This window comes from Patagioenas fasciata, chromosome 1, assembly GCF_037038585.1.
Source record: "Patagioenas fasciata isolate bPatFas1 chromosome 1, bPatFas1.hap1, whole genome shotgun sequence".
Taxonomy (NCBI): Eukaryota; Metazoa; Chordata; class Aves; order Columbiformes; family Columbidae; genus Patagioenas; species Patagioenas fasciata.
In genome coordinates this window covers 45,812,977-45,877,830 of record NC_092520.1, presented here as the reverse complement: position 1 = coordinate 45,877,830, position 64,854 = coordinate 45,812,977, and the positions used below count along the sequence as shown (strand labels likewise).

The window sequence follows — 64,854 nt, the reverse complement described above, 5'->3', positions numbered from 1 at the left end:
CCCATAAAAGTAAAAAAGCTCAGTGTTTTTTATATTCTGACTCTTGGAATTGCCTGCATGGTAAAAGTGGAGTAACACTACTAATCTGATGAAGAGGACATGTTTTCACTAAACTAACATGCATAGTAATATCATTAGTAATGCAGCTAAAACCTCTTTGGACCCTGACTGCTGGTGTCCTGATGTTAGCAAGGTAAGTTGGTCTGTTGCTCGTTGCTCTGGTGGTGGCAATAACTAAAAAGCAAGACGCAACCGAAGTACCCGAGTTCCCTCAATGTTGGAGTTAAGGCTTTGAGGCTCAGTGTTCTGCTGCTCAGAGAGGCCTCCATCAGGTGCCAAGGTGGGGAACACGTTAGTAGTTGAAAGCTTTATGTGTAGTTTTAGTGGAACTGCTCTGTCATCTTGCATAGAGTTCAAGAAGTCTTTCATAGATGCAACACAGTATTTTAACAATTATCAGAATGTTCTAAGGATAAGAAAACCACTTGGAAGCAGTTGTCTCTCTCTTCCACTGGAGGTCTGTAGTTTTTTACACCGATTACAGCATCCTTAGCTCAAATAATTTGGCTATAAAACAAACTTCCCAGGCAAGCCTATATTCTACCTATCTTCAGGAAAAGTTACAATGCACCTTTTTAGTAAATCTCGTACAAGTCTTATTTTGCCTTCTACATGTTGGAAAAAATGAATCCATGATATGAGTAGTAATGAATACCACAGACTATCATTAAGTTTACTAGAAATGTAAACACAGGTGTCTTATAGCTGTAGAAAATAATGTTCACTGGGTTCACCTTTATTTCTTCTTGTTTTCAGAAGAAGATAACACAGTTTTGTGTAGGAGTTGTTGATGTGTGCAGTGGTAAATCTTATCTCTGAACACAAGTGGTACCTCACTTCTGTATTTGGATATAAAATTACCCCTGAAAGCTGTTGATGCTGAACAGCTGGGGTAATCCTGGCCAGCTGTGCAAGTTTACAATAAGAGATTGTATCAAAAGTGGAAAGTTGAGTAATTTAAGAGCAGCTGTTTATAGTTTCCTGCGATTTACCTAAAGCTACAAACTTGTTTAAGTGGTTTGTTGTTTTATTTTTTTTGAGGGATTTTTAGGTGGAAACTTTCACTAATAATGTACAAACTGATCTAACTACATAGGTATAAATTAGCTATATCTTTTCAATTGTGGTTTGATGTGCACCAAGTTAATTTCCTGTGAATGTAAAGCTGGGTTCATCTGGGCCTCTATATTTGGAGTAGGCCCAACTACAACCTAAACTTTGTTATGTTACTTCAGAGAGATCTGTCTTGATCTTTCGCTGCTCTAGTTGGCTGCACACAGAATGATAAGAGTTAAGTGGTGCTGCTGCTGTACCTAAAACTGGAGCGTTGATTTAATGAGGAAATCTGTGAAATCTTAAAGGGACTCAGAACTTCAAACTGTAAATTAATTTTTCTAAAATACAGGTACTGGAGAAACTAGTTCCTTGGAGATATGATTGAACTTTAATAGTATCAAAACTAGGACAGTGAAACCACAGTTAGCCTCAGATTAACCTTCATGTGTTCATCCTTTCAGCTGAGTTTTTCTTCGTTACTGGTGGTTGTAGTTCATGTGCTTTGAAATGGAGACTGTGGTGTGCCTTCTGCTCTGTCCTCCACCTCAGCTTTTGTAAGATGGCATTTCTTTGCAAGATGCTGAGAAACTGTGACAGTTTTAGACCTTTCAGAGGAAAACACCTGTTTCTTCCAGCCCTGCAGCATGACAGAAAACTCATAGTTTCCCATTTTAGCACAGTCCTGCACGAAGATCAGCTGTCATTGTTTGTTAATGTGAGGAAAGAGAAATATTCTTGTGATTCCTTTTATTGTACTTTATATGTTGTATCATCTTGGTATGGATAGAACATAAAGAACTGTAATGTGGACTTCAGTCAGCAAGCTGGCAAGAGAGCAGCCTGGATGTCAAAACCTGATTTAAACATTAGTAAGGCAAGAACTTTGGTGGAGGTAGCATACCAGGTTTGCTGCTTTATCTCCAAGGAGCAAGATTTAAGAGAGAAAGTGCTGTCCCTGAAACCCTCCCCCAAAGGTTGGAAGGGAGAAAGGAGGAAAAGGGTTGATTTCCTAATTCTGTAGCTGAAATCTCACATTAACAGAGCATCTGGGTTGGAAGTCCTGTTAGACCTACCTGCTGGCTGGCTCCTTTCTTCCCCTGGAGGCTGGGGCACCCAAAAGCTTTTCTCTGCACTCTGGAACAGCCTGGATGCAGCAGGAAGGAGGAAGGCTTTACAACAGTCCCTTCTCCCATGGCCTGCAGCATCGAGTCCTTCACGGGCTCTTGAATCTTAATGGTGACATGAGCCCTCCAAGTTAGATTGTTCCAGATGATGCTGTTTAATAGCCTTTTTTTAATATATAATATTACTGTAGATGGCATGGTATCAATTGGAAAATTCCTTACAGGAGTCTCAGTCATAATAGCTTTTAATCACAGAACCCCAATGACTGAGTCTACCGTTAATACTAAATTTGAACTGTGACATCAGAGAGAATGATTCTTTTGCCAGTGCACTGTGTGCAGTTCTGGGCGCCACAGTATAAAAAAAAAATATATATATAAAGCTACTGGAGAGTGTCCAGAAGAGGGCCAGGACATTGGTGAAGGGTTTGGAGGGGAAGCCGTATGAGGAGCGGCTAAAGTCACTTAGTCTGTTCAGCTTGGAGGAAATTGAGGGGAGACCTCATGGCAGCTACAGCTTCCTCACAAGGGGAGGAGGAGGGGCAAGCGCTGATCTCTTCTCTCTGGTGACCAACAATAGAACCCAAGGGAATGTCAGGAAGATGTGCCAGGGGAGGTTCAGGTTGGACATGAGGAAAAGGTTCTTCACCCAGAGGGTGGTGGAGCACTGGAACAGGCTCCCCAGGGAGGTGTCACAGCCCCAAGCCTGACAGTGTTCAAAAGCAATTGGACAAAGCCCTCAGACACATGGTGTGAACTGTGGGGTTGTCACATGCAGGGACAGGAGTTGGACTTGATGATCCTTGTGGGTCCCTTCCAACTGAGGACATTCTATGAGTCAATGACTTCAGTTCTATTGGTTCTCCCTAGGCTGAAAACGTGATGGCTGGTAAAGTCTATTTTCATTATATAATTTTGCTAATTTGCAATCAGCAGCTGATGGTAAGGGGGTTTCTATGCTTTAGATTTACAATTTAGACTCCATTTTACGTGGAAGAGCAGAAGCCTTCTCCAGTTAGATGTTGCTAACACTCGCTTTTTAAGTGACTAAAGTGTAATCTTTATGGATCTATTCTGGGCTTGTCTAAACTTCCCAGAAGTAGCCTACGCATCACCTCAGTGTTACTTTGGATCTGTCTCTATAGGCCTAATTCAACGATTCTGGATTCTGCCTACAAGAGAGCACTGCACTCGCTAACTGCTATCTAAATGTTAGGGAAACTATTAATATTTTCAGTGTGATAATCAGTCAACTTCAACAACTGCACCTCTTACAGAAATGCAGTGGTGCCAGTGGAGTTTATTTCCTTCTGGAGTTTATTTCCTTCTCCTTGTTCAGAACCTTAGAACATGCAACTTGAGAAAATCAAGGAAAGTGAAGATTCCTCTCTTCAAATGTTGTGCCTATGGAAGGAATAAACACTGGCCTCAAAAGGAACTGTTAAGTTAAAAAATTACAACTACCACATTGATAATCTGTAACTTAATACTGAGGTTAGACTTCCTTTTCTTTTCAGAGCAAGATGCAGGTTTGCATACACACAAGGCTGCATAAAGGAATCAAATGATCATCAGTATGAATGGATATACTGCTGGATATACTCACGGTTTTTGTCTTAAATACTTGCACTTTTTTCTGCTTCTGACTGGAAGGGATGCAGTGTCCTTGACAAATAACTGTTGTCTTCATCTTTTTCTTTTTGTTGCCTGAAATTTACCTCTTCTAATTTGCAACTAATACATGCCAGGATGTAACTTGTTGTCCTTGAAGTGGCTCCCTATGCCATCCTGAGTATTAAACATGCTAAATTAAGTAGATTGTACAGATTAAATTGGGAAAAAGTGAGAGGGGCTGTTACCTAGTTACAAAAAGCCAGGGATATAAACTTGTACTGACAGAACCATGACATTACCTTTGATCACAGCCATGAAAAGCTATTACTTCTTTCATACAGACATCAATTGGTTTTGATCAAGTTTTTTAATATGGTTTTTACTTCTGTAACGAGTCAGCTATATCAAGTTGTCATTGTATAATTTCTCTAGATATTACCAGTCCACAAACACCCATTTCTTCATTAGGAGCTGCATGAGGCAGCTTTGATGTGCAGGACTCAGCTACTGCTACCTGTGTATTTTCAAGATTTGATATTTTCAGCTCTTCAGGGCTTTCACATACCCCAACTATTTGGGGAAAAGAATGACTTTGGTGTCTCAGCTCCCTAGGTCCTGTATGAAGACCAAGTAGTGCAGTACAGCGAAGGAACAGCACTGTGAGGCTGAGCGGAGACTTACTGACTAGGAGAGCACAACCCTCCCCAATGCGGCATCTGCTTCAGGCTCCAAAAGGTCTCCTTAGTTGCATCAATGTTACAATGCTTTTTAGCAAATGCTAGAGAAGAAGCTTTTGGAGCTTCTGCTGGCTTGGTTGCATGATCCTGTTTCCCCTTCAGAGCTTGGGACACTGGTTTTGAGGTTGAGGCTTTTTCCTGAAAGGATAAATGTGGGCTCAACAATGCCAAGGGGTTCAAAGTCATAAAAACACGCATCAACAAGAATGCACCTTCTGTAGACAGGCTTGTGGCCTCCCTTTATCTTCCCTAGTGCCTCCTGGATAACCTTCTTAGTGGGTCATCTGAAGGTCTGCTGGTTAAAGTGCAGGCTTGTGAATTTGGCTGCAAAGAATCTTTCAAGCTGAGGTAGAAGATGAAGTTTCACATAACAGTGGAACTAATTAGCAGCTCTCCCCTGCAGAACACAGATGTGCTCACCACCTCATTCCTCTCGCGTGAGCTCTCATGTTTATACGACAATACAATTCAACTAATTAATTTTAGTGGCTTTTTTAATACAAGGTCAATTTTCTGCCATTCTTATGATTTTAATCAAATCACTATGTACTCTCGTCTTCAGCTGGAGCAGACTATTAATTCAGCTCAAGTCAAATCAAACTGCAGCGCTGGGTTCCTGTGTTATTAACTACCTGGCCACGATGCAGTAATAACCTCTGCAGGAATGCTACTCATTCTGCAACTGATTAAGAAAAACACAGTTAGCAGTGTACACTCAGGGATGATTATGCTGTTGCAGGTGTATTTTTCTGTGTGTACAGGCTCCTCGCTGCTCTCCAGAAATCCAGCGTTGCCCTTGGCTTTGGTCAGCTGGGTTTAGAGGACACTAACTGCAAAGCTGTTCTAGGCACAGTGAGGAACAGGACCCAAATACACCAGAGCATCACTGCCAGTAAGAGGCTGCACATACTTTTTATAGGCAAATCTATGACATGTGCTTATTTTTAACTGGCTTTGACACACCACAAACGTCATTACTGCTTTCATTTTAAGGATTCCATACCTTTTAAAGAAGTGTAAAAGGAATATAAACATTAATTTTATGCAACTGACCTAAATGAAGCCTCAAGTAGACTTTAAGACAGGAGGCTGCTAGAACACTTCAGTTATGCATCAACATTGACATCAAAACAGGCTGTCTGCCTTCTCTCTGTGCTAGAAAACTCCAACACAAATCCCAGGAAGAGCCATCTGTACTGCGTTTATAGTGCAGGTGAAGGAAGCAAAGTGGTGACAAGATATTCCTCCTGCCATCTTCTATTAGATTCACTGTCCCTTCCCACCCTGCTGCACACCTGCTTTGTGAATCAGAGAGCAGCTCGTAGGCTTCAGGTGAACGACTGAAAGAAGTACAGAAACACCAAACTAAGGCACACGTTACAGGAAATTACATATCTAGGCACTCAGGTTTCTTAGCTCCAACACATGGATTAGCTGAGTCAGTCAGACCAGAAGGTCTTTGTAAGACTTGTGTCCCATCTCTGTTGGTGGCCAGGTGCTATCTGTAGAGTTGAGCCAAAAGGAGCCACATTAGCCAAGCAGCAGGTGACCATGGTTACACAGAAGCTGGCCAAGGCAGAGATGCTTCAGTGTTCATGAACATATCACACAAGTACTAAGAAAAAAGGCATTGTCTTTCATGTGGTCTAGCAAAGGCTTCCCAAGGCCACTTTGACAGTCAGCAGTGAAACATACAACACTTAAATACCTCCATGGTTGTGCTCCAAAATCCTTTAGGATAACCTGGTATAAGGGCAAGTTTGGTTCTTTAGTAAGTAATTACACATCAAAGGATGTTTTGCTTCCAACAGGTAAAGGGACTTCTTCATAAATTATTTTGAGATAAGGGTACTTCATAGGTAAAAACCAGTATTCCAAGTTGTAGAAGAGGTAAAACTGGCCATTCAAGATGACACGATCAATTATTTTTAAAAGATCCACAAAAAACTCTCCAACTGTCCGGTGAGGTTTGAATGGATAGTAAAAGTCTCTTATAGCTCCTGCCACTGTCTTGTTTCCTAGAGATCCAAAAATAGATGTTTCATTTCCCAAATAAACAGGTTCCCCACTGAATAAAATTATGCTGGTATAGTTTGTTTGTATCTTCCTAAATACAGCTCCTAAGTCAGCCAGCTTCTGGTATGTTCTCTGTATAAATTTAGAGCATTCATAAGAGTCAAACCATATTGTTGACTGGTTGTCAGGACTTGCTTGAACTTTCCAGGTCTCATAGTAAATCCCAGTCTCATTGTCATATTTCACCCATTTTGCCATTTCATTAAACATGGTTCCTGTAAGAGATAAAAATATGTATTACAGAGACAAGGTAATAAACATGACTCAAAATATTTTCCATCTATTTCAAGGTTCGCCTCCCTCCCCTGCAAAAGTTTACCTATAACGTATCTAGCCATACAAAGACACAAGGCTCACATTGGAGGGAGAAGTGATACCCCACTAAATAAACTATGTTTACATCTAAGTTATTTAAATTCTATTTCCCTTTTCTGCCCTATTTCCTGCTACTGTGCCAGAACATCCAAACATCAGAGTACCATGACACTTCTCATTTTGTTTTATTCACGTAGACAAACAGGGCAGGTAGTACAGTCTACAAGAGATGCTGATAATGTGCTCACCAGTGCAAAAGGTGTTTCTGCAATTCCTTCAGTTTTAACAAAATTCAGCAATTCAGGGCAGAAGTTTTCATATCTTTCCACAACAGAAGACCGTGTAACCTTAGACTGAGACACCTTAGTAGCTCCTCAGCCAGCAAAGCTGAACTAAGCCAAATGACATGAGTTGGATGTGAAAACCAGTAAACTTAAAACACCTTGTGGAATATTTTTTTTGTTAGAATACGTTTGGAGTGGTTTGGTGATTTCGCAACTGGAATGAGGAAGACATCTCTAACTCAGCTCATCCCTCCAGTAGCTCCTTATATGTGACCCATCTGCCTCTCCAAAACTGAGCTGAAGCACAGGGTTAATTTTCCTTTTGTTTTTCCCATAGTCACAGCACTTCCTCCCCTCTCAGGGCACAGAGTACAACCATCTATGACTCAGATCCCTCTAGCACCTCACATTCACAGCATGGCCAAATTTTGCAGATTCTTTTTGCGCGATAAATCAGACGATGCAGTCAGATGACAGCTTGCAGTCGTGACTGTTCCAAGCCACGACCTCTCTTCAGCTGCAAGTGTCACTGCTGGGGGTACAGTAACTGTGCTTGGTAGCTGCTGAAAGACAGGCAGGACTGTTACAAAGTTGAGAAACTGAGGTGACAGCCATCCCACAGAACTTGTGCCACCAACACCACCCTACACACAACAACCAGCCTCTCACATAACATCTGAATTCACTGCAACGTTGTGTTCCTGCAGGCCAATGCAGAGCACTGCGTGCCACACACATCTCCCTCCAAAATAAGATGCAAAGGTTGGATTGCTGGGTCCACTCTTCATCAGAGAGTAAATACATCTCATGCTTACCCTAAGGTACAACATTGCATGCAAAGCTTCTACTTTGGAGTAACTAGAGCTCTGCACTTTCACCTTCTAGGCTACCCCGTTGTAATTGCTCTTCACTCCACACTTCAGAGCTTTTGGGCTTCACAGTACACACGAAAATAATTCTGTTTGGTGAAAATGTTGGATACTTTCTTTTTTAATTGCCCATTACTTTAATCGAACAGCAAGTCATTTAATCTGTATCAATAACTATTTACTATACACTGTAGATGGGCTTGAAGTTCCCTTCTATCATCTCTAATTCCTACCAGATTAGCTTTCTAGTGTGTATTCTGCAAGGCATGTTATTGAAAAGGATTCACCTCTCCTAACAAGACCAAGATGGACTGAGTATGAAGTTCTGGCCTTAACCTCATAAATTAAACAAAGATATAACACGTTAATGCATGGCTCTATTATAATCTGTTGGAAGATGCCTAAACAGTGAAAAATCAGATTTGGCTATTCCTGCCCTATTTCCACAAAATAAACATACCCCTAAGTAACATTAACCTGGCTGATGTGCTTTAAAAGAAAATTAGAATGCTTCAGTGTGGTCTCTGACAGCTCCACAGGATCTCACAAAAAGGGTCCAGCTGTTGAAGCCCTCTCCCAAGAGATGGGATGCTTTTGCCTGCTCTCTGAAGGAAGCAAGTTTGGCTCGTGATGCTGCTGTCTATCTGTGCTTGCATCCACTCACCCCCTTCCACAGTAGCTCTCAGATTCCTAGTCAAATTCAGACAATTCAAAACTCTCAGAGATGCTACCTTCCTAGAAGTTTCATGGAAACACGAAGCGAGAGAGACAAGGAGGACCATAACATCACCTCCACAAGACACCAGCATAGCCGTACCCTTCTGAGGCATCACATAACCCATGCGGGCAAGAAGCATCACAAGTTTCACAACTGTATGAAAATATTTAACTTGGCATTCATACAAAAGAATCCAACTATACTGGGCATCAAGGACTTTGGTTATGAGCTACAAACTCACAGGAAAGCAGCTTCGTTTATTTCACCACTTAAAGAACAGCCTAGCACTGCTGGATCTAGAGTCCAGCAAAGCTGCTAAAGGTAGAAGTGGGCAAACATAAAGCACCACACCGGGTGTAATCTGACTCTTCACTGAGCCCTGTACACTGTTGATAATTTAGGAAAATAAGTGGTTTTGTTAATGAAAAATGCAACTCTCCAGGTCCTCAGGGGACTTTGCTTGTAAGTCATTCACTGTATGACTACAGTAACCACCCAGATTTATTTAAATGACCTTTTTATTCTAGAATTTGGGGGTTCATTATAAATCAGAAAGCTATTTTGGTCACCATTGACATATTCAGAGGTGTAAATTCTGGTTTTGTTCTACAACATATGACAGGGGCCCATTACTGGGGACATTTGCACAGTTTTTATGACCCATAATGGGACAGATGGGAACTGAGGGGTTTTTTTTGTTTGTTTGAGACTATTTCTAAATATCCCCTATTTGTTTGCTCAGTAAGGTACACATTTTCACCAGTTTTTTAATCTCAGCAGTCAGTCATCTGCTACTTCACAATAGATGGCTTTGTTTTGGTAAAGCTATGTGAAAAGAGTCCATAATGGTTCTATATCAGCTGTTTTGCTATTTTTACACTCAAGAGACTCAAGTGTTTTTGTACAGCAAAACCAAATGATTCTCATAGAACAACTCTTCAGTGTGAATTGTTCAAAAGGCAGCAAACTCATACCACTTTCTGTATTAAAGTGCAGAGACAGTATTTCAGTTTGAAATTGGCATCAGTGACTAATATTGCAGATAACCTACAAAACATAAATTAAAATATGCTGCTTTACACGAAGACAAGGCTGACTCAATATTTTACTATATTAGCACCATCCAAAGCATCTGAAATCTACCTGATATTGTGGTCACAAGAACTAAAGTTCCATTTTCCTTCCAGTGCGCATCATCTATTCCTTCATAAAAGCAGGCAGCTCCCTGGTTACACCAGAATGGTGCATCCATGCCAGGCCGGAGATGTGGAAATGTGCAGTTCCCAAGCTGGAAGAGCTCATACCACTCCATCGTGTAGTTTTTGCCTGTTAGAGAGCTCTTGAAACCCACAGCATCGTGCATAATTTTCTGGAAAAGCAAACAAAAAAAAGCCCCAAAAGCCAAAATTTTAACATAAAATTGACTCCAGCTTGACCTGTACAGAAGCTAAGATGCTTTGGAGCTGTAGTGTAACAGGTGAGAAGTGGGGAAAGGGTTCCTATAACATCTTGGATTCAGTAGCATCGATGCACAACATACTAGGTTGTATCACGCATACACTTTTACCACAGAGACACGCTCTCTCAGTGCTTGTCTATTCATCCATTGTAAATTTGTTATTTGGAGGCAGATGCTCAGTGGGACCTCATCATCAAAACTCAAGCTTACTTTTGAATCCTTAACCTCACAGGGGTACAAAAGAAATAAACAACAGAACAGAGCTACCAAAACCAGGTGTTACAAATGAAAGTCACAAAAGGAATGAGATTAACATTTATTTTAAAAGTTGTAAATACATAAATTCAAGTTTAGTTTAACAGCTAATATAATGATATTTGAAGCTATTTCCATTTATGACTCTGTGTGCTTGGTTTTGATGTTGCTATTTCATGTTCACTAGCATTTCTTTCTTTGTTACGGATCATGCTTCGAAGCTGAATTATGGTACTGCTAAAGCTAAAAATGTCATCAAAGCTGTGATTTTTTTCATATTTGCATGACTCCATGAATTCAGACTTTAATTAAATACTGATCACAACACCTAAGACAGAACCATAAAAGCAACCAGCCATTCTGACAAGCTATTAATATTATAGCTGTCCACCAAGCATTTCATCTGACATAAGGGGACAGATGATAAATGTATTCTCCTGATCCAGTGTTAGCGCACGAAAAAAGACACCTAAAATGTAATAGTGCATATGTATACAAAACATTCTCAATATGCAGCTCTGTGGGGGAACACATTCAAACCCAGTGACAGCGTCAGTCACGCTCTTTTCTTTAGCTGAGCTGAACTCTGTTAGAAACTCACTGCTCTTTGGGTATCTTTCCTATAGATAGCCTAGTCTGTGTGCTCCAATACTCTTCCACACACGCGTATCCCAACCTTACAGCTCCCGCTATTGACACATGCAATTGAATTCAGCTGGATTTGCCACTGTAACTTTGTTAAATAAAACCACCACCTTACCAAATGTCCTAGTAGGTCCCCATATTTGAACTCCCATACTGGAGTCTGTAATCGATACACTTCAATGACATCCTCCTCTTTCATAACTGGAATGGCAGAGCCAGTGGGACAGAAGGTGTAACGAGCTTGGCAATACGGATCAGGTTTTGGACGGTAATCAAAGCGCCTGTGTTGAGAAAGAAAAGCACACAAAATGGTAAGCACAGTGTCATGGCTGAAGCAACTGCATCATGGCTTCCCAAGGGCCTGACTGGGGAAGGTCAAGCATGCAGCTACCCCCAAAGACAGATTCTGCAATCCAGATGCTGCAACGCTTGCAGCACACAAGTTCATAAGGCTGCTGAGGTGCATGTCTGCAGAAACAGGACTTAAGACCTTCGAATGCAAATCATGTTGTACATAGTGATGGCAGCTAAGGAGTGGACATGATACAGATTACAAAGGGTGACTTATACTCAAAAAGTCAGAGACACGTAGAGGATGGTTTGAGATCTGCCTCAAAAACATTCTCCTAACAGTTTGTCTACCCAGGGACTGACCCGTTTGCTCTGGGAAACTACCCTATAGTAAGAGGTCCCCAGATGGAGCTATTTTTACTGTTTTTTTACTGTTTTACTATTTTTTGGCAATATCAGAAAGACATACTCTGTTCCTCTATGCTAATTTAGATTAAGAGGCCTAAGAACCTACCATCACTGTTTCATCATTCCTATTAAACCTCAAGAATTAAAGACCAAATCTGGTTACATATCACACTATATACAAACAGCAAAAAGAAAAACCTTTCTGATAAGTCTTCCTTTCCCAATTGCCTTCAAATTCACTTGCCATATTTCACTTAAAACAAGGTTCCTATATTCCTATTACCAAGACAGATCAGAGCACGGAGCTTGCCCAGACCACAGCCTGAGAGTCTAACACACTCAGTTGCCCAGGGCCACTGAACGGCACAAACACCCCAGCCATGAGATGACTTAAGGACATGAGACCTTTTGAGCCATAGCAAGGCCATTAGCCCTGCTGAGACATGACTGATTTTCCCCTGTGGACTTCCCCCCCAAGCTTGATGGGTAATTCAGCATGTCTGCCTTCATTTTATCCAGGAAAAAGAAAAATGGCTGGAAAAAGAACACACAGCTAAAAAACAAAGACTTGTGCCAGCCACACATTTAAGTCCTGGTTTTAGATTGCACACCTCAAATTTTCAATTTCCTCTCCCACTGTACTTTGCATCTGACAAGAAGGTAACAAGCAAGCATGTTAAAAAAACATTAAAATACCACAGTTCTGAGTGTCTCACACTGACAGGCTACTTTGACCATCTTGAGACCCAGCCTTTCAACTCCTGAACTTGCTGGAGAACCCAAGTGCCTTGTGACTCCAAGATCAGCTCCTTCAAGCATCACCTGATACAAACTGAACTGCTAGAAATTACACAACAGGCTTGCAAAACTTCAGGCGTGCATTAGAGAGCAGTTCAAACTACAATGCCTCACTTTACAAACAGCAAGGCCACACAAAATACACACAGAAGTGTAACACTTCTCCTGAAGAGCCTTATTTCTTCAGCATAGCCAAAGCCGGAGCCACTTGCTTCAATAAAATGAAATAACATGCATTGTTCTGCTTTCCCCAGCAGCACCCCAGGCCTCCTCCTGGAGCCACGACAACTCCGCAGCAGCCAACTGGATTTTATATAACGTTGTTTACCGTGAACATGAAGTAAAGTCAAATTTAAAAAATAAAATAAATGGCAGCTTGACTTCCTCATGGCAACTTGTGGCTAAAACAGGAATTACAGGTGCATTTTTAAAGCAGGGGTAGACAGCCCGGGGGCGGCGGTCTCGCTGCTGACAGACCGAGCGCAGCTCCGAGCCAGGGACGGGACACCCGTTCCCTTACACCTGTGAGCTAAACAGACGAAAAATACCCCCGTGACTGAAAACGGGAAAATATTCACGACCTTTGTAGCCAAAAAATTACATAAACAAAGCAAACGGAAAGCTGACGGGCCGAGGAGGCGGGCGGTCGGGCGCAGGCAGCGGCGGGGCCGTGCTTGTTCCCCCACCCCGGCCGCCGGGCCCCGTCCCCCCCTCACTCACCTGTAGGGCACCGGCCACCGCCGGGAGCGGAGCCTCTCCGAGAAACACGGCGCCCAAGCCGCCGCCAGCACCAGCAGCAGAAGGCGGCAGCGGCGGGCGGCACCCATGGCGGCGCGGCCTGCAGAGCTGCGGGCCAGGCCCCGATGGTGCCGGCAGGAGGGAGAGCTGCAGGACGGAGGGAGGTTGGGCGGGAAGGAGCCGCCCCCGTGCCCGCCCACCCGGCCCGGGGCGGCTGGTGGTGCCCACGGAGGGCCCGGACTGCAGGGCGTGGGACAGGAGGGGGTACCGCGCTACGGGATCCAGCGCAGGTTCTTTTCTTTCGCTGGAGGAAAACCAACCGTGTGTTGAACTACCCCTTAAAAACGTCTCTTAGAATCATAGAACAGTTTGGGTTGGAAGGGACCTTCAAAGCTCATCTAGTCCAACCCCCTGCCATGATCAGGGACATCTTCAACTAGATCAGGTTGCTCAGAGCCCCATCCAGCCTGGCCTGGAATGTCTCCAGGGATGGGGCATCTACCACCTCTCTGGGCAACCTGGGACAGTGTTTCACCACCCTCAGTGTAAAAAATTTCTTCCTCATGTCTAGCCTGAATCTCCCCTCTCTGAGTTTAAAAATTACCTTGTCCTGTTGCAACAGGCCCTGTTAAAAGTCTCTCCCCATCTTTCTTACAGGCCCTTTTAGGTACTGAAAGGCCACAATAATGACTCCTCAGAGCCTTCTCTTCTCCAGGCTGAGCAACCCCAGGTTTCTCAGCCTGTCTTCACAGCAGAGCTGTTCCAGCCCTCTGATCATCTTGGTGGCCTCCTCTGGCCCCTCTCCAACAGATCCATGTCTTTCCTATACTGAGGGCTCCAGAGCTGGATGCAGGACTCCAGGTGGGGTCTCACCAGAGCAGAGGGGCAGAAACACCTCCCTTGATCTGCTGGTCACACTCCTTTTGATGCAGCCCAGGATACAATTGGCCTTCTGGGCTGAACTTGATTGAACTACAATTTCAGTTTTCTGGAGATCCAGACAACTATGCATTCTTGTCATTTAGCTAATGTACTTTTTAACAGCCTAGTATGTTGTTTCAAGCATTGCTTTGAAGCTGATTTAAAACACACATCAAATGCCCATCCTTATAAGCAGAATCCACCGAGAGGGATGACCTCTGGGCCTGTACCCAGCACGATGGGATGAGGCCTCACCAAACTGCTGCGATAAACCACACAGACCTGACCCTCTTCTGGCTGCCCAAATGTCTTGTCTGAAGCCATTCAGGGCTTCAGGCTGAGTTTGTATACCCATTACCCATTTCAGAACACTTATTCAGGTTGTAACTTACATTACAGTGATTATACAGGAGTTTAATCTCTCGTTTTTACCACGATAGCAAGCACTACCTTTAAAATGAACTCTGCCTAAGAGAAACAGTAAGGACAGGTTTGCCAGCAGCAGGCCTGCAGTAAACACAGCTTTTTCCAGCTCTGTAGAGTTCAAAACCAGCTATGCTGGCATCAGAGTCCAGGAGGCTAAGTTTGGTAGTTGGCATCAGCAGTGAAAGCGCTGGTGCGTGCTATTCACTGGGTAAATAATAACTGTGCTGTGGACTTTTGACTATCAGGAGCCAGAGAAATATCCCTGCTTATTGCATATGAGCCCCTAAAGAACAATCAGTTCTCCAGTAAGCACCATGCTAGACTATATTGGAACAAAATTGGAGGTGGAAAACCCTGTGTCTTACATAAAAATGCAGGATAGGCTGCTGAATATCAGTTTCAGTAATGCTGGAGGTACTAAAAGTGTTCCAAAAACTGTAAGATGATGCGGCAATTAAAATCTTAAATTTCAGCAACATTTCTATATCTCACTTCATCACTGCCTGATTCTATAACACCTATCTTTAAAATCCATGCCACTCAGCACTATACATTATTTTCATTCATGTATACATAATCTATACTTAGCTATATTTCCATGTATCATTTCAATCTCATGCATGTTGTGTCTGCTTTAAAGTAAAGCTCTGATTTTGTTCTTTATAAAATAAAGGGTGCTATTACTTATAAGGTAGTACAGATGCCAGCTCTTTCATCTGTTCAAAAAGATACATGTTTGTGTGGAATATAGTAGTAATTCCTAGTTTAGAGAATTTGATGTGTAACTCTGGAAACACTTTCTGAAATAAGGGAAGGATAATTTATCCCTTGTATGAAACTGGGATGCAGGGAAGTGAAATGACATAATGAAGGTGCCACAGCTACTCATTAGCCAAACTAGAATTACTGTATGGACTGGTTCTTAGTCCTGGCTGAGCATATGTTTGCAGTTTGGCCTAGTAAAACTATTCAGGCACTGCTGTGGTTGCTGAAGGTATCAGGTCAAATCACTAATATGGCATACTGTTTTGCTTTGGTTTTCATTTTAGTAGCATTTATGTATCTCACTTCATTGCAACCTGTGGGAAACTTTTGCAGTACAGTACTCTATTTTCTTCTCACACAATCAAAGTTTTCTGGTGAAATATATTTTAACATAGAAAATAAATGACTAATACATTTGTGAATAAATATGCTTGAGCTAAAAAATTCACATCAGCAATTTCTGACTCAGCAGCTCTCTCGTTTATTATACAGAAATATGTCGAACGGCCCTTTATAAACCCACAGAGCTGATCTACATCTTTGTCCACTAGCAAGCTTGAGACTGGCTACAAAGATCAACTTCTGGAGTTGACAGGATTCCTAAATTTTTCTTACTTCCCAAAGCATTTTCTTTTGATTAGTGAAAACCGAATATTTTCCTGAAAAAATGAAGAAGACTCTTAGTGATTTCTCATTATAGAACAGTGTCTTCTCCAGCTCTGCCTTTGAGAGCGACAGGATGGAAGGCACAGAGAGGGGAAAACAAATCCTGCTGCTGCAGCTAAAAGTTGTGCTTTTGAACAGCTAGTTTGGTTCTTAACATCTGTGTGAGTCATCACACTGTAACAGTCACAGCAAAGAGGCTGTTGAACCTGAAGTAACAGCTCCTGTCTTATGAAAATGGGCTTCTCTGGCTGGTGGTTACACCCTCAACTGCACATCTGCCAAAGAAAGCTATGATTATATATATGGATCACAGCAGACAAAACTACAAGATGGCAGTTTTACTGCTCACAGGTTTTTTTTACACTTACCCTGGCATATGTTAGCTATTGAGTCAGCTGGATGCACACTAAGAAATACACACAGTACCTGAAGTCACATTGAAGCCAGTCTGAAAGACAGGAGTTCATCAATGTGAGGTCCACCCTCCCCACCTTTGAGGGGTGTGAGAGAAGTCTTGAGAAAAGGAGCCAGATACAAGACTCCTCTGCACCTCTACTCTGCTACGTATCCTGAGATGCAAACTGAACTGTGCGTTGGGGTGAGAGAAAGCCATGTCTTCTTCTATGGGAAAAGAGAATGGCTGGGCCTTGTGACTATGTAAGGTAAGGCTAAGGGTTCCCCTCAGGTGTCCTCTTCAACCCTGAGGGCCAAGATGAGGGCTGTGCTCAGGACAAGGATGCAGATGAAGTTCATAATGAGTTTTGAACTGAGAGAGACTCTCTGGGATCTGCTGCAAAGTAGGGATAAGTGAATCGATGAGTCAGCTGGATACAGTCTGTGAAATACAAAGAGCCATCCAAGGCAAATTTAAGGTAATCTGTGAATCTGTTGTTAGGCAACTAAGGGCCTTCAGAGCATGATTTCCAGTAGAGAAAACATCTTAAATCCTGAGCAGTAGGAAAAGGGTTGGGGTCCAGGGCAGAGATGTAATTCAACAAGTTGAAGCCTGAAGGACACAGTAAGTCAAGACCCAGGGTGCGCTCTCCCCTTCACATTGTGTAGCTGGTTGCTCAAGGTCTGATAAGAACTGTGAAGAAAGTCAGAAACTGCTCCTGCCTGGGCTCTCCCAAACAGCTCTGCTGAGACAGCTCAGCAGGGGATCCCCACTGCTTTCCTGGGGATGCTGACACATACCAGAGCAGCAAATCCTCTTTCCCACTTCAAATACATGTTTATCTGAAGTCAGATAACAACTTTTGCAATTTCTGCTTAGCTCTAGGCATGTCAGGGAGCAGCAGGAGTAGGGCTGCCTTGCACAGGAGGACAAGCCAGAAGCAGAGGTGACCGTGGTGCAGGCAAGGGCAGTGACCTCAATGACCACAGTGTAGTCCTGAAGTTTCTGAGTGGGAATAGGTGCGGAATAGTGGCTGGATCCACCAGCAGCCCCAGACACAGCATGGTAGAGTCAAGCCCAGGGTCCAGCCAAAAGACAGGATTACCTATGCGTCCACTCAGGAGGCACGACTGAAGATCAGGCTTCCTGTGGCAGAGGTTCAGTCTGTGCAGGAAAACCAGCCTGTATGTCAGGACAACAAGAGACAGGACTGGACACACACCAACAGCATAGCTCAGGTCATATCTGGATGTCCAGGCCTAAGTTCACATGGAGCCCATGGGTGAGTGGCCAGAAGGTGTGTGGGTAGAGGCCCCAGCTGAGGCTGGCCAAGGTAATTAAGGGCTATTAATGCTCTCAGGGCCCTAACAGTAGTTTCTTCTCCCATCAAGGTGAGTCCTTACACCTTACAAAGATCTGTCTGCAGAGGTGTACTGCTTGTGAAGTGCTTTTGTTGTCATTTGTTGTTGTGGCCTCAGGCCAGAGAATAGTCATAATGTGCTGTTTCATGGTGATGCAGAGCCAGGGCAGGGACATGCCATGAGCTGGGATGAAAACATGGATCTAAGACAGACACAGAGGGCCATCACAAGGTTGCAGAGCTGGGAAAGGGACATGTCATGAGCAAGTCAGAGCTAGACCATGGCACAGAGCCAGGGCAGTTATGGAGCTGGAACAGCGGTGTGACAAGGGGGACCTGAGTAGAATGGGAACATCATATCACAATCAAGTCCAAGATCCATCCACAAAAAAAAGGCTACCTCTAATGTGAGGCACTCAAGAGACAGGGCCAGAAACGATACTGGAAATGAGGCTACCAACAATTCAGGTCCAGGGTCCGTCTAGGAAGAGATCAGTAAGTCAGGACACAAAGGAGCAGGGAATTCCAGCTCTGAAGACACTCAGTTCCCCAGCTATAATGTTAACCCTGGCCCTAACACACAGGAGAGTTTGGGAACTCACTCATATCTCCAAACATGCATTGAACTTGAACTCCATCCACACAGCATTCTCTTCCTACCTCTCAGGTGTGGGGACGATTCCAGCTCTGGAGACTCTTGTTTCCCCTATCCACAAACCTAATCAAACTTTCTGCTCTCCTGCAGCTGAGACCAGGGAGTCCCATGCCAGAAAGCATGTTGAACTACCACTCCACTCCCACCAAACATATTGCATATTTCTCTGGGTTAAGATGGCTCCACTGGAACTTCTCTGGGGTCCTGCTCAGCCTGGAGAATAAGGTGACTGTTTGGTGCTGTAGAGAGCTCTAATTCCACAAGTGTTTTGAGTTGAGAAGGATCTTCCTCCATATGGTTGTGGATTAGGTGGCCAGGCAATCAAGGACTTTCTGAGCTGGAGCTGCACTGCAGTCCTGCTCAATCTTGAGAGGTGGAATTATTGCTGTAGCCCTGCATTTATTTGGAGCAAAGCATTGCCCAGCAGGCAGCAGTCTGCTGTTATATAGGGGGTTTCCCTATCCTGGCCCTTTTCTTTTGACAAATCTCCCTATACAACATCCCACACAGACTCCTCACCTTGCAGTATACAGCTGAATGCATTCTGCTGCAGTAAGAGACTGCTTTCATATGTCATTTTTGCTCTTCCCAGCCTGTGCACTGTTGTGTCCCCTGCAGAATTCCTATACTCCAAATTTTTGGAAGACACTCTCATTTTTCTACAAGATCTACCCTTTCATCCTTTTGTTGCAGTAAAAGTGTAGATTTTCATTAGTAAGGCCAAGGTCCTTGTTCTATAAAAAAAAGCAGCTGATGAAAAATGAAGGACTGAAGAGCTAAGGGACCTTGCTAAAATTAAGTAATCTGGTCTCCTGTGTGGCATTTGTGTGTTCTGTCCTAAGGAAAAGACTAGAGATGAACTTCTGCCTTGCCCTAAGGAAGCCCTTTGGTTCTTGAGGGTGATGCCTTAACAAATAAGTAGGGAGTAGGTGCTAGAAGGTAGGTTTGGTTTTCCAAATAACCTCTTTGTTCTTCCTGGTAAAAAGCAGTCACTCCTGAGAGGCCAATACAAGGTTAAGGGAGCTAAAAGGGTATGGAGGTCTGATGAGTTGAAACAAACAGGAGTTGGATCCAGCAGTACTGCTTGCCTCTACTCAAATTCCACTTTTTTTTTTCTTTTCTGTCTTTCAAAGCACTATATTCATTACACCATTATAGTCACAGAATCACAAAATCTAAAGGATTGGAAGGGACCTCTAAAGCTCATCTAGTCCCATCCCCCTGCCAGAGCAGGAACACCTAGATGAGGTTACACAGGAAGGCGTCCAGGCAGGTTTTGAATGTCTCAAGAGAAGGAGACTCCACAACCCCCCTGGGCAGCCTGTTCCAATGCTCTGGAACCCTCAGAGTAAAGAAGTTTCTTCTCACGTACCCTGCTGAGCCTCTGTAAGGTCCTACTGGCAGCAGAGCCACTTTAAGGCGAGTCACAGAAATACAGATGTGTGACAACACTGCAGGAGCCACCGAGCAGCGCCTTCTCTGCATTACTGCTCTGCTGCAGTAAGCACGCCAGAAAATAAATCAAACCTAATATAATATACGGTCCGTCCCACTTCGCTTAAAGCTAAAGGAAATTAGGACTTTTTTTTTTTTTCCTTTTTTTTTTTCTTTTTTTCCGCCAACTCTACAATCCGAGACCTGCGGCCCAGACCGTGCGGGAAGCTGCAAGATGGATGCCCAGCCACAGCCCCTCGGCGCAGGCGCAGCGGGAGGAGGCGGGACGCAGTTTCGGCGGCCTGAGCAGCCTCTCCCCGGGCCTGAGGGGCGGCCGCCATGGGCAAGCGGGTGGCAGTGGTGCTCGCCGGCTGCGGCGTCTTCGATGGCAGTGAGATTCACGAGGCCTCGGCGGCGCTGGTGCACCTGAGCCGCGGCGGCGCGGAGGTAGGGGGGCGGCGGGGAAAGGCGGGGCCCCGCGCCCCGGTACCCCCGCCGGGTGTGTGCGGAGCTGCGCGGGCCGGGGAGGGGATGAAGATATGGTTTCCCCGGCTCTTCGAGCGCCGCAGTGACTCCTGGTGTTTGCGGGATAGGAGTATCACGGTGGGCTTTCACAGAACCACAGAATGTTAGGAATTGGAAGGGACCTCGAAAGATCGTCTAGTCCAATCCCCCTGCCAGAGCAGGAACACCTAGATGAGGTTACACAGGAGGGCTTCCAGGGAGGTTTTGAATGTCTCCAGAGAAGGAGACTCCACAAGCCCCCCTGGGCAGCCTGTTCCAGTGCTCTGTCACCCTCACTGAGAAGAAGTTTCTTCTCATATTTAAGTGGAACCTCCTGTGTTACAGTCTGTATCCATTTCCCGTTGTCCTACCATTGATTGTCACTGAGAAGAGCCTGGCTCCATCCTTGTGACACTCACCCTTTACATATTTATAAACTTTAATGAGGTTACCCCTCAGTCTCTTCCAAGCTATAGAGACCCAGCTCCCTCAGCCTTTCCTCATAAGGAAGATGCTCCACTCCCTTAATCATCTTTGTTGCCCTGCACTGGACTCTCTCCAGCAGTTCCCTGTCCTTCTTGAACTGAGGGGCCCAGAACTGGACACAATACTCCAGATGCGCTCTCCTCCAAAACTACAGACTACAAAGCCTATTCAGCCGTAACCCCCCTCCATGTCTTAGCCCTCCCTCCGTGTTTTCACCCCTCTCCCCAAAGACGTGCATGCCCCCTGACAGGAGCAGCAGTCACACGCCCTGCCCTGCTCTCCGTTCCCCACAGCCCTCCCTTGGGTTCACCTCCTTGTTTACTGCTGTCTGTTCCTGGGCTTTTTGGGGTAACGGGTTCCTCAGAGAAGCCTGAAGCGGGATGTGGTGGCTGCAGGTGGCAGGAGGTGGTCACCTTCTGTCTGCGTGTAGCCGTGCTTAGCTGTCTGGTGGTAACAACAGCACCACATGAACAAAAAGAAAACACTCCATATTTACCACAAAATTTCCCTCTCTAAAATTAACCAAAGCGGCAAGCGCTGAGAAGTCTCCAAGGCAAGCGTCAGAACAGAGAAGCGAAAACAGCCACTGCGGTAACACCTTTCACAGAGCCATGTGTTTTTTATGCAGCTTTCCCCATTTGTGCCTAACCAAAATACATTCTCCTGTGTTTTGTTTTTCCTTCCTGCTACTCGAGTAACTTAATAGTACAAGTAACATTGTACTAGAAAGTAACTATTGCACTAGAAATGCTTATAAAGTTTATATCTTTATCTTTTAAACTTTTTTTTTTTTTAAAAACATATTTTAACACCCTGATCTGTAACAGTTAAGAGCAGCCTTTCTGCAGGCTCAGTTGTGTGTCTAGCCAGGCTGCTGGTATAAATTGTGGTGCTCTGTTTGTCCTTGAGGTTGTCTGTGGAGGAGATATCTGCAGGCCCTGGCAAAATCAGCAAGCTTAACGTGCTCCTGTCAAAAAGCTGCAGGAATAGGATGTGGAGAGTGCTGAGTTTACCCATCCAAATATGTCATCTGTCACTTTAGATATTTAATGCAATAGATACGTCCTATGGAATGCACTTCCCTTGGATAAGAGACTTCAGGAACAAAGACTGTTTTCATTAGAAGATCTTTATTGTCACCAGTACATGTAAGTTCTGTTTACATTCGAAACAATGCTTCATCTCTGTGTTCTAGGTGAAGATATTTGCCCCCAATATTGAGCAAAGGGATGTAGTTAATCACCTAAAAGGAAGTCCAGCAGAAGAGAAGAGAAATGTTTTAGTTGAAAGTGCCAGATTGGCAAGAGGAAACATTCAGGATTTGGCTGAACTGAAAGCTAGTGAATTCGATGCGGTCATTTTCCCTGGTAGGTGGTTTTTAAAAGAAAATCATTTGTGGTTCTTCGGTTGCAAATAACTGCTTTGCCTTCATTACTTTTTGTTTTTAAATCCATTTAGAGAACAAATTACACTCTTCAGTTTGAGAGGTATGTATTTTTTTTCTCTTATTTTCTTTGGAGGATGAGAAAATGTTTTAGCAAGCTCTCATGGGCTGCCAAGCCATCTCAGTTCATTTATTAATTTATAGTTCAGTAATTTAAAATGTCAGAGTGTTCTTTTGCTAAGTTATACATCACACCGCTTCTTCCTTCTTTCTAAAGATTGTGAAAACTTTAGTGCCTACTTGTGGACAAGAACACTGGCCAGAGTAGAAAAGTTAAGGCCAGAACTTGACATTACAGGGCAATGCTTTAATTTTAGGGCCTCTAAAATTATTGGCAGGCAAGCAGGTTGCTAAGTATATTATATTCCTTGTCAGATAGGAGTACATTTTGTTTTAATTGTGTATCTGGTCTGCTGCTGATCAAGTTACACTAAACATGTGTATGGATAGTTTTTTTATTTATAGACCACAAAATTGCTTTTCAGATGGAGGTAATTGTAATCATCCTAGAGATGAAGAAACCAAGGCGTCACGAGGAAATTATGACTTGCTGACGATCACTTTCCAGAGTATTCATAGTACTGTTAAATATTGCCTTCACGACTGTGCCTAACAGTTAATTTTGAAGTTGTCCTCTCTTGTAAGGCCAGCAGAGGGAGTGTGTGTATAACGGAAAGAAACATACTTCCAGCGCTAAAATGAGTGGCTGGCTTCAGGACTGATCAGGGAGTAGAGACTAGCAAATATTTTCCACGTTAATTTCATGCTATTATAACCCAGGCTCAGTGGGGTTGCTGTAATAACTGTTAGACGGAAATAAACCCTATTAAGTTTGAAAATTAAAATCTTCCCCCAGAGATTCCAGATAACACTCGAAAGTGAGCAAAGGGCAAAGGGAAAATATTAAAAACGCAAAGCTAGTTGATGTTGTCCATTTAAATATTTGTGGAATTTTCTTTTTGTTTATTGTAGAAAAGTTAATGTTGTGCACATTCCATAAGGAATCAAATATAATGGATGGTTACACTTACTAGTAACCTTCTTTCTTTGATCATTCTGGTGGTTATTGAGCCAGCAAATGAAGGTGCGATAAAGCATAATCTGCTTGTACAATTAACTGAAGATTAAATGCAAGTAAAGGATTGTTAGAACTTATTTCTAGGAAGAAAAATTCAGCATTATTCTTAATAGGAAATTATTTTATCACTCACAAGTGATATGTCTCAGAATATCATATGTTATCAATTCCTTTTTATCTAATATCCATTTTGGTTTTATTATGTTAACCTTTATTTTTTTTTAAGTCCAAGAAGAATTCTAGGTGGGAAAAAAGCTCCCTTGTAATTGTTTAAGTATTGAACTAAAACTTGAGAGTGAAGTTACTGTAGAGTCAAACCACCGTTTGCATTATTCTCATGAACTGTACTTTCTACTTTTAACTCTCATTGGTCTTTCTTCTAATCCCTCTCTTGCTTATCAAGGGGTGCATATGAGATGGTGCAGCTTTTCCAGTCACTAGCAAATGAATGTGAGGTTTAGTATTTGTCCATTTGTTACTTATTGAAGCAAGATTAAGCTTTCTGGCCTGCATAACATATGTGATATAAAAAATCTGCAGTTAAACTTTTAACATTTTAAGCCCATCATGTTTCATGTGCTGAAAGCTTTCAGTATGATAACTTAACAGTCCTACACATGCCATGATTGTACTGTAAAAAAGGATAACTTCTTTCTAGTATATTTAGTGGCTTTTAGCAGTGTCTAACATTTGAGCTTTTTTTTGTCTTTAGGTGGTTTTGGTGTAGCAAAGAACCTGTGTTCCTGGGCTGTAGATGGCAAGGACTGTACTGTCAATGAGCATGTGAACTCCACACTCCAAGCTTTCCACAGTGCTAAAAAGCCCATTGGTTTGTGCTGTATATCGCCAGTCCTGGCAGCTAAAGTCTTCCCTGGTTGTGAGGTTACAGTCGGCCAAGATAAAAATGTAGATGGAAGGTAAGAAAGAAATGGATGGAGATATTTCACGTGGGAATTAGCATTAAGAAATAGACAGTCTTCTGTGCAAAAGTCTGAGATCTCTGGTGCCAGTAACCCTTGGATGATTTAATTTCAAATTTTCACTTGCATAGTAACAGTAGGTACAGAACAGACGGACTGAATCTGTGAGGTCAGAAGACTTGTGCACTGTAGCACTGGAAAAATTTATCCCTAAATTCAGAAATACTTTGGTCTGTGATCCACAATATCAACATGTACAGACACATTACAATTAATAGCATGAAAACTCTAGGAGGCCTTATCTCTTGCCTAAGCCATCAGTCTGTGAGCCACCGAAAGTGTCAGAGGCTCCTGCACTGGCTTTACTGTGCAGTGTGGGTGCTAATGAGTCACTGGATGTCGCATCTGTCAATCTTAAAAGTGACAAAACAAAGTGACTTTTATAGAAGTGTAGCTGCGCAAAAAGGCAGGTGACTGAGGGTGTGAAGTTATTTTTTCACGTTACATTCTTGGTAATAGAGTGATAGATTTTAACTCATATTGAGATATAGAATTTGCTTAGCCAGTGCCTTTGAAGGCCATGATTCGCATTGAAAACGTGCAAATGAAGATTGGGCATCTGGCCAGCTGGCATTCAAAAATTTGGTACCCTGTGGTAATTTGAGTGGCCATTTTAATAAAGTTTTTCTGGTGATAGTGGTTTGGTGCCAGTTTAGGGGAGGTGGAAGAGAGCAGGGCCTGGTAGAAGTCAGTGCTGCTTTGACAACTGGCAACTCCTGATAAAACTTCTGAATGGAATTTCATATCAGTAGCAGTAGTGGGCGATTGCCACTGTCCCTCCCTTATCCTCAGGAAAAACAAACACATGCAAACACACAAAAACCCACCAGAAACGAACAACCTGCAGAATCTCTGTGGAGTGACCTTGCATGAAGGTCTAACATGTCTGTAAGTTCAGCTGGCATCTCTCATTCTTTTGAGAATCGGTTATGGCTGCACTTGGTATCATCCTGTAAACTTATTGAAATATTGTAAAAAACAGAATTGTGCCTCCAGACATACTGTGGCTCTGCATTTCAGATGTTTTCAAAAAATCTGATCACTTGAATCCATAAGGGTGGGGAGAAGCTGGCACTGGCAGTCCGACTCCCTTATCAACTAGAGACTCACTTAAATATTATTAAATATCTCATTCAGGTTTTGAAGGCAGAACTTCATGGTTGTTTCATCTCTTTATGTTAATTACAGTCTTTTTATTTACAGGTTTCCTGATGCTGAAACAGCATCTGCTATAGCAGAGCTTGGATGTAAGCACGTTTGCAAAAATGTTAATGAATCCCATGTGGATAAAGCCAATAAAATAGTTACTACCTGTGCTTTCATGTGCAAGGCACCCCTGCATGAAATCTTTGATGGAATTGGAACAATGGTACAGGAAGTCCTGAAACTTGCCTGACTGGAAGTGCACGCTTCTGCAGGGAAATCAATTCAGCTAAGCATAAGCAATTAGCTTCTTTTGATTGTATTAATAAAATACTGCAACTGTTAAACTTCACAGTTCTTGGTGTTTTGTTTGTTTTAGTCTGTGATACATAAAATGGTTATTGCAAAGTGTATCCTATCTATTTCTCTTTTAATGTAGAAAGTACATGTTGAAGGTTGTGTTGCTTGTGGCAGTGGGGCTTTTTTGCCCTTTTTTCTCATGAATCTGAATGTATTCAGTCTTGATAAGATAATGTAGTGTTGTCCCTAAAATACGGTTCTTTACCCAGTGTGCATGCAAATGAGCCAAATTCTTCACACAGAGATGAGAGATTTGTTTTATTACAGAATTGTACCCGCCTGGATGCTGGACAAAACTAGCATACCAGCAATACAAAAGTCTCAATCATTTAGACAAAATCTTATTACTACACACACACCCTCAGGGCAGTCATGTAGGGCTGATTGGTTACAATATTTGCATACAAGTTATATAACATTATTCTTACGATGCATGTTCAGTGAGTAGGGGTCTTCTCCTGCAGGCGAGTAGCCTTTGACGAGGAGGTATGGTTTTGGATTAAAATGATATTATAATGAGCAAAGTTTACTTTAGGTTAAGAACATCTGCAAAATTTGGTAACAATCACTAGATAATCAACTGTCCGTGGCTGACCTCTCAATTCCAGGGTAGGTTTTGTTCTACAATTGAAAGTTAATTACTGCTAGATATCTCATTAATCTAATGTTAACTTCCTAGTAGGCCTCAAGGTCAGGTCTTTTGGTCTACCTGGCAATAGCAGGAACCCTCCTCGTCCAATGAGATTTTTATCACATCACTAATGGTTATCACTAATTCACATTTGTTATTAATATTACCTAGCTATAACTGCAGATGAAATAGCTGTAAATGAATCTGTATACCTTCAGTATAGGCAAGTAATTAAATTCTGCTTTCTAATCAGAAGGGAAAAATAAAATAATGTCTTTTTTATTTTTTCCTTTCTAAGTCTCTAAACAAGTATAACTAGTGGCATTTTGAAATGACTGCAGAGTCTCCTAGATAGACTTGACTTCATAAACCAAGAGTCAAGAGGCTTAAGTGCAGATGAACACATCATGGGAAAGACACAACTTTTTCTCTAGTAAATAATTTGAGGTTTAATGAAATGAATTAACTTTATTTTGTGATTTTTTTTTTGTGTACGTATCTTAATGCCCTAAGGAAGGTACATTTTATATATGTTAGAACATGCGCTTTGATCTTTCAAGTGTGAGCGAAGATCATCAGCCTCTCATAGAAACAACCTGGCAAGGCTTTATTCTGCTGAAGGAACTAAAAATTACCAGTATTCGTTACCAAGATAAGTTGATAGTGTGGACTTAATTGTCTCAGCATAAGCAGCGTTATGGAGCTCACAGGTCTCTGTCAGTCATAACTACTCTACTGTAGCTCATGCTTCGCAGTGCTTGAAGTAATCTAGACCTGTCATCACTAATTAGCTCTAATCATGTCTTGTTGAGTGAGCACCTTGTAACTGGAGCGGGAATACAGCAGGAAAAAACCTGTACCACATAGCAGCCAGAAGATGGAACTGAGAAATATTGCGCTTTTATGACGAGGAGTGGTGAGTTGTCCCTCTTGCTCTGCATCTGGAATGACCAGGAAGGGCACTAAGGTTTATTTTACCTTGTCGATGCAAGACCAGTCCTTGCAGCAAAGCCTGACGTCTCACAGAGTATCAAGTGTTACTGCTCTGTATGTATGCCATGTTTATTTTAGCACAAACGTCAAAGCTCTGACGTAGCGGGTGGCCTCTTCAAGGAGGCTCTAGAGCTAAATCTACAGAAACGCATGTTTAAAGGCTTTTGTTTTCTGACCTTCTCACAGCAATGTTTCTCACAGAGACAGCATTTCCATACTCCTCCAGAATCTGGATTTCCTTTATGGAGTTATTTAGCAGAAACAGAACATACAGACTTCTTTTGGCAGAAGAGCGGGGTATTTTTTGTGTCACACACAAGCTGTGCTCTGCCTCTAGAGCTATATAGATAATTGAAGTTGACTGTTCCAGCAGAGGATCTTCTGTTGAGCCTGACTGAGCCATGCACGTAATCACTAAATTATTTACTTAGCCAAAACACACAATATTGGACTGAGCATGACTCTTCTGTTACAGGAGTCCAATTTAAAAGGGGTTGAGTTACTAAATAGGAGTTTGTCCTGAATTTTGTGTTTGCTTTGTGAGCAGCTGTCGGTTGGAACATTCAAAGGAAGTACAGCTTCTCTGAAAGCACTCTAGCTGATTGTCCTGATAAAAACATGCTTAGTACTGAACAGTCCTCTATTTTTTCCAGATTGTACACCGTCTCTATGATGGCTTCTGTGGCTTCTGCAGGCAGGACGGTGGAGGCGTTGGACTGGAACTTTTCCTCCAAGTCCTCCTTTTTCAGAGGTTTCCTCCAGTGTCCGTAGAACGTGTCGCAGCGGTCGCTGATGGCATTGCCATCCTGAAGTGTGACACTCACTTCGCAGTAAAGGCTCTCAAAGCTGGGTGTGTTATCAGCAGGATGCTCCAGCTGTGTTTTGCAGAGGAGCTCCCATAAAGCTGGACGGTGAATGTTCTCACTGGTGAAGGACTGGACCGACATGCTGCCATCCAGCAAAGCAGAGCATGCGACAAACTGGAAGGAGTGTCGAGCCTCATGCTCTGAGGTAGGGCTGGGTCTGTTCACATATTTGACCTCTGGGACTTTGAGAATGACTTTCTCAATTTTATCAAGGGGGAGCAAGTTGCCACTGCTCTCCATAAGCTTCCTCCTAACAGAAGATGCTGCATCAGCCACCCAGTGTGTTCCAAGATGAGCAGGAAAGCGTTTGATGGCCACGTCTTGTTGGTCCAACAGCCAGGGATAGGACTGCAAGGTTGGTAGAGTCTGTGGGTTGTAATCTGTATAAAAGGCACCTATCCCTGACTCCATGTCCAAGATCTGTTTGTTTCCTTGGAGGCCCTGGGATGCTAAGCAGGCTGCTTCCAGGCCATGCTTGGCAGCATTGCCAACATGGAGGGGCTTCGTTTGGGTTGCTGCATTAGCCAGTGGGGCACCTGCATAGGAGGCAGCAATAGCCAAGGTGTTCTTACATTTCAGCCGGTCAAGAGCAAGCAGTTTAGCACAAGCTGCTGCACTCCCCATTGTACCAACCACAGTCGGTGGGTGAAACCTGAGAAAACAAGATCTCTTGATTACTGTGTTTCAAAAAGTCACATAAATTCCCTACATACACTATTAGCTAAGCCATAAGGAGTCATGTGTTTTCATGTTTAAGGTGAACCTTTCCTAAATTTCCAGACATACAACAGAAAATATAATTGATTGTGGCCAGCTGTATTTTAACTTGCATTTAATTAAGTATATTAACACTGAGAAAACCTTCCACACAACTTTCTACTTGAAGCATTTCTGTATACCTTTTTGGAATATTCCTGGCTTCACCTGAAAAGCGCAGCAGCCTGCCTTGCACTTCAATTCCCACGTTGAAAGCTAAGAGCAGATCGAGACCTGAGATTTTTTTCTTCTGGGGAAAGGCCTCCGAGAGTGCAATCACGGCAGGGAGCACAGCCCCAGACGGGTGTGTGGCTGGATGCCACGTGTCGTCAAAATCCATGGAGTGTACCTAATGGAAAGAGAAGACCAGACTTGTCATCAGAAATAAACTCTGACAAGATTGGCTCAGTCAAATGAAACTACTATAACTCATATAAAAAAGGATTGAAGAACTAGATTTTCCTTAGAAAGCAAAACTTTAGAAGTTTCTTTTAAAGACCTTTACTACCAATAAGGATCCGTGAGAACTGGCAATGCAATGCAAATCTTGCCTCAAAGGAATACAACTCTAATTCAAATTGCACCAGTCTAAAACCAGTATGACAGTGGTTCTTCTTTCCTACAGTAAGTTTTTGCTTATCTAAGTAGACTGGTATGATTAAAGCAGCAGTTCTAGGTCTACCATATGAACAGTGAATTTTCACTTCCCCAAACCAGTATATAAACATAATGAAATTACTTCTCCAGTGCAGCAACTGATGCTGCTGTTAGGGCTCACACCATTAAAGCTGTAGAATCCATACTGCTAATTGAAAGTTATATCATCAGAACAACTTCCCTAGTGCAACCATCCACAGACGTGGGCCTGCAAATGTACATGGGTCTTTAGTCTGAATTTTCAGCACGTTGGAACAAAATTTGTCACATGAGGAGCCAGACTCCTTGGGCTTGCTGGGAGTAGGGCAAAACCAATGTCTTAGAACTGGGATGAGCTGCTTAGCCCCTGGGGGTATCGAGAGAGGTGCCTCCTCTTTCTCATGCCCAGAGCCCAGCTGCTTGGGAGTATTTTGGGCTGTTCCAGCATGGCATACAGCTGATGTTCTGGAAGCAAACTGCTAGTGATGGCGTCAGTTTTTGCGATGTATTGCTTGCTGGAACCACCCCCCAAAGTTTTGAGAACCTCCAAGGACTTGAGAGCATCACAGACAGCATTTTTAATAACATAATAATGCCTCAAAAGCTGAACTTTCACACCTGTTCACCTGTGTCTTACTTCAGAGCAAACTGGGAAGGTGGTCAGGCTCCCCAGTGCTCAGGTCTTGCCCCGTAATACTGGCAATACGCACTTCTGAGGACTGCGCTTCTGAATAGAGAGAAGAAAACTCAGTCCCTGCCTTGAAAAATTTTGCTGCCAGCTGGGAAGATGCCCTCTAATGCAGGATAAGGAAAATTGTTGCTGATACCCAGTAAGCTGCATTCCCGGCATCTTCAATAAGCTCTTAGAACTGACCTGTGACCAGGATGTAAACTGAAATGATCATATACATGCTGACAGCCAGATTTGAATATCACATAGGCTGCTAGGAACTGAGAGGTACTGAATCTCAATTCCAAGGTAATTTTCTCTATGTTGGAAATGAGGTGTCAAATTGGACCTCTGATCTCGTTGTCACACTAATTTAGATAGGTTTAATATTAGCATTCCCTTGGTTGGTCACCTTCCCTAGTTTAGCATAATTGCCAAATTTGTCTACCCCACCTCTTGTGCATCTTTCAATTTCAAATGATTTCAAACTCAATCTGAATTTAGACAAATGTCTGGGGAGTCAGTTATTGCTTTAATGAGAAAGTATGTGTCCAAAATATATAACCAGCTTTTGCAACTGTGTAACTGAAGATTAAATTGCCTTGTGATATTATATGCGTATGTGTATGTGCATCTGTCTGTGTTTTTCTGTAACTATCTTTTGCCAGTTGGCATGAAATTTGGATCCCAGGGAAATCAGTGAGAGCTAGAGTATCTCTTTGTAATGCGGCTGTAGAAAGTTTGTGACAAGCTGTAGAGTTCTTACCTCTGAAAAGTCCCAAATCTCACATTAAAGATAAGGGGTGCTGTTGAGTTGCATCAGATATATATTATACCTTCAACTTGGTCTCATTGGAAGAAAGTTGAAGCACATTAGGAGAACAGTCTAGGAAAGTTTTATAGCAGGCTTCGGGCAGAAGAATAAAGTAAACTAGGATTTTTAGGAGCATTCTGTTCTCTCTAGAGAAAGAATGGCATCAATTAGTGTGATTTAAGAGCAAATAAAAGTGTATCCCTTACAGCAACTCCATTCACAAAAGCTGCATACAGAGGAGGCAGTCGGAAATCCGAGTGGCCCCAGATGGTACTGGATATCTCTGAGCTGTAGATCTGAAACAAATTGACATCAATTAATTTGAAGTCTGAACCCAAGATAAATGTGCGCTGTATCTTTCATGTAACCAAGATCAGATCATATGCTCTCAGGACCCAACCGTTCACTTTCACCAGAAAAATATCATTTTTTCAGAAAGTATGACAAGAAACTCAATTTCTTGTTGGTTTATGTCCCTTTCCACCCAACCAGACCTCAGAGGGTAGACCAACACCATCTACCTGGCCATTCAGTTCCTCCACATGATTTCTGACTGTTGATGTTGTTTCTCACCACCCATCGGCAGTTCCCTCATGACATTGGGGAAGATCTTCAGTTAAAAGTTCTGATTTTCTACATTTTAGTAGTCCCTGGGTAGATGACACACGGCCTCCTGATGCTGGTATCCCCATGTTGTAAAGAGCTCTGCTCTTTTCCTCTTGCTGTGCAGATCTTTTAGCCAACAAAGAGATCTTTACAGAATTAAATAAAAGGGCACAAACTACCACAGTTTGAGAAGGGGGGGGATCTCTTGTACGAAGAGGCTTATTGGCACACAGAGCTCTCAAGCTTGGGTCAAACTAGACAGGTCTGACTGATAAAACAGTGGGCTGAGCTCCTCCTCATTGATGAGCTCCTGTGTTGGGAAGGCTTCTCCTCAAGGCCAAGTACTCCTCTAGTTTAAGGAGAACATGACTGGAGGAGAAACACGACCAATATGCCTCAGACAACAACTATTTTTTATGGACTAGAAATAACCCACTACAAACTCTCCATCCCTTTGACAGTTCTGTATTTTTGAAAGTCTGGTGACAAGTGACGTTTGCTTTACTGATGTTTTAAATAAAATCTCGTAGGTGACAGTAAGGAAGGGATTCTTAATCCTGTGTTTGCAGTGGGGAGTCTTAGCATACAGTCTGTTACATAGACTTTTGCCCATTCAGAGTTAAAAGTGACCCGAGCAACGAAGTTTCCCTATCACCAGTGGGAAGAATGCTGTGTCTCCCTCGCCAGCCCCAAAAGAATTTCTCCATGACAAAGCTTCCCCTTATAGACCGATTTGCCCTTGCTTTTCTTAAAGCTAAACCTTAGGGTATGCCATGAATGGTGGACTCCTCACCTTGCTGTACTGTGTCACTTTGTGGCAGACCTCAGTGCTGGTACCCAGAAGCCCCACTCCAAGAGTATCCAGAATCATTCGCTTGCTTCTCTGAATGACTTGGTCTGTTAAGTGGTTTGCATTCAAGCCATGAATCACATCAGCAAAATTTCCCGTAATTGTCTGGGAGGGGAATAAAAAAAAGAAAAAACAGAAGTATACATTTATCTTTATTTAAATAAACCTTTTTTTTTTTCCCTTTTTTCCCCCTGTGTTTTGTTTGTTTGTTTGTTTGTTTTACTTTCAGTTTTGAGCTATTGCTCAGCATGTTGGCCATTTCTGTTACCCTGCCTCTGCTTACATGAATTGCATCAGCAAAACTAAGGTTTGATTTCTTCCTTTTTTGATTCCCAGAAATGCCACAGTGTTATTTATAGTTTATTTATACTTTCATCAGTGTCCTTGTCTGTTCTGTATTTCTACTGCTTCCTCCCTGACTTGCATCCTTGAGGGTAAGCACTGCAGGTGATGTGACTTTGCAAGATATCTGTCTGTCTGTCTGTCTGTCTATCTATCTATCTATCCATTCATCCCTCTCTCTCTATATATATATATATTTATATCTACATATACACATATATAAAACAAATAGAACCAAAAATCATCTGGCTTTCAATAGCACTTTCTCATTGCTATTGAAATCAATGGGGAATTGGCATTTCAATCCAGTGCAGCCTCTACCACACAAAGGGTCAAGATTTGATCTCCCTGAATAGCAGAATTACCATCCTAAGCCTTGTTGAGCTTGGAGCTCAGTGGGAGATGGGACTTGGCAGCCCTACCTTGCATTTGCTGCTCTTGGCTCCCATTGAATTCATGACCAGCTGGACTCCCAGCCTTTCTCCAAGACAAGATCTCACTCAGCTCTTTGAAAAGCAGTGGCTCCTTTTTTCTGGCTCCTGCTGATCTGGGAATTATATCTCTAATTTTCTTTTGCTTTCCCGTTGGGCACTGACCCATTATGCAAAGTCAGACTGCTGCTTCTTAGCTGGAGCTGTTAGCTGCTGTTAATATCTCTATCAGAAACTAATCTAGAACTTCCTTTCTCCAGACATTAGAAATTTCTCTCTGTAGAGGCATATGCTATTTACAACCAGTCTATATACACACTTGCTTTTTTTTATATTTGCATCACAGAATATAGCTCTTTTCTCTCTTTGGAAATTGTCTCATTCCATTTCTCCTTATCCTTCCCCTTCCTCTACCCCCCAGCACATAGCCACACAGAGTGATGATATTTCCCCTTGGTCTCTGTTTTGCTAAGTTAACGAGAAAAACTGTGCTGCTCTCTCCTTTATAATTATGATACAGGCTCACTCCCACTACGCTGGTAGTTTTCATTGCGTTGTTGCAATTTGATTTCTCTTTTCTGGCCATGGTGACTGGAACTTTACTCATGATTTCAAGTAAATTCTCACCCAGCTTTGTACTAAAGCAGTATTATCTTGAGGTACAGAAGTAATTTAAAGCAGGTGAACCACATATCCCATGGTGTGATACGCTCCTACTGAAACATATGGAGTGAGGATACAAAAGCTTAAGCAGAAAAGTGTATCTTACAGTGCAAAGAAACAAGACAGTACCTTTGCCCACATCCTGGAGAGATGGTGCGTGGTCCCAGAGAGATGCAGCAAACAAGTAGCAGCCAATGAGCAGGGGAAATAACTTTCTTTCTGTTTATATATGCATGTCTGGGGTGGGGGAAGAAATATTAGGCCTTTTTTCTTGCTCATCTTGTCCTGCCCATTTCCTCCTCTGCCCAGAAATGTTCCTTTTTCTTCACTTTCAACTTTCCTCTGACTAACTGTACGACAAACTGCTGTGATAAGGAATGTGATAGGAATTTTCTTCCACATGCACCTCATGTGCAAAACTGATAGATGTGATATTTTATTACCAGATAGAAACTGATATATTAATTTGAGTGTCTTACATTTGGTAGCATGAAGAGGAGAGAAGGTATCACTGGGTGTGTCAAACTGACCTTGGGGAACCACAGTAGGCCATGGATGGGAGAGTGATCAACCCAGTACTAGACTCTAGGATGGCAAAGGCTATTTCGTCTTAAATAACCTTTTGTTTGTTTGTGCTTTGTTTTTCCTTTTTATTTCCACCCTCCACCCCCCCGCTTCTTTCACTAGATCTGTCTCCTCTGTAACACACACAATTCAGACACAGGAAATATGTGCAACAAGAATATCAGACCATAAACTGAATTAAGGCAGCTCTTGGGATTTAATAGTGTTTTAACAGCACGAGTTGCTATGTGAGGCCATCATTTCTACTAGCAGGTTTTCTGCATCTCAGACAAAGGTGTTTTCTCTGAGAAACTTCACTTCTCCCACCACCGGTTTAGGGATTTTGCTTCTGCGGGAATCTCGGACTGCGAGAACATAGTGAGTGAAGAATCCCTGCCCATCCCCTCAGGAAGGGAGCAGCATGAGCAGAGGCCACTGAACAATTCTGAAGAGAAAAAGCAACATATGTCTGAAGCCTGGGAACCTCCTGGATTAGGGAACCAAGTATCAAGTCTTTTCAGAACTGCAGTCTTGCACTTTCATGCTTAACTGCTGCCTAAAACTTTAGAAACCTCAGCCCTTTACTGAGCCTAGCCTTAAACACTTTTGTAAAGCCTTATCTAACTCCTGAGTAAGCACTCACCAGGTAGAGATCAGCATGGATCTATAGGTGAAGTTAAACTTTGATCTGAGTGGCTCTACTACTGAAAGGTTTGTTTCAGGCTGCATCCTCTCCCCACTCTTGGCCCTGGACACATAGTTCTCCTCCTCCTCCTCATGTCAGTGGCTGATGCTGAGCAGACCCCTTTCTAAGCCGGTCCAACCTGTCTCCAGAGCCAGCTTAGGGACTCTCAGCTGTCAGGCAAAACTGAGTTTCATGGCCTCAGAAATGCGAAATTACATTTAGCAGCACAAGCAGAGGGAGAGAGCTGAGCTAGTAGTATTCTGTGAAATTTTGGGAGGGCACGGACAGGTAAAAAGAGATGGGAGGGGGTCAGCTGTTCCCCAGCAAGCTCTAACCCAGACATTTGCCTGTTTTGCCTGTGCCTTGAGCCAGCTCTGCTTATGGACATCATCTTCAGGTGCCTAACCTGATGCTGAAAATTGCACTGGCTAACAGGGTGCCTTAAATGATAGAAGAAGCAGTGTGTCTGTTCATGGATGTGGCCAAAGAGCCCGAGGCCCAGGACTCCTAAATCTCAGCCTTAAAAACACATACATACCTTCTGTGTGAGCTAACCTGCATTATGCACAGGTTCCATTTAAAACCTTGTCCTGTCTTTTTCTTAAATATGAGCAGCTGTTCAGCATGGATACTAAACCTCTTCCCACACACATTTCTTTGTGAGTACATGACATCTTCCTCATTCATGCATGAAAAATCTGCATAAAACATCCCAGCAGCATTTCCTAGGTCCTGGGTGAGATGCGCACTTTGGCCAAATCCTGACCCCGTGGAGAGACAGAACCAGAATGTGCATCAGTGCTTCTTCCTTGCCCCCCTATTTCCACACTAAGGGAAACCTCAGAGGCAGCCTGGCTGTGCTGAAGAATTATGTTTGGTGTTGATAAAATCCAGCCCAGCTAATGGGATTGCTCACGTTGACAAGGTTGGCAATGGTTAGAAAAGTTAGTAGAAGTTAACGCTATTGGACTGAAAAAGGGAAGGCTTTTGTTAACTTTCACTTTTGTTCTTCCAGCTCATTCTTCCCTCCAGAAAGCTGTAAAAATAAATGTCTAAATCACAGAATCACAGAGTAACTGCTGTTGGAAGGGACCTCCAGAGATAATCTGGTCCAAACCATCTGCTCCAGCAAGTCCACCCAAAGCATATTGTCCAGCACTGTGTCCAGCTGAGTTTTGTATATCTCTGAGGATGGAGACTCCACAGCCTCTCTGGGCTACTTATGACAGTGTCTGATCACAAAAAAAATAGCATATTAAATAAAAGATATTCAAATCCCAAAGTGAGCCCTCTTTCAGTCATCTATTTCCTTTATGTTTGGGATATCATTTATAATCTCATCCTGCTTTTAATTTCTTCCTCATCCTCAAGTGAGACTGAAGCAAAATTTGAACATCTGCTTGGCCTCTCTGTGCTTCTGGATGTCAGAAAGGAGACATAACAGCCCCACAGCCACTTAAGGGGAATTTTCCAAACATAAGAAGTAATTTGGGACCCTTTTCATTTCCCTTGACAAGTCCAATGAATGGAACAGTGAATAGAACTGAACAGCTGAAAAGTCTGAGAGAAGTATGCAGTAATGTAACTCCTGATTAATCTAATTTATTGCTCTAATGACTCCTCTAATACAGGTGGCATTATACTGGAAAGTCCACAATCAGAATGGGGCAAAAATGGTTCATAACCCTTCTTATGTCTAGAAGGCATAATGTAGTTTCAGCCTGTAAGACTGCACCCTCAGCCTGCATCATGCCTCAAAACAAGGCCTGTACAACATCTTACAGCTTACAATGTCTGATTTCCCCCTGAACATTTTGAAAGATCTATTACAGGAAAGCAGAGAGGTCCAGTTACCTATAATCCCATGTTAAGATTCCAAAGTGAATACAGATGGGAGCCAGAACTTGTGATGTGCCTTGTGATGTGTGGTCACATTCTGCTGGCTGATCTCAGATATGTGGTCACTTTCTTCTGTAATCTTGTTTTGTCCCATGGATTGTTCCAGGAAGAGAAGGCTCCAGGGAGACCTTATTGTGGCCTTTCAGGACTTAAAAGGGGCCTACAGGAAAGATGGGGACAGACTTTTTAGCACGGCCTGTTACGATAAGACGTGGGGTAGTGGTTTAAACTAAAGAAGTGGAGATTCAGCTAGAGATGATGAAGACATTTTTTGCAATGAGGGTGGTGAAACACGGGCCCAGGTTGCCCAGAGAGGCGGTAGATGCCCCATCCCTGGAGACATTCCAGGCCAGGCCGGACAAGGCTCTGAGCAACCTGATCTAGTTGAAGATGTCCCTGCTCATTGCAGGGCATTGGACTAGAGGAGCTTTGAAGGTCTCTTCCAACCCAAACTATGTTATGAGTTTATGATTCTACACATTGCAACAGTAACAGTACTATTTAGGGAGTGGACTGAGATATTATGAGAAAGCTACTACTTTTTTTTTCTTTTTTTTAAAGGACGAAGTGAAATTCCAAATGCACATAGTTCAATTGCTTGGGAGACTGTTTTCCAAAATGTGGCCTACAGATCTTAGAGTCAGGTGTATGCTGTAGGCTGGGAGGGAAAGTAAAGGAATATGATTATCACTGCAGGCATCTATACAAAGTCCTGTACCTCCCCAGGAGAATTCATAGGGGTCTGAACAGAAGAAGGTTGAAAAACACTGACTGAGGGTTTGGCACAGGCTGTCCAGCCTGACAAAGGGAATATGCTGCTTTCCGCTTCTTTGACACAATACGCATGCTTCAGCAATTTGGGCAGACAATTTGCTAACTAGCGAGCACGATGGAAAGACAAAATGCGTTCACCCAAATGCCATTTGCAACATCATGCACAGCTACAGTAATGAGCTATGTTGATTACAGAACAAGGCTTTAGAAAACCAGTGCCCCACAGAGCCTATTTTCTCCTGCTGACATTACATTTTTAAGCAGCTTTTTGCTTTCTTTTGCCTCCAGTTATTTTAGGCTAAACTCTGCCCACACCTGCAATCTGTAGGTTTGTGTCTGAAAGCAGTTTTGGCCTTAGCCTTATGATCCTTTTGTTCTAAAGAAATATATAAAAAATAGGACAAAATACAGAGGCCAGGCTTCCTTTTCTCTAAGCCGCTTTTTAAGGAATAACTTTGTTCATGGGCTGTGCTAAGATGAAAAAACAGGAGGCAGGGGCCAACATGCCCTATTTACAGAGCCTCTGCTATTGCTGAGGGTCTGAAAGCACCTCACAGTGCAGGACCTGCTCCTTTTCCCTCTACTGGGATATTTTCAGTACAGTAAAGAGGTGTAAATCTTAGCAGATGGTCTCGAATAAATGGCTTGATTTAAATCCTGTTAACAGCCCTACAGCCATAAACCCTTTGTTAATTCTGTACCACTACCATTATAGTCTCCTGCATCTCTTTTTCCTCAAGCCTACCTTCTTATGTCCATCCCAACAGCAATTACCGAGCCAGTCAGCAATAATACGCAGCAAAAGCAATAGGTGATAATTGCACCATGAAGTACATAACTATGGAAATTTCTAGCCTATAATAGTTCTCTTATTCACTTACTTGCACAACTAGTGACAAGGGCAGTGCAATCTCTGAGAAGTCACACCACCCTTGTTTCCTTTTTTCAAACTCATTACAGCAAGTCTTGGAAGTACCCAGCTGTAGTCTGGTAAAGGTTGTTACAAGTCAGTGCAGCAGGTCTACATGACACTGTTCTTCTCACCTTCATAAATTAGTGGTGTTATACCTAAAGGCAAGTCCTCACAGTTGTTTTTAAACTTGTAACGTAGTCACATTAATACATCGCTACAGCTCGTGCAAGCAAATCAGTGAGTACATTGCAAGTTTAATCAGAAAGAGGCAGCAGACATAACTGGGATAATCACATAGGACCTTGCTCAAGACAAATTTATTATCTCAGTATAGACACACCACAAACTCCTGCTTCGCTAGCAGCAAAAGCATGTTTGAAGCCAAAGAGTGTGTCACTGAATGATTAGGGAGTAGCATCAAGGGGCCTGAACTATAAAAACACATTGACCCAGTGTAAATTTTAGATCTCACCCACACCATAGCTTTTACCTATAATACTAGTGCCTGTTTTCAGATGCTGACAGTGCAGGGGGCTACACTGTACTTGGCTGCCCTGGGTACACAGCAAGGCAGATCAGGAGGACCAGATGCAGGGGAGGGTGACCCAGCAGCTCCATCCCCAGTGAATCATCCCTGCGTGCTGGGGTACCACCACTTCTCCCTGGGATGCCTCACAGTCACATTCCCAAAGCTTTGCTTCACCCCACTGTAGCTTCCCAGCCTATTTTCTAAAGAAATAAGGTTACTTGGGCTAGTAGCAGGTGGCTGTAGGGTTTCTAAATGGCACAACCTCCAGTCTGAATAATAACAACAGGTGTAAGAGGTCACATAGGTTTTCTGCACTTGCATAGACTTTGCCATAACTTCTCCTTGTTGATGGTTTTGGCAGCCTGGGGCAGTCTGTGCCACACATGGCTCTCTTAATCAAAAGAGAGTCATGATGTCTATATTGAGTTGCCAAATGCAGCCAGATGTCATTACAGGATATGTGCCGTTTGAGAAGACGATAAAACTTGACTAGAATAAATTCAGAGTTTTGATTAGCGGGAACCAAATCAGTGTGAGGGAGGTGGCAATTTTAATTAAATTACCAGGAGAACTCCAGTGGTGCAAATGAGACATTAGTCACTGTGTTGGGCTGTTGCATTGCACATTGAAAGGTATCCAGCAAAGATACTCTCCTGATCATTTCAGAGCAAGCTCAGATGTCACGTCATAACAGGCCCCAGCAAGCCTGTTGTGGCAGTCCAGTGGGGAGGTGTGAATATCAAGATCTAGTCTATAAAAAGCTTCAACATTAATTAAAGGATAAAGGAGCCTCTCTGCATCTGAACTACTACTCAGGGATTTTGAACTCCCAGGAAATCATCTCCGATTGCATTACAAAATTTTGCTTGCACTGAAAAGGCTAAAATGATACCTAAAGCATATACAGCAAAACCAGAATGAATAATAAAACATTCTTTTTCAAACAGAAACAGGCTTTTGGAGAAAAGTTCACCTAATTTTGTGGGAGTCCATCATTCACCTGTCAGCAGCTGCAGAAGCACTTGAGACAGGTACTGGGAGATGCTATGTGAGTTGGCAGAATTATTCCTCCAGATTTCACTGCAGATGCTCACTCTCCTCCTCTCAGCTTAGTCCTTCCCAAGCACAACACCTCTCGGAAGGATTTAAACAACAAACCATGTTGAAAACGCCACAGAGCACTTGTTGCTAATGGCTTGCTCATTCTGCAAGCTCGTGCCATAGGTTGTTTTTTTCCCACCCCATCTTAATCTTTGGACCACAACCCCTGCTCAAACAACATGTTCTCATTTGGATTCCAGAGGCAGCTCAGATATCCCATCAGCTACATGCATGTCACTGCCCTTTAGCATCCTGTGGTCGTTTTTGAGGCACTCTAGTAACTGGGGAAAGATATTTCTTTCCTCATCTGTGGTTGTACATAGCTAGATCATGCGTTTTCCACTGAATATATTTTTAAAATGCCAAGAAATTTTGCAAAACAGGACAAAATTACACTTCAAATGTGGCAATTACTGATTTATGGTGTAATGCTAAAACATGCCATGGTAGCTATTAGTTGTGAGATTATTACATGTTCCAGACTGTAGTACATACTGAGGATTTTCTAGCTGTGATTATATATTCACCTCTAAAGAGAAAATGGGTATAATTACACCAACATTTATGAAAGGGAGAAATAACAGCAAAACTGGAAGAAAGATTAAATTTGAAGATGAGAGCTGTGAATACATAAAACATTCATATTATTACACTTTTCTAATTGAAAATTTAAGCAGAAGCTAATGATTTGATTTAAATTGGTCCTTTTTTACATAAGTAGCATTTGAAGAATTTTGGTTTTTACAATTTATAATGACACTATTTTTTCCCTAACATTACTCATCTTCATCAACGTAGATTAAGATAGACGCAGGAAGCATAAAAATCAAGGAAAATAACTACTTTCACAAAATGAAAAGAATTATTCTGTAACCTTTCATCATCTGTGTTGATTCTTCAGCATCAGCAGGGTTTAAAACTATTCACAGAAAAATGGTACCTACTGTCAGATGCAGTGGAACTCAGAAAGTGTTTTATTTACCTTTTTCCCTGCCTACAATAGTTGAAGATGTCCCTCCATATGTAGCCTAGGATATTGCAGGAGCAATAGAATTAGCTGTAAGGAAAAGAACATCTTGTTTGAGTCATGGCATTTTTTATTTAAGAAATTACTCCAGGTCATATGCAGTTGGAATGTATTATGTTAGTGGTACTTACTTTGGTAACTGTTCTGAACGGTGCAATGCCAGCACTGACTTTGGTTTTAATCTAATAAGCAAATAAAAAAAAAAAATCTTATTCCTCCTTTCCACAATTAGAAAGTTTTCCCCTTCCTGCAATCCGGCGATTTCCACTCTCTATCAAATTGGCAGCTTTGAAGTCTGTGTTTTCTTTCGGGATGTTTTTCCTTGATTTGGTAAGGTATTTTATCAAACTTTGTTAGGGAGAGTGCCAGAAGAGAGAGGACATTCATTTTTTTCTCCCAACTAACTGACTGAGTCAGGAATGAATGAAGGAATACCGAAATGTTGTGGTACATCTTAAAACCTAGGTATGACTTGAAAGCCATACGGTTCAACCAGCAATACATGGGGTAGAACCAAAGCAATACTCTTTCACTGCACAAGAAAAGCAGGCAGCTGCCTTGGATGGCAACTTTTAGGAGGCAGTTTGCTGCCTGTGTCACCTACGTACAAAACAATAAAGCTGAGCTTTTGTTTGTTCGTTTGTTTTGCCTGGTCGTCCCATTGCTGCTTTGTCCTTCTGTGTTCCTGTGCAGCTGCCCTTTGGAAGGGCTCCTGAGGAGGAACTGGGTGGCTGATGCTGAGAAGTTGTTTTTCCCCACAGGTTCCTGCTGTCTCACACTGCTACCCTTGGCAACAGGACTCTGCTCCACCTTCCAAGCACAGCACAGCCCTGCTTATCCCCTTTTCCTCCTGTGCTAACGTTTCCCACGCTTTTCTGCTCCCTGGAAATTTGGGAAGCTTGTCCACTCCAAATCAATTAAGGAAGGGTGGATGGCTCCTTGGGGAGGGTGAAGGAGGAGAGGAAAGAGAGAAAAAAGAGAGAGGAAAGACATATGGCTGTGTGGCAGAATGCAAACCCCCCTCTCTCCCCTTCTTTTGTTTGGCCCAGAGCACCCTGGCCAGGGCCATTAGGAGAAGGGAGTGCCGAGGTGCCAGTGAGCCGCTGGGCACCTGTGACCAGTGTGGGGGATGTTTGGAGGCTTCAGGGGCACCCCACACACGGTGTGGGGGTGCAGAGAAGCTTCTAGAATGCCTACAGTCAGGTCTGATCAGCCAGTATAAAAACGGGACTCTCGCCGAGACGGGGCCCATTGTTGCCGGTCTCTCAGAGCACGAGTTGAAGATACTGCTGCCGAGACCCCCCGGGATGGAGACCCCGCTTGCCTTGCCACCACGTGTGTGAGTAAAACTTCTCGCAAGATTGCGAGTATATTTATCCTTTCCGTGCACATATGCACGTGTGACTTCCCGTGCTTAGTACAAGCACGTATAACTTTATTTCCTCACACAATCGCGAGTGTATTTATATTCCGTGCACATTTGCACGCGTACTTTAAATTATTTCCTCGCACAATCGCGAGTGTAACCTTATTTCCTCGCACAATTGCGAGTGTATTATAAATTTACCCTCGCGGAATCGCGAGCGTACGCTTTACCTGTATCTCTTTAAGAACAATCCCGCACCGTGTTCAGGCAAGTGTGTACTCCTCTGGGACTCGGCATTGTTTTGGGTGAAGCCACGTGCATGCACTCTGTGCACCGCCTGTTGTCCTAGTTGCTGCCCCTTAATAACTTTCCTCAACTGATACCCGAACCTATATTTAAGTCACATTTGGAGTGCTAAAACCCTGTTTCTCACCAGTTTAATAAAAAGTTGTTTTGGACCCTGTTGTCCCTTAAATTAGCCTCGGGGTGCCTCCGTGACAGGCTGCATGGGAATAAACCATGCCCTGCCTCTTAAGGATGCCAGAAAAGCACATTTTTGTCAAGCAGGGAAAGGAAAGATGAGAAAGAAAGGAAAAGAAGAAAGGAAAGAAAGAGGCCACAAGCCCTTATATGTTCCCAGCTCTTAAGCTCCTTTGATTCCTCCCAGACCTTTTTTTCCCAGCACCTAGAAATGTGTTTTACAGCAACACTGAACTTCTGCTGGGAACCTGAATAAATCCCTGCTGTCTGTAAAGGGAGAGTGAGTGCTAATTTCTCCTGCCTTCCTCAGCAGCAGCAGCAGGCTGAGATGGGAGAGGTTCCTCTGCTTAATGAACCCCTGTGAAATAAAGGGCAACTGCTCCCATTTTTCAGCATTTTCTGGTATACTGGGGAACAGGGCGATGTATGCAGAGCTGTTTGATGGAGGAGTAACCAGATGACCCAGATAGCTTCTGCACCTGAGCTGAAATCAGTACCCAGTCCAGCTCTGCAGTAAGGCCCACCTGTGGCTTGCAGTCCCTCTGTTGCGCTGGGCCTTGGTAGACACTAACACAGACCAAGCTGGCTGCCCTGCGTGTCTCCTTGAGCCAAGGTTACATGGCTTTTTGTCTGCCCTAGTTGTCTTTACTGGCAGCATTTGACTTGTCTCTTGCTTGTCCTGTGGACAGTAAAGAGCAACTTGAAGTATCTATGAGGGCTGTGTCCAGCTGTATGGCACATATGGAGCAGGAGCTGCTCAGCAGTGGTGGTAGCAGCTCCTTCCCTTTATTTTCTTGGCTGTGTATGCAAGGACCTAGACCAGACGAGCCTGGTGCTATCTGTCCTCTGCTCCTGACTTCATTCTGTCAGTGCTATGATTTCTGGTCAGAAATGCTGCCTGCCTCTGTCAGATGCAGTGAGAAGGTTGTCTGTGAGATGACTTTGTGTCAGAGACTTCCTGAATCAGGGGGTTGATGCAACATGGGAATTGACCATGTTGATGACTGCTCTTGGGGTGTGGCTGAGAAGAAATCCCCAAAGCAAATGAAAAACCCCAAGCACATAATTCCTTCCTAGTTTCAGACTGCTCTCACACATTGACTGTACCCAAAGACTTTTCCTGTAGGCAGAGACATCTTTGCTAGCCACTACCTGTTAAGGCAGCTGCTCCAGAGTTTGCAGTTTTGAAACATGCATCCAAACTCAGCTTTCATTCCCATATCTCAGGAGGATGTGTGCTGTGAAGCCTTCCTTGAGACTGCAGGTCAGCGAAGGGGAAATGTTCAAGAGTCTGGGAGAAGGAGAAATGGCTTGTGGTCAGACCTCTGCATCAGAGGGGATCTTATCAGTGCTTTTAAATATAAGGGTGGATGGGACCAGACTCTTTTCAGTGGTGCCCAGTGATAGGGTGAGGGGCAATAGGCACAGACTGAAGCACAGGAGGTTCCATCTGAGTATGAAGAGAAACTTCTTTACTTTGAGGGTGCCAGAGCACTGGAACAGGCTGCCCAGAGAGGCTGTGGAGTCTCCTTCTCTGGAGACATTCAAAACCTGCCTGAACACATTCCTGTGTGATCTGCTCTGGGTGAATCTGCTTTAGCAGGTGGGTTGGACTAGATGATCTCCAGAGGTCCCTTCCAATCCCAGCCATTCTGTGATGCTGTGAAATTATGTTCTCCACCTAGAAGAAGTCTCACCTGAATTTCTGCTGGAATTTAGATGAAGTCCTAAGTTGATGTTAAATATGATGTGATGGCCACATGAGCAGTGACCGCATGAGGATGGGTGCAGATTGGAATGACCTTCCTTAAACTGAAAAAGCACAGCACAAGGTGACAAACTTGTGTTTATCCATCCACCTTGTAAGCACGACTGTTACACAGGCAGGAAAAATCAGGGTAGTGGCACACACAAATTAGGCATGGAAAAATGGGCAGAAGAGCATATAAGCAACAACAAGTCTTCTTAACCTTTCTGGTGGCTTGTTAACTCATAACTGAACTCTAAATTTTAAACATTCTTTGGATACATAAATCTGTTAAATGCACCAGGCATGAAAAAGTTACAGAAAAACTGGTGAGGGTTAGAGGAGGGTAAGAATGATGACAGGCTTAGAAAGCATGGCCTGCAAAAGAGGTATGAGTAGCCTAGAAAAGAGAAATTGCACCATTTCATATCAAAGCTGAGCCAATCCAACCACTAGCACTTGTTTGATTTCCTCCCCAGGGCTTTATTCAATCAACTAAGTCCACAAAAAACTCGTTTTACGAAAGAACTGAAATCTTCTCCACATCGTCGTCTGAACTGTTTCAACACAATCACGCGGGGGCTGGCTGAACGGGGAAAAAGTGGGGGGGTTCACTTTGGCAGCAGTTAACTTTCAGCCTGGCTTAGCTTTGATGTGAAAGTGTACCATATATGGGTCCATGAGACAGCAATGCAATCTGTATATTTTAGGAAGAAGAGGATGTTGAGCAACTTTGCTGCATCCACTGAGAAAGTAAACAAAAATAAAACTGCTAAGGGTTTACCAAGATTCTTGGTTTATGTGGAAAAAACCTTTTATAAGAAGAAAGGTAGTGTGTACTCAAACATTAAAGTATTCTACATAAGAATATTGTGGAATTTCCTTCACTGGAATCATTACCAGTGTATTATGTTGATGTCTTCCAGGATTAGTCCAAGGTTTCTCATTCTGTCTCAATGCAGAGGTGGACTGCAGGATGATCTCTTGAGATTCATCCCATCCCTCCCTTTTTCTGACCTCACAATTTACCGAGTTCACTCATCCTATCTGACTTAGCTCCAACTGAACGCAGCACTACTTGGAAGAATGGCTTTAACAAGAACACTGTCAGATTCTAATACTGCTATTTAAATAATATTTTGTTGAAGACCAGAGAAGTTTCTGTGAACACGCTGTCCACAGACACATTATCAGACACAATGCCCATGATCTTCTTTCTATTCTGGAAAACTTCCTAGGTTGACACAGCTGGTCTCAAAATACGCAATGAAAATAAATCTATGAGAACTAGTCACACTTCAGAGGTGGTTCCCAGGCTTATGGTTCAGACCACAAATGGGATTGCAGCACTTGCAAGTAGTTGCTCGAGCATGGTGGAAGTCCTGGTGCAGCTGCTGGAAACAGGGTCACCAGCGGGGAAATGTGTACACTGGCATATACAATTTCATCAATATATTAGAAGCAAAACATAAAACCCAGCAGATTGTTGTTGAAACATAAGTGATGTTCATATTCAAACTACAGAAGCGTGAAACTGCAGTTGAAATGAAGCAAAGAGATGTGCTGTATTCAGGAATTTATTTATTTGTTTGGAAAACTTTTCTAGAAATGACAGGCTACAGAATACCTCTGTCTCCCCACAGTCAATAATTGGCATTATTAACGATATTCTCTAGGGAAGTGTTTTGTGGACAAACACCGCATCTTTCCTATACAAAACCCTCTACTTCCTTTACTGCAGGGAACTCCTGGGAAAGCCTTGTAGGAAGAATACAGGAACGTATGCCAATTGCTTTAACTCATAAAAAATTGTTAGCTGAAGAACTAGACAAAACAGTTCAAATGCAGCAAGCCTGCAGACTCCTCTAGACTACACAGGTGAGGGATCAAGCTAAGAAGTGTGCTTTATGGAGTATCTTTTCAAGTCTTTGGAAGTCTTGTCGAATGCAGATGATCAATAATAATTTCGGGAGAGTGTGTAAGCCTTTCAAAGAAATCTGAGCACAGAACTGGCTGTGTAATCATGCTCACTCTGCTGATGCTGTGCTGCTCCATGTGGGAACCACCGCTCTGGGACACGGAGCTGCCATGCAGGGTTTGAGGAGCGAGCAGCTTTCTTCTTTGACAAGTCCTGCTACCTTTGAAGCTCCAATCTGCTTGTTCTAATGGGACTGATTAAAGAGGGAGAGGAAACTTCAAAAGACTTCACTGCCTCTGTGAACTAACTAGTTAGAAGGCTTCGCTGACAACCTCTTGTGATATGTACCACAGTTTATTTTTTAACTTGTTCCTCATTCTGCCCATTAACATTAGCATCTTATCTTAGCTTGTGTGTGAGAATGCTGAAGTTTGCAAACACTGTAAAATAACCAGGTCCTCCCCCTTAGATGGGACTCTCTCATATTTCTCCCTGCTGTCCTCCATGTACTTTTTTGCTCTGAAGTTTTGTTGTCAGTCACACATTTTTAAAGCCATTGTGGTCTTGATTCAGTAGTGTGTGATACATGGTTGTGACTGGCAGTTGTGACTGCCTGAGTCACGAGAGGCATATTTTTATCACAGGGATAATTCAATGGCAAGAGCAGGAATAACTGATACATGGAATAGGAAAGAACAAAATGCTAACGAAACCCTGAAGAGGAGTTGGCAGCTCCTCTAGGCCTCTCTGCGTGTGTGTGTGTTTATTTATTTTAATTTCACTTAGCACTGATCTGTGCTGATGTTGATGTTGTCTGTTCCCCCACTGCCAGATGCAGCCCATCTACTTCAATGAGTCCAAAGCAGGATGATGCACCAGTTCATCGCCCCTTTCCCTGTCCTGGAAGCGATTCTTGCGTCAACAGCCTCTGCTCATTTCCTTCTCCTGCTTCTGTCTGCCCTTGTGGAAGAAATGACTTCCTCAGCTGACTCACCAAAATATCACTTCTCATCTAAACCCCTTCTGCAAAACGCATTTCATAAGACACTCTTACAGGAATTAATTTTAAAATTGGACTCTGAGAGAACATCCAAACTGCTGAACTGTCTTCAGTTTGACAGGTGCATCTTTTTAGGGTGTGACGTTAAAAGGATGGGCATTTTCTTTGTTTTGGTGACACTGCATCAAATATATGTTCAAAAGACACATAAATGAGGTTCTTAGGGACATGGTTTAGAGGTAGACTTGGCAGTGTTAGGTTAATGGTTGGACAAAATGATCTTAAAAGTCTTGTCCAACCAAAATGATTGTATGATTCTATACTACCCATCAGGTAACTCAGATGTCCCATTTGAGAAGTCCAACTGAAGATAAAACCAGATCCATATTTCTATAGTAAATAAGCTGTCAGAAATGCTTTGATGATTATGCAGACATCTAGGTTTAGCATGTCTTAAAACTGTTGACCTCAGTGATTCATACTTTCAAAGAAAAATATTTTTCTTCGCCTATTCTCCAGGTTAATAGTTGTGTTTTTTATCTCACTTCCCTAGAACACCAGAGGCCTAATTCATCCTTTATGTGAGTCCTCTTGGGATAACAGAGTCTGCACAGATGGCATTTCTTGTTTTCGCTGGTTCTGTGTCTGTCTTGGTCATTCAAATACAGGCTGAAAAAAGAGAAGGAAAAAAAGGAAGGATGACACCACTCGATGCATCTCATGATACTCATCATTAAGACCTGGTATCATGGCTTACTCCTACCACCTGTGTGCAACAAGACAAAGGCATGGTGAGGGATCCTGTCTACTGCCTTCTTGATCAAGATCTAGCTTTATTGCACTAGCAGTGTTTGCTCCTGTCAGTGACACTGCTACTGTATTTACTTCTGAGAAAAGAACTGAAATAAAAGTGATCGCTAATTTATCATGCAATTCTGTAATTTTTTACTTGCACAATGCTGGTACCATTTTATTAACCTCTGGCAACAGATGGCAGCTGTGCCTGCCAGGGAAGGTTGTCGACACTGGCAGTAAAGATACGCAGTTTGTCCACTTTTAGGTAAATAAATCTTGGTTGAAAATAAAAGTAATGAAAAATCACTTGTATTCCTTGATATATACATACATACTCCTGGATATGTACACTGGAGCAAATGCTGTATGCATGACTTAGATGAATTTTGCAAGGAGAATGATACTGTTCAGAGTCTGGAGGGTAAGTTCACACCACCCTGATGAGGCCAGTTGGCACTGCCCCTGAGCAGAAGTGCCTCTGTTTGAAGGAAGTTGAACTATTAAATATTCTTGATGAAATGGCCTGTTCGAGCTGTGCTGATGCAGTAGCTTAAAAACGGAGAGCAGGGACAGCACTGCCACCTGCTGCTCCCAGGGACATGGCTCCAGCTCTCACCAGGGCAACCACAGCTTGCCTTCTGAAAGTGAGTAGTTACTGTAAAAGTACATTGACTGTCGAAGTAAACTTAAAAAACCAAACCAATCCAAACCCACCAAAACGCAATACTTAAAAAAATATTTACCATAAAATTAAAAAAAGAACTTTGTACTTTACAAGGTGTCAGGAAATAAAATAAGCCTTCATTACTGTCCCGTCACAGTTTCAAAAAGAAAACAAGCCATCTTGCCACCTGTTTTGCAGCTTTGTAGTTACAGGTTTTGATGCTGTTCTTTTTGGCTAGCTCAGTGTAAAGCGTTTTGTTAGGAATTTACTGAAAGTGTAGGCAATCAGCATCCCACCAGGCTAAGGCTTTATACTAACAATGCTGTCCTTAAAGAAATATATGATGGGCAATAGGCAGGAAGAGTAAAAATAGAAAGAACAGCACAGGAGAAAACCAAGACCAAAATCTTGTGTGACCTAAAAGTGATAGTGCATGTATTTACATTTTTTTCTACATCACCTGTCCCATACAGCTGAAATTCTTAGTCTGAGTCTTAGAAGTCTTGTCCTTGATAAACACTACCAGAAATGCACCCAAAGACTTACCATTTTAAGGCCATAACAGAAACTGTCAGAACATCCGTAGTGCTAAAGTGGTATATTAGTGGCAGAAGTTAACAGCTACTACTGATACTCTAAAACTTTGTGTAAACGGGGCACCCGCGTTAGCAAGAGATGTGGTTCACCCAGGTTAATTCAGTCACAACAGACCTGACTAGGGAGTGGTAGTTGTAAGGTCACTATAAAGTCAGTGCTGAAGAAACCTTACTGGCGATTTAAGAGCTAGGCCTGTGACCCTGGGGCTTTCAATGATACTTTAATAAAGACTTTGATTAGAATTTCTGATTAAACTACTGAGTTGCAAAACTGGCAGAAGGGTGGTGATTTTGTCTCACAACAAGGCATATGTAGATTTTGAAGGAAAGTCACTGCGCTGATCGGGAAGTGAAATTTCAGATCTTCTAGAAAACAGCTGAAATAAAGAAGTGTCTATAGGAAGGCAGACACACAGTGCATTCATTCACACAATGCTGGGTGAGATCCTGGCTCAAATCAAAGGGGACTTCACCACCAAGTCGAGAGAGGCCAGAATTTCAACTTCTATATTTACATTTGCATGCGGATTCCACCAGACAAGATCTGCTTTCTGGCTTTTGGAGCGTCACTTCTTTGTGCTAGATTCTAAAGAACACTGCTTTTCATGTTAAAAACAGCACTTGGCATACAGTGTGGTATTACAACCTGCTCATATTCTGTCTTCCAATGCTTTGAATTGGGATCATCCTTGCTTATCAAGCCAAGCTGCCTACTGCTTCCCTACCCGAGGTATATTAATGCTGCTTTGTAAGCCCATTCTTTTGTCCCTATTAGAGTCCTCACTCATAAATCATTCAAATCCCTGAACCTGAGCCCTGCTCTACTACTGCCTCTAGTCATTTTTACTTATTATGCCTGGAAACTCTTCAGGTTGTTAGAGAAAAGCCAACTGAGACAAATGTGTGCCAATATATTTCTTTCTCCTTTCGGTGCAAATTCAAATAGTCATCTTCTAGCACTTGTGGTTTGAACAAAAGTGGAGTAAATGAATAGTTTCACAGCCAGGCATGATTCTCAGCTGTGAGAAAGGGACTTACACCATTGCCTCCCGGACAGCCAGATGCCTGGTGTTAATATTTCCTGGCTGAGGTATATTTGACTGGATCCTCATTTGGATGCATCAGGCTGGGATGTTTGCCCAGCCAAAGCACTGTGGATGTACTCAGAGTCCTTTCTAAAGATAATTACTATAAGTCTTAACACAAATTATGACACTGAATGTGATACTCCCAGACTAGTTAAAACATGGCACACACACACACACACAGAAATTAAAAAAATAAATCAATAAATCATCTTGGGATAGTAAGCTACTATGAAGTTCAAACTTAACAACGATGCAAAGTAGAAGTTAAGAAAAAATTATATGGGGTAAATTAGTACATATATGCTTATTTGTCAGTGTTAGCAGACAAAATAGATCCAGACTTCATGTGCATTTACTAGCACATTGCCTCTCACACTGATACAGCAGTTCAAAAAAGCACAAAACTATCTACTGTCTAGGGTTAGGGATTAATTAATTAAATTCGCTATGCTTACCTGTGCAGCAATCTGCCATAAGAAGTATGATGGATTTATGATTTGTATAATAACAAGGGGTGAGATACTCAAAGCTGAGGAAAACAGAATATTTTGGTTGTAAGAAACCTACAATGACCATTTAGTCCAAGATTCAGCTGAACAGCTCCAGCTACTGTAGGTGGGAATTGTGTGGCTGAGACCACTAATTGGCTTTGTGTCTTGAACCAAGAATCTTTAGTGCCATAAATTTTCTTACAGAACATAGTATTTGTGCTCCAGGTAAGATGAACATTATCTAGAAGAGGAATTTTTTAAACCCTACAAGAACACTCAAAATAAGACGTAGGACTGGTGAATGGAACAAACCATGTGTTAGCTCAAGCTGGTGTGATCTGTAAGGTTTAAATGTTCAAGAAGCTTATTGATAATACCCGGCTGAGATTAGTAAACTAAATTTTATTCTTCACAGCAGAAGAACAATATCAGCAAAACAATTTTTGCTCAGTGGATGGGAAGAAAAGGTTTTATGCAGAAGAATCCATTACATGAAACTGAGAAAAAACACTTGGGTAGTGGTTGTATAATCAGTTTCACAGTGTGTCAGTCATTATAATTAGTACATATGAGATTATCTTGATGCTTCCCAACCTGTATGTCAAATATATATTGCTGGGATGTACCCAGCTTGCTTCTGAAGAGCTCCTATGGGTAATGTAGTTCCTATTACTAAACATAGTTACAAATATTTTTCCTTTGTATAGGTAGCAGAAGATTGTCTCCATTCCATTCATGTGCTCCTTCAATCCAATTCACTCCCAACCCCTGCTCTGGACCCATGACGTGCAGTTAATTTGGTGCTGTTAATAATCTGGCCTCTTGTACCTGCACAGATGCCAGCTCTTGGGGATGTAGGTAAGCACCTCCTCTGGCTTCCCCGATATTTTTTATACTATAAAGCAAAAACCCCAAATGGGTCCATTGAATATATTCACTCTGGATGATGGAAAAAAGCATCAGCACAGCAAAAGGAAAAATAAAGAGCTTTCTTGGAGAAAGTAAACAGAACGTTCTCTGCTAGTACATCTCCTGCTGTCAAATCTCAGTGATCCAAACATAATCTTTTTCCACCAGAAGTCAAGGGGACAGCCACGTCAGCCTTGACCTGAGGACAGAGGTTGAGAGGTTAGTTAAGAAAACAGGTCACCTGCGTAGGTTACAGATCAGTATTTTGCTGCTTGAAGTCACTCCACTATCAAACAGGTCTGAATAACCACATTTATTATCTTTATACAGTATTAAAGACCTGGATACTTAGCTATTGTACAACTCTAAACCACTGAAAATATACACCTGATGGCTCATAAAATACAGAAAGATTTTCTGTGTACTTATTTTACTTGCCCTTAGATATATATTTAATTTCTTCCCTTTTCCTCTTACCCCTTAACAAGCCTAATGCTCAATAATCTTAATTTTTTTCCTTTTTCAGACTGTCAGCCACAGACAGTGTCTTGACTTACAAAGAAATCTTTTCTTATTCCAGAAGCATTTTTTGTTACTATGACTGCAGGCTTCATGCTTATCTCCTGCCTCTCAGATAAGCTCTCCCTTCACTAAGATCCATCCTATAATCTCAACCTATTTCTATGTGATTTAACCTCCTTGAGATGAATAGATTTTTTTTTTTTTTGCTTGTTTTATTTGAAAGGATTTTATTTAGGGGACTCAGTTCTCAAACAATCTAGACTTGTGAAATATGGTTAAAAAATACAAACAGCAATGAAGGAAGCTTTCCATTTTCTGACAAAGGCAGTTTGGCAAAAACTGCATACACACACACACGAAAAATTAAAAGGTGAAAAGAAACAAATAATTTCCTTTGCATGGACATAGTTCTTTCTGGGCTAGCAAAACTTGATGGCATATACTTCTGCAATTGTATTGTTGTGGATACAGGAAAGATAATTTCTATGCTTATTTCATAAGTAATTAATAAGCAGTATTTAATTTGTCAGTGGGTTGCAAGTATACAAAGAGACTGCTGGAATTGAGTGGCTGTGATTTTTCTGTGAATTCAGACATTTACTTCATTAAATCTAAACACTTCTACTCTTCATTTCATATATTTCTTAAATGTCATGATGGTCTCTCAAACATTTATTCTGTTGATGTGTATTTTTAGTAATAATGGATTACTTATATTTACCTACAAGATTGAAACCCCCAGATACTGTAGACAGATGATATCTTACAGGAAATCCATGCAAAGCAGAGTGTTAATCCCTCTATGTAAACACCTCAAACAGGAAAGCATACTCAGAATTTTCTAGACACATTAATTCAATCCTATTTTGGCCTCTCCAACTAAACAGCAAAATATACACAGGGAACTTTCCTAAGAAAGAAGATAGCCTTATCGAACTCACCTCCAAATGACCTGCAGTAACTCTCAGTTTTTTCTTTACAGGTAAGAAGCAGCTGCTTTTCATTACTTTAGGCAGTAACATCTCATTAGCACAGCATGTCAGGAAGCTGGGGAGTTACAAGCAATGCCTGATGAAGTTTATTCCAGGTTTCTTCAAGCTTGGCTTAGTCCAAGCAGAAAATCAAGTTGAGTTACGCAGGTAGGAGAAGTTCTGAAAACATTGCTATGGATGAGGGCTGAAGGAAATGTTCTGGTAAATTCAGCTTTGGCCCTAGCAGAGGTTGACTTCTGCCATTTTGCTCCCTACGCAGAGATTTTTGGTAGTTGGGCAGCAAATCCTTTCCCCCGCCAAGTAAGTGAAAAGAAATGTTCTTCATGACATATTAGCTTATGTGGCAGGTCAGGGAGGGTATCAGTGAATAGGAGGTCCAGCATCTTGTTCTGGCACGGGTTGCACAGCTGAGATATGCTGACTGCAGGAGCTAAGAGTACCTAATTACAGCCTTCACTCACAGATGTCCCCGCTGGCATGAACTCTAGTTATAGCCATCAGTGACATGTGCTTTGGCAAGGTCCTGACAGAATGGATATTTTCCAGGATGCCTGGAACAGCTAAGAGCTTGTGGAGCTGCACCCTCCATGTAGGAGGATCTGTGCTCTGAGGCCAAAGAAAGAGAAACAAGCTTGTGTATCCTAACAATAAAGGGTCTCTATAAGTTGTTTTTCATCTTTTAGGTGTGAACATGAACAACGAGTCTCTCTTCATTAGCTTTATTTGAGTCTGTATCAAGAGGTGATGAAGGCTGGTGGACAGATACTTAACTGTGGAACCCAGTAGAAAGCTGGAACCACCGCTACCACATTCAAAGCATCCTTCAGGACTGATACCCTGGGAGGACATCAGCAAGTGGGAGACTGTGAAATGCTATACAAGTGTTGTGAAGCCATTTGTTCCTTGACAGTTTAATATCACTCATTAGTTTACACGGACTGTGAAACATGCAGGGTTTGACACCAATGCGATCAGTTCTGCCACTGAGAATATAAGCTTAGGTCTCAGCATAGAAAAAAAAATAGTGCAAATATGGTTTCCTTAGGTAGTCAAGAAAGGTAGCTAAAGTAGTCAAAAATCATTTACCAACTTATCTCTAGTAGAGTGCCTCCTGTGGGCTTTCACCTAATGGCTTTCATCCCCTTCATACTTAAAGCATAACTAGTAAGGTTTGTGATATTTCTCTTATTAAACACATCAGGAATCAAAAATTTATTTCAACAGGAAAAGATGCAAAGAGAAGAAAGCAGAACATTCAGTTTCAGAGTCTGTCAAAATGAATGATTGCATTTGTTTATTTTAAAATAGTTAACCTTGGTTAAGCACAGTTTGCATTGATACATAGTGGCAGAAAGCAAAAGTATTAATTACTCTTCACTGACCACAGGTACAATTTTTGAAAAGTGCTAAATTAGTGAATAGTATACCTGCAATAACAACAGCTAAAGTGAATACATCCATTTGAAACACACAATCATCAATGTCATTATTATTAGCTGTTTTATCCTTGAAGAATCACTTTGTTGCAAAGAATAAGTATAGCAATACATTCTGAATTCCTTTGTTAAAACACATTTTTGTAAGAAAAGGATATAAACAAGATCTGTAAATTTTGAAAATTAAATTAAAAAGCATTTCTCTTGTATAGAGTTCCTGCCCAGGAATGGTATCACCCTTGTGATTAGCTTCTCAGAGGAACAGGTAATTCTTAAGTTGCTCCTCTGCAAACCTTCTTTTCATTGTAGCTCCCTCCAAAAAAATATGCTTTTTCCCCACTAATACTTATTCTAAAGCTTGACCAACCCTTCAGGAAGGCAGGCTGATAAGAAGTTTGCTGTTTCCTCATACTGTCAAATTGCAGGATATGTTGTAAGGATGCTGATCCATGTTGATGGTTAATGTAGAAGACTGATGTAGTTTTTACTCATGTTTGTAAAGGTCTGATTGTCTTTCTGTCATTGCTGTGGTAGAAGCTGGGTCAGAATGCTATTTATTCACAGACAGGAAAATCAGCAAGGGAAGATTTAAAGATTTGAACGGAGCATTTCACAGAGATACGGAAGATTAATTTCAGAGAGCCAAGGCTCATAAAAAGAACTCAGATTTAAATCTGCTCCATGGGGTTATGAATAATTTAGCACAGGAGAAAAACGTCACATGTAGTGCATGTAAAATATCACACAACTACATATTAGAAAATGAAATAGTTGTCTTCTGCTTTTTTCGGTATCAGAGCTGTAACTTCCTGATAATTAACCAAAGCTGGGAAACAGGAAATCAAGCATCACATTTTGCTAGATATCACCTGAAAAGAAGCAGCTGAGAGCACTGCCACATTTGGCATAAGGTGCAGAGCCTCTTTCATTGTGTCCTTCAATTTCAGAGATGCTTAAGATGTGTGGAAGGTGTCCCCTTCAATGTTTTTCTTTACTGAGGCATAAACAACCCACTTGTCACCATGACATTGAGAGGATACCTTCTGGCTTCCACGTTTTGCAAAGGTGCTTCCAGGAAATTAATGCAGCCCTGAACTTTACTAATTGCTCACTCGATTATGTTTCTCAGCCACCTTCTGTAGGTCTGTATTGGCCAAGGACATGGATTACACAACTAATGGCTGCTGTCCTTCCCTCTCTCTCCCCCAGGCTCTGCAGAGCATCCCCCTCACAAAATTATTCAGAGCAATGTCTGTATTACACTGGCAGGAGGAACGTGCTTGAGCACTTGATGACCTCCTGAGGTCACCTGAATTATTCTAGGATTCTTCAATATCTTTCATGCTTGAACAAGTGTATTTTCACAACAGCTGGACTTCCTAGAACATGAAGTTCCAGCTAAACATATTCAACTATATATGCAAACACACAGGCGAAACAATCTCTATGAACAGACATGATCAGATATAACCTCACAAATAACATTCATTACAATTCACATGAAATATGTAAATCTATGAATTTGTGTATTTGTGTTGTCCAGTTATTTACAGTACATGAGACTGAGTTTGCAGAGAGAGAGTTGAGTTCTGTCTTTGGGTGGAATAATGCACAATTCAAGTTTTTGGCAACATTATTTGGTATCACTTGAGTATAACATTGAGCCTGGTAATTTTACCCTGAGTAATGATTCAGAAATGGGAAAGAGTTCATCTTACAGCCATCCATTGACTGTCAAAGTCAAACCTATGGAACCGCACACATTTTACAGAGCATGTAAGTCCCAAAAATGTGAAGAGTTCCCAGCTCTTAGGCAGTAAACTCTGCTGAGGGACGAATCATACCCTTTCCCCCTGCATCCTCTAAGCAAGATTGTGACGCTTAAATGACCATGTTTGAGATTCTGGTTCAACCTAGACCACTAACTCCTTCTGTTGGTTTTATGCAGGAGGCTATATTCACTGAATTCAGCATTAAAAATTCAAATAATTCAGTCATATCTAATTAGGCATTTTCTAACCAATGTTATACTATTTAACACAACACAAACTCAAAGACGAAATAATAAATGTTAACCATCAATTTTAGTTCAGAACAGGGATACAATACATTTTGCTTTGTAAAGTTTCTCAGGAATATGTTGAATATACTAATATAATAGTTTACATCTCTTTTTCTTTTTTCTTTCTTTTTTTTTTTTTGGTGAGTAAAAAGGTGTAATTTTCTCTTTATTATGTATATTAGATCGTGATGGCAATACTTCGCAGTCCTTTGCATTCCTTAATTGCAATGTGGGTTTACTCCCACTAGGTGTTATCCTTTCTCTATGGTTTGGGAAAGAAACCGTCCTCCTTGAATAAACCTGGACCACCCTTGAGTGCCCTACTCAAAATGGAAAATAGGGGCTCATTCTTCACCCCATCGTGATGTAAACATCTTTCTAAACACTGGCACAAGAAAATTCTCCTCTCCGACCCCGCCCCCCCAAGAAAAGCACCACAAAAAACAGTGTAATCTCAAAATATTAAAAGAAGAAAAGCTGTTGTAACCCATCATGTTAAGACAGCACGCACCCAGCACACAGCTAGTTTTGATAGGCAGCTAATAGCAAACACTGGAATGTGACTGACTTATCTGAAGCTGGTACTGCACAGAGACTTCCACCTGCACATTTATTGTCATAAAACCTAGCCTGTTCTTTAGACCATATTTAATATTTAATGCCCTTCACATAGGTGTATTCCTTACAAGGCATTCTGTGGCAGCCTTGAACACCACATGGACTAATATTTCACTGTCTCCCGCAAAAAATAAAAACAAAACACTGAGATTATGACTGTCTTATGCAACCCAGTGACTGACACATAGGTAAAAATAGTTGATATATTTACCCATTTTAATAGCCTCAGATGAAGTCCAGGTCTCCTCACTGGAAACTAATGTAACCAAATGAAAAGAGATAGGAAACAGAGAAGAAGCTATTTGAATATTTAGTGAAAAGAAGAAAAAAATCTGTTAAAGGAAGAAGTTGCAGTAACCACAACCTTGCACCCAAGCAAAGCATCCTCATTTGCACAAAGTTGCAGTGAGATGCCCAGAGAAGATAATTCTGAAGAGCGGTTGCTTCAAAGCAGATATTTCAGTGCTGGGCATGTTTTTAAGCCCAGAAAATGACGGCTATTTCAGATATAAACTCTGCAAGCTGGGTCTTTGCCCAGGACTGTTGCACAGGCTGTATGAACAGTGTCTTCCCATGAGAAGGCTCCTGGTTCTCTTTTTGAAGGGGAGTCAGGGGTCAGTTTGCACATTGGCACATAGGACACTGCAGTGGGACTGATTGGTTTGTGCCCCTAAAGAAAGACTTGGGACAGTGGCACAAGTCAAGTGCTCGTTACTGCTGTGTCCCCTCATTCCCTGTAATGTCGATGGCTTTGGAAATCACACAGTGCTGCACAGGAGCATGTTGAGTCCTTCTCTGTTGGCCTTCTACCAGATGATGGCCAGGTGGAGGTGAAGCTCTGGAGAGCCAGTGTCTGAAGGAGCAGCATAACTTATTCATCTGCAAAACTTCTGAAAACACGAGTTGGAAGAACCATTAAGATCAGGTCTTACAAAGTGTGGTCTCAAATCTGACAAAGCTCAAAGCAACTAAAAAGCTCAAGTCTAATAAATATGTTAGTGCTATTTTTATTAATCTACATTAATACTCATCTAATGCCAGAGAAATCAAGTCTAAATTAAGTCTAAATCTAACAGATTTATTAAACATCCTTTTTTTTTTTTAATATATGGGAGCAGCTGTAAGACTCACCTGCTGGTAGGTACAAAATCTTCCACTGCAAATTCTGCTATGAATAAGTGCCTGCATGAGCATTACATGATCTCATCTTCTGGTTGCACAGTTTAATCACAGTGCTCTCAACAGAGAGCCCACACTAGGGAAGCAGAGTTTAAAATACCAATCTGCAGGAGGCTCTCGAGTACGTCCAGGAGCAGGGTGATGGGGGGGGGGAGATGCCACATTAAGAGACTGAAAGGTTAAGGTAACTCCATGAAGTTGTCACCAGCAAACCACAATGTGAAAATTTTGTGTGCCTTTAGTCTGGTGAATTGACCCTAAAATAGTATAGGGCCGAAAAGAAATATCCCCTGTGTGCTAGCAGATAATTCATATTATTTTCCCTTATTTCTATAGTGACAAAGTCAGGTGTTTAAATGGGTAGCAATCAATTTCATTCAGGCATTTTTTTTTTTCCTGATCTTCCTGAACTGTTTTCACCTCTCTCCTATTCCTTTCAAAAAAAGAGAGAAATAAGCTTCTTGTTACAAAATGTCAGCAAAATATTAGTTAACCTACTTTGCGATTTTGGTCCCACAAATTAAAATACTGTATGGTTAAAGTCATGGCAGACGTCTTTCCCACATGGAAAAAGTAATGTTCTGCATCTTTGCTACCCTACTCTTAGTCTTGTTCAGATTAAAATCCTGTAACTTCCAAATGTCTGGTGTCCCAAGCTCATCTCCTTCCTTAGACCATGATATCTGCCTGTCAGCTCTCCCTCCACACATCATTCTTCTTTGTCATCTATTCCCTTTTCGAAACTTCTGTTTCTCAATTCCCTCTCTTCTTCCTCTTCCTCTTCTTCTTCTGGGCAAACTTAGCTTGCCTCTTGAGAACTAACTTGCCTTTCCTTCCTCTTCCACTTCTGAGTTTTTGAAGGACTTCTTACCCCTTGTGTCTGCATCTTTTCATTTCTACTTCATGGACCACTGCATTAGGGAATTTGCAGCAAGGTAGCCCCGAGAGGGCTTCTTTCACCCCTACAAAAGGAAGGCATTGACCGTTCAATGCCTTTGTAATCCTCAAACCTTCCTCCCCTATCAGCTGTTCTCTCCGGGAAGAAAGCAGGCTTGAACTCCCAGAGAGAGCAACCGAGTACATCGAGGCAGCATCTCTTTGCTGTTGCTTGCAAAGAGACACAGAAACACAGATGAAATTCAAGCGAAAGCATGAAATAATTTAAACGCTCTCTGCCAACGCATATTAAATAGGTGCTTATGTTTCACACTGATCCCGATGTACCTAATTAATCCAAATTAAATCTGAGCTGTAAGGACACTCAGTTACACACATATCCACGCAGAAAGAGAAGCCAGGCTCTCACGGTGAAGTCCTGCTTGGCAGGCGGCTGGAGGCGACCCCACCTGCTCCAGGGTCCTCCCTTGCCGCCAGCCCCTTCCCCCATCCCGCGGGAGTCGAGCCCCGACGGCGGGGATCCCCAGCACGGCGCTCTCGGTGCCTCTCGACGAGGCGCGGCTGCGGGTCCCGCCGAGTGTCCCCACAGGGATGCGGATCGGCGGAAGGTTTTCACGGGCTCCTTCAGGGGCAGTGTCTTGCAAGCCCAGAAACAGGCAAGAGACCTGGCTGAGGCCAGTGCGGACAGCACACCCCTGTGAAGGCGACAAGACGGAGAGGACACGATTACCTCGTCGGGGTCCCACTTGGCGAGGGTTTGAACAAGCCTTAACAAAATGAGCAGGGGCACAGCACGACTCCTTCGGCAGGGCAGGAGTGTCTCGCTGCTGCCCCTCTCCCGCACCTCGGGGTGAACGGAGTGCGGGGCTCTTGCCTGCGAAAAGACGACACGTCTCGGAGAAGCCGGGGAGCGAACAGAAGCCCGGAGGGGTGCCAGGGTGCGAGCGGCCACCCCAAGGTTTGACCCCCGCCGGCCGCACATCGCGGCGACGGTAGTCGGCGAGGGGAGAGCGGCAGGGGCGCATCGGGCGGGGAGCGGGTTCCCGGCGCAGCCGGGGAAGGAGGACCGGGGTGTTGAGGGGGGAACGACGACGGGGGACCCTGCGTCAGTGCAGGGCCGTCCCCTTCCCCTCCCCGTGCGCTCGGCTCTGCCTCCCGCCAGCCTCCCACGCCTCCCGCGAGGTGCGGCCGCGCTACATAAACACGGCCTCGCCGCCGCTGCCGGGGCTCTCCGCTCGCAGCCCGTCGGAGGCGCCTGGCCGGCAGCGGAGCGGCAGCGGCCGCGCAGGCTCAGGGAACAGACGGGGCGGGAGGCTCCGGCGGGCAGCGGCGGAGGGCTGCGCGCTCCCCCGCGGGCGGCGGCGGCCCCGCCGGAGCCCAGGCGGCCGGAGGAGGAGGAGGAAGGGCGGCGGCTCCCCGCCGGCGGCGGATTCCCTCCGGTATGGCCCTGGCGGACAGCGCCCGCGGGCTGCCCAACGGCGGCGGCGTCTCGCCGGCGGCAGGCAGCGGCGCGGCGGGGAGCGGGGCGGCGGCGGCGGCGGGCGGCTGGTCGTCCTTCCCGGAGATCGTGGAGCTGAACGTGGGCGGGCAGGTGTATGTGACGCGGCGCTGCACCGTGGTGTCGGTGCGCGACTCTCTGCTCTGGCGCATGTTCTCGCAGCAGCAGCCCAGCGAGCTGCCCCGGGACAGCAAGGGCCGCTTCTTCCTCGACCGCGACGGCTTCCTCTTCCGCTACATCCTGGACTATCTGCGGGACCTCCAGCTGGTGCTGCCCGAGCACTTCCCCGAGCGCAGCCGCCTGCAGCGGGAGGCCGAGTACTTCCAGCTGCCCGACCTGGCTCGCCGCCTGGCCCAGGCTCGGGTCGCCGCCACCGCTCGCCCGGTCGCCCTGCACCGTGACGGCTCGGTCTGCACCGACGAGCCGCCACCGCCGCTCCTCGGCTACCTGGAGGCCGAGCCGCTGGAAGGAGGCGGTGGGGGAGCCGCGGCGTCCGCCCCGTCGCCCACCGCCAGCCGCAGCCCCTCGGGCGGGCCGCTGCTCACTCCATCGCAGTCGCTGGACGGGGCGGGCGGGCGACGCTCGGGCTACATCACCATCGGCTACCGGGGCTCCTACACCATCGGGCGGGAGGCACAGGCCGATGCCAAGTTCCGGCGGGTGGCCCGCATCACTGTCTGCGGCAAGACGGCGCTGGCCAAGGAGGTCTTCGGGGAGACACTGAACGAGAGCCGCGACCCCGACCGCCCTCCCGAGCGCTACACCGCCCGCTACTACCTCAAGTTCAACTTCCTCGAGCAAGCCTTCGACCGGCTCTCCGAGGCTGGCTTTCGCATGGCTGCCTGCTCCTCCACCGGCACCTGCGCCTTCGGCCCCGAGCAGGGCGGTCCTGCCGATGACAAGATCTGGACCAGCTACACCGAGTATGTCTTCTGCCGGGACTGAGCAGCCGCACAGAGATAAGGTGGTGGCCCCTGCACACCTTCACATCCACGGTCTCCTCCCGGCCTGGAGGAGGGAGGACGTGGAGGGTTTCCCTGTCCCTTTGCGCTCTCCTCGCCCCGATGCCTGCCTCCCTGCACAAGGCAGGTCAGCCCCTCGTGCGGCCCCCCCACTCCTCATGCACGCACCTCCTGATTGCCCCAGGGACGGGAGGTCACCGTGTCATTCCTCGACTGCCACCATATCCCTGCTTGGCCACCATGTCCCTGCTCAACCATTGTATCCCGGCTCATACCCTCATCCCCCGTCCCATGCATCCCAGTAGCTGTGTTAGTAGCGAGGAAGGAGAGAGGTAGCATGAGTAGACGAATACCTGCCCTAGAAAGGTGTTGTATGTGTGCCCAGCCCCTGCCCCTCTCCATATATGAGCCAAGGGATGGCTCTGTCAGTGTGGGGTGTTTTAAAAACCACCCGTTTAGGGGCTGAGGAACTTTTCAGTTGCTTTTTAGCGACTTCTGTTGAAAATGGTGTGACAAATGGCTGTCTTTTCTCATCCCCATACCCTTAACTGAGATTTCACCTTGCTGGGTGAATCCATAACGGCCTGTTTTATCCTCCCACCCCATCAAAGTGATGTCTGTCTATGAAGGAATGTCACACACAGAAGTGATGACTGACTGTGAAGGGCTGGCACTCTGGCTCATACTTCATCTGTAGAGATGAGTAATTTTCCAGGAGGCGTGTGTGTGGCCCTTCGTGATGGGTTGCATCCACCTCCCCTCTCTGCCACCTATCTGTCTGAGCTCCCCTCTCCAAGCTCCTAAACTGGACCAGAACCTGCACAGCAGGCATGTAAGGCTGATGTGAAAGGACAGATTTGCTGGATAACCAACCACCTGAACTACCAAATGTCCTCAGAGACATGCGTGCACTCCCTCGAGAGGTAAAGCGGCAAAGCTTTGAAAAATTAAAATGCTGGTGAATTGTAACTTTCATGGATGGTGTTAAGTCCTTACAATACTCATGATGTTATTGTCTACAATATGCATAGAAATTTCAGTGCGTATTTCCTTAAACACCCTCAAAATGAGGGGGGTGAGATGAGGCCAGACTTGCCAGTGACTGTGGGGCCTGCTTCCTGGGAAGGTGACATCATGTATGTTGAGTTAATGCCGATGTACATTATAAGCGTAATCAAGAGCACCCTGCTTATTACTTTATGTTTTATCATGTTAGTGCTGTAAAACTTCGAAGCCAACAGAATTGATTCTGAAACCCCTTTTTTAAGAACCAGTTTCTTAGTTTTCGTGGCAGTACTACCAGAGCAGTGACACTGCTGAGACTTAAGTATCACTTCCTAGACAAACTTAGTGCTTCTTACAAAGGGTTAATCCCCATCCTTACAAAAACAAGAATGTTGCCAACTTTTTTTTCAGGGGAAATTACCCCTTATAAGCTGTATTTGGCTTGTGTTATCTAACAATCTTTCTTTCCCAAAGGAGGCAGCAGTAGCTTGCTTTGGAACAGACAATATGAGCAGTAGGTTTTACATCAGGAGGATCGAGCAGCTCTTTCTATAAATTTGTGAAGATTGGGGTATAAAAGCCCTTTCCTTTAAAACCTGAACTTGACTTAAAAACCTGTATTGTGTATTCAGACGTTCACTAAAAAATATTGGAAATGTGTCCAAAGTGTTGAAGAATTTAGCAGTACATATCACAGGCTAGAAGTTACTTTTTAAAAACTCTTGAATAATAAATTGTTCTAACTCCAAATTTAGAAATACTGCTAGCACTTGTATTCTAACCAAAGAACTTCACAGTAGGGTTTTATTTTTAAAA

General features: G+C 43.2%; 4 protein-coding genes across 4 annotated transcripts in view; 2 read left to right on the top strand and 2 right to left on the bottom strand.

The window, feature by feature from the left end:
* Positions 1–4,202: 4,202 nt before the first annotated feature.
* On the bottom strand, positions 4,203–13,692 carry CLN5 (CLN5 intracellular trafficking protein). Its single transcript, XM_065829958.2, has 4 exons — positions 13,430–13,692; positions 11,328–11,493; positions 9,997–10,222; positions 4,203–6,882 (listed from the first exon to the last, which is right to left on the bottom strand). The coding sequence occupies exons 1-4, from the start codon at positions 13,534–13,536 to the stop codon at positions 6,371–6,373; spliced, it is 1,011 nt and encodes a 336-aa protein (XP_065686030.2). The 5' UTR covers positions 13,537–13,692; the 3' UTR covers positions 4,203–6,370.
* Positions 13,693–20,348: 6,656 nt separating this feature from the next.
* On the top strand, positions 20,349–26,055 carry LOC136105120 (glutamine amidotransferase-like class 1 domain-containing protein 3, mitochondrial). The gene is made up of 4 exons (XM_065844690.2): positions 20,349–20,515; positions 22,254–22,425; positions 24,293–24,497; positions 25,764–26,055. Exons 1-4 carry the CDS (start codon positions 20,408–20,410, stop codon positions 25,954–25,956), a joined length of 678 nt encoding a protein of 225 aa, XP_065700762.1. The 5' UTR covers positions 20,349–20,407; the 3' UTR covers positions 25,957–26,055.
* A 2,156-nt stretch (positions 26,056–28,211) lies between these two features.
* Positions 28,212–34,600, bottom strand: ACOD1 (aconitate decarboxylase 1). Its single transcript, XM_065860234.2, has 5 exons — positions 34,451–34,600; positions 32,829–32,990; positions 31,636–31,725; positions 29,453–29,658; positions 28,212–29,205 (listed from the first exon to the last, which is right to left on the bottom strand). Exons 1-5 carry the CDS (start codon positions 34,598–34,600, stop codon positions 28,251–28,253), a joined length of 1,563 nt encoding a protein of 520 aa, XP_065716306.2. The 3' UTR covers positions 28,212–28,250.
* Positions 34,601–61,740: 27,140 nt separating this feature from the next.
* KCTD12 (potassium channel tetramerization domain containing 12) overlaps positions 61,741–64,854 on the top strand; it is a 4,740-nt gene continuing 1,626 nt past the window's right edge. Inside the window, exon 1 of the mRNA XM_065830084.2 lies at positions 61,741–64,854. This exon is cut by the window's right edge and continues 1,626 nt beyond it. Coding sequence (XP_065686156.1) covers positions 62,015–63,016 — 1,002 coding nt within the window. The 5' untranslated portion in view covers positions 61,741–62,014 and the 3' untranslated portion in view covers positions 63,017–64,854.

Coding starts and splice junctions, on each gene's coding strand:
- CLN5 (XM_065829958.2), bottom strand. CDS start 13,536: ATGGGTGCCGCCCGCCGCTGCCGCCTTCTGCTGCTGGTGCTGGCGGCG. Junction 10,223..11,327: donor GGGACCTACTAGGACATTTG/GTAAGGTGGTGG, acceptor TTGCTTTTCCAG/AAAATTATGCACGATGCTGT. Junction 6,883..9,996: donor TCTTGTGACCACAATATCAG/GTAGATTTCAGA, acceptor TATCTCTTACAG/GAACCATGTTTAATGAAATG.
- LOC136105120 (XM_065844690.2), top strand. CDS start 20,408: ATGGGCAAGCGGGTGGCAGTGGTGCTCGCCGGCTGCGGCGTCTTCGAT. Junction 22,426..24,292: donor CGATGCGGTCATTTTCCCTG/GTAGGTGGTTTT, acceptor TTTTGTCTTTAG/GTGGTTTTGGTGTAGCAAAG. Junction 24,498..25,763: donor GATAAAAATGTAGATGGAAG/GTAAGAAAGAAA, acceptor TTTTATTTACAG/GTTTCCTGATGCTGAAACAG.
- ACOD1 (XM_065860234.2), bottom strand. CDS start 34,600: ATGAGCAAGAAAAAAGGCCTAATATTTCTTCCCCCACCCCAGACATGC. Junction 31,726..32,828: donor AAGTGACACAGTACAGCAAG/GTGAGGAGTCCA, acceptor AATTTGTTTCAG/ATCTACAGCTCAGAGATATC. Junction 29,659..31,635: donor CTTTTGTGAATGGAGTTGCT/GTAAGGGATACA, acceptor TCTTTCCATTAG/GTACACTCCATGGATTTTGA.